The sequence below is a fragment of the Rhinatrema bivittatum genome, chromosome 19 (genome assembly GCF_901001135.1).
Source record: "Rhinatrema bivittatum chromosome 19, aRhiBiv1.1, whole genome shotgun sequence".
Classification (NCBI taxonomy): Eukaryota; Metazoa; Chordata; class Amphibia; order Gymnophiona; family Rhinatrematidae; genus Rhinatrema; species Rhinatrema bivittatum.
The window spans coordinates 43,935,097-43,992,387 of record NC_042633.1 but is presented as its reverse complement, the minus strand read 5'-3'; the positions used below and the strand labels follow the sequence as shown (position 1 = coordinate 43,992,387).

General features: G+C 55.4%; 2 protein-coding genes across 2 annotated transcripts; both read left to right on the top strand.

Moving 5' to 3' along the window:
• The first annotated feature begins 16,197 nt into the window (after positions 1-16,197).
• Positions 16,198-16,701, top strand: NANOS3 (nanos C2HC-type zinc finger 3). The gene has a single exon (XM_029584555.1). It carries the CDS (start codon positions 16,198-16,200, stop codon positions 16,699-16,701), a length of 504 nt encoding a protein of 167 aa, XP_029440415.1.
• A 17,108-nt stretch (positions 16,702-33,809) lies between these two features.
• Positions 33,810-56,936, top strand: CC2D1A (coiled-coil and C2 domain containing 1A). The gene is made up of 29 exons (XM_029584681.1): positions 33,810-34,116; positions 37,063-37,207; positions 37,698-37,807; positions 37,902-37,967; positions 39,146-39,283; positions 39,369-39,639; positions 40,546-40,670; positions 42,938-43,010; positions 43,166-43,252; positions 43,355-43,491; positions 43,749-43,821; positions 44,116-44,243; positions 44,365-44,491; positions 44,686-44,858; positions 44,961-45,083; positions 46,324-46,382; positions 46,472-46,588; positions 46,732-46,805; positions 48,538-48,596; positions 48,725-48,776; positions 50,092-50,191; positions 51,389-51,479; positions 52,522-52,653; positions 52,817-52,872; positions 55,239-55,302; positions 55,767-55,893; positions 55,983-56,059; positions 56,155-56,202; positions 56,282-56,936. Exons 1-29 carry the CDS (start codon positions 34,063-34,065, stop codon positions 56,300-56,302), a joined length of 2,907 nt encoding a protein of 968 aa, XP_029440541.1. The 5' UTR covers positions 33,810-34,062; the 3' UTR covers positions 56,303-56,936.
• Positions 56,937-57,291: the final 355 nt, after the last annotated feature.

The following is a 57,291-nucleotide window of genomic DNA, read 5'->3' as shown; positions in this document are numbered from 1 at the left end:
GACTGGGGGGGGGCGGCCTGTGGTAAATCCGGGACTGGACTAAACCTCCCTCCTTGGACTGGGTTACTCTGCCCCTCGGGTCCCTGGGAAGTGGGATTACGCTACGGGCAGTCTGCAGGGCCGCTGGGTGATTATCTGCCCTCAGGATGCTGGGCCTGCGATTCAACTGCGGACACCACCGCGTAATCAGGGGCAGATTTAACTCCAGCCTTTTCTGGATCCTTGGGGACTTATTAAGGGGCCGAAGTTTCATGCTCTACAGCCGGCATGGAGGGGGAGGAGGGAGGGTGGTTCCCCGGCACCGGCTCTCCCTTCATCACGAGGTCTCCGGCCTCTCTCTCCGGCTCCCAAAACCCCCGGGGGACCTGAGTCTCTCACCAGGGAAGCGAGCCCAGGCTGCCGGAGCACATCTGGAACATCTGCCGGCAGGTGCACGGGGACAGGGGAGCTGCCAGGGCTAGAGCGGCGGGCGACTGCGTGAGCCCCGGGGGTGTGGGGGGTGGAGAGTCTCTCGCCCGTCCCCCCCCCCCCGGTCCTGAAATTCCGCCTCCAGCCTCCTTCCGCCGTGGCCTCTGCAAGCTCGCGGGTTTTTGACCCCAGGACGAGGAGCCGCCGCCTCCAGGATGCTCGGGGAGCAGAAAGAAAAAAAAAACACGCAGCCCACCTCGGACGCTAAAATAATAAGCAACCCCTCTCGCGACGTGAAAATCTGATGCACGCGGGACGCTCCAAAACACCCCCCCCCCCCGAAAGTTTAAGGGGGGAGGCAAGCACAGGGAGACGGCAATCCCCCCCCCCCCCCCCCGGAAAGGAAGCCGCACGGGAATTTTCCACGGACCACGGCCCCGGATTTCCAGCGGCTCGCGGGGGGGGGGGGGGGGGGGGTTATCACAAAACTCAGCAGGACGGCAGCTTCTCGCCTTGAAATTCACCAGGGTAATCCATCCTGCCCTGCCCGAGGGGACGGCCACGCCCAGCGGCCGAGGCAGAGGGGTTTCTGCCCCCAGGAAATTGCAGGTTCACCGAAGGGTAAGGGTTATCCAAGGGCCAAGGTCAAGGTGGACAGGCTGCGCCGCTGCTGCCCTTACTCCTCCGCAGGCATGGAGGGGCAACTCTGATCCTCCTGCCACATGAATGAAAGGACTTCTGTTAAGGGCAATAACTGCTGCTCCGTGCAGGTTACCCCCATGTTTCTGTTAAGGGTAGTAACTGCCTCTCCGTGCAGGTTACCCCCATGTTTCTGTTAAGGGCAGTAACTGCCGCTCCCTGCAGGTTACCCCCATGTTTCTGTTAAGGGCAGTAACTGCCGCTCCGTGCAGGTTACCCCCATGTTTCTGTTAAGGGCATTGACTGCCGCTCCGTGCAGGTTACCCCCATGTTTCTGTTAAGGGCAGTGACTGCCGCTCCGTGCAGGTTACCCCCATGTTTCTGTTAAGGGCAGTGACTGCCGCTCCGTGCAGGTTACCCCCATGTTTCTGTTAAGGGCAGTGACTGCCGCTCCCTGCAGGTTACCCCCCATGTTTCTGTTAAGGGCAGTGACTGCCGCTCCGTGCAGGTTACCCCCATGTTTCTGTTAATGGCAGTGACTGCCGCTCCGTGCACGTCACCCCCATGCTTTCTGTTAAGGGCAGTAACTGCCGCTCCGTGCAGGTTACCCCCATGTTTCTGTTAAGGGCAGTGACTGCCGCTCCGTGCAGGTTACCCCCATGTTTCTGTTAAGGGCAGTGACTGCCGCTCCGTGCAGGTTACCCCCATGTTTCTGTTAAGGGCAGTGACTGCCGCTCCGTGCAGGTTACCCCCATGTTTCTGTTAATGGCAGTGACTGCCGCTCCCTGCAGGTTACCCCCATGTTTCTGTTAAGGGCAGTAACTGCCGCTCCGTGCAGGTCACCCCCATGTTTCTGTTAAGGGCAGTAACTGCTGCTCCATGCAGGTTACCCCCATGTTTCTGTTAAGGGCAGTAACTGCTGCTCCTTGCAGGTTATCCCCTTGTTTCTGTTAAGGGCAGTAACTGCTGCTCCTTGCAGGTTACCCCCATGTTTCTGTTAAGGGCAGTAACTGCTGCTCCATGCAGGTTATCCCCTTGTTTCTGTTAAGGGCAGTGACTGCCGCTCCGTGCAGGTTACCCCCATGTTTCTGTTAAGGGTAGTGACTGCTGCTCTGTGCAGGTTACCCCATGTTTCTGTTAAGGGTAGTAACTGCCGCTCCGTGCAGGTCACCCCCATGTTTCTGTTAAGGGCAGTAACTGCCGCTCCGTGCAGGTCAACCCCATGTTTCTGTTAAGGGCAGTGACTGCCGCTCCGTGCAGGTTACCCCCATGTTTCTGTTAAGGATAGTAACTGCCGCTCTGTGCAGGTTACCCCCATGTTTCTGTTAAGGGTAGTAACTGCCGCTCTGTGCAGGTTACCCCCATGTTTCTGTTAAGGATAGTAACTACCGCTCTGTGCAGGTTACCCCCATGTTTCTGTTAAGGGTAGTAACTGCCGCTCCGTGCAGGTTACCCCCATGTTTCTGTTAAGGGTAGTAACTGCCGCTCCGTGCAGGTTACCCCCATGTTAATGTTAAGGGTAGTGACTGCCGCTCCGTGCAGGTTACCCCCATGTTTCTGTTAAGGGTAGTAACTGCCGCTCCATGCAGGTTACCCCCATGTTTCTGTTAAGGGTAGTAACTGCCGCTCTGTGCAGGTTACCCCCATGTTTCTGTTAAGGGTAGTAACTGCCGCTCCGTGCAGGTTACCCCCATGTTAATGTTAAGGGTAGTGACTGCCGCTCCGTGCAGGTTACCCCCATGTTTCTGTTAAGGGTAGTAACTGCCGCTCCGTGCAGGTTACCCCCATGTTTCTGTTAAGGGTAGTAACTGCCGCTCCGTGCAGGTTACCCCTATGTTAATGTTAAGGGTAGTAACTGCCGCTCCGTGCAGCTTACCCCCATGTTAATGTTAAGGGTAGTGACTGCCGCTCCGTGCAGGTTACCCCCATGTTTCTGTTAAGGGTAGTAACTGCCGCTCCATGCAGGTTACCCCATGTTTCTGTTAAGGGCAGTAACTGCCGCTCCGTGCAGGTTACCCCAATGTTAATGTTAAGGGCAGTAACTGCCGCTCCGTGCAGGTTACCCCCATGTTTCTGTTAAGGGCAGTACCTGCCGCTCCGTGCAGGTTACCCCCATGTTTCTGTTAAGGGCAGTAACTGCTGCTCCATGCAGGTTACCCCCATGTTTCTGTTAAGGGTAGTAACTGCCGCTCCGTGCAGGTTACCCCCATGTTTCTGTTAAGGGTAGTAACTGCCGCTCCGTGCAGGTTACCCCCATGTTTCTGTTAAGGGCAGTAACTGCCACCCCGTGCAGCTTACCCCCATGTTAATGTTAAGGGCAGTGACTGCCGCTCCGTGCAGGTTACCCCCATGTTTCTGTTAAGGGCAGTCAGCAGAGAACGCGCTGAATCAGCAGTATCGGTCCAGAACACATTCAGCCCTAGGGCCGGGCTTTGTTACTGCCCAGACACTACAGACCTGCGGCAGTGTATCCGGGGAGGGAGGGCGTGGGTGGGCGGGATTGAGCCAGGATACCCCTTTCTCAGCAGCAGACAGGCCACCCCTGGTCAGGATTCAGGATGGGCACACGGGCGTGGAAGTGCAGGGACCGCATTCACCTTCACCCGAGACGCAGTCTCTCCTGCACCGATGCAAGGGGCAGGAGCCGTTCGTGCAGGGTAACCCGGGGCTGCCTTCTGTAATTTTAGTGCCTTCTCAGAGTAATCAGTGCTCCCCACTTTCTTAACAACAAAACCCAGCAATGAGCTGCAATTATAAGGCAGAAAACACGGGGCGGCAGAGCCTGCAATTAACTCTTCTCTAACTGTTATTTAGGGCTCGGAGAGGTTTGCGTGCAGGGGACACACCCTGCCAGATCTGCACAACGCAGCCAGGTTCCCCTCCTATCCATGGGGAGGAGGAGGGGGGGAAGGCGAAAGGCCTGGAAAGAGACAGCGTGGAGGTTGGGGAGAGGACTCTGCCAGCCCACACAGATGCACAGGCAAGCCTCTCCCCACCTGCCCCGCGCTGCCTCCCCTCTCACGGGACTCTCACCCAGGACAGCCCCGGCTGCCTCTATAAACCCCGCCGCGTGCATCCAGGGAGGAATCTGCACGCGCCCCGCCATTATTTAATAGCAGATTTCACAGGGTGTGTAACACACTTCTCCCTCCTCCCCACCATGAAACAGAAGCCAGACCCCAGCACGGGTCTCCTGAGTGTGTAACACACTTCCCCCTCCTCCCCACCATGAAACAGAAGCCAGACCCCAGCACGGGTCTCCTGAGTGTGTAACACACCTCTCCCTCCTCCCCACCATGAAACAGAAGCCAGACCCCAGCACGGGTCTCCTGAGTGTGTAACACACCTCTCCCTCCTCCCCACCATGAAACAGAAGCCAGACCCCAGCACGGGTCTCCTGAGTGTGTAACACACCTCTCCCTCCTCCTCCTCCCCACGAAACAGAAGCCAGACCCCAGCACGGGTCTACTGAGTGTGTAACACTCCTCTCCCTCCTCCTCCCCATGAAACAGAAGCCAGACCCCAGCACGGGTCTCCTGAGTGTGTAACACACCTCTCCCTCCTCCTCCTCCATGAAACAGAAGCCAGACCCCAGCACGGGTCTCCTGAGTGTGTAACACACCTCTCCCTGAAACAGAAGTCAGACCCCAGCATGGGTCTCCTGAGTGTGTAACACACCTCCCCCTCCTCCTCTCCATGAAACAGAAGCCAGACTCCAGCACGGGTCTCCTGAGTGTGTAACACACCTCTCCCTCCTCCTCCCCATGAAACAGAAGCCAGACCCCAGCACGGGTCTCCTAGGTGTGTAACACGCCTCCCCCTCCTCCTCCCCATGAAACAGAAGCCAGACCCCAGCATGGGTCTCCTGTGTGAGTAACATACCTCTCCCTCCTCCCCACCATGAAACAGAAGCCAGACCCCAGCACGGGTCTCCTGAGTGTGTAACACACCTCTCCCTGAAACAGAAGTCAGACCCCAGCACGGGTCTCCTGAGTGTGTAACACACCTCCCCCTCCTCCTCTCCATGAAACAGAAGCCAGACTCCAGCACGAGTCTCCTGAGTGTGTAACACACCTCTCCCTCCTCCTCCCCATGAAACAGAAGCCAGACCCCAGCACGGGTCTCCTAGGTGTGTAACACGCCTCCCCCTCCTCCTCCCCATGAAACAGAAGCCAGACCCCAGCATGGGTCTCCTGTGTGAGTAACATACCTCTCCCTCCTCCCCACCATGAAACAGAAGCCAGACCCCAGCACGGGTCTCCTGAGTGTGTAACACACCTCTCCTTCCTCCCCACCATGAAACAGAAGCCAGACCCCAGCACGGGTCTCCTGAGTGTGTAACACAAGTCACATATTTATTTCCAAGTTATTTTCTTCCTGTTCCTTGTAAGACATTTACTTGTCACTGTTGTTATTGTTCAAATTGTAAACCGAATTGATCAGTAATTCTGTTACTGGAAAGTCGGTATAGAAAAGTTCTAAATAAATAAATAAATAAGTCTCCCTCCTCCCCACTATGAAACAGAAGCCAGACCCCAGCACGGGTCTCCTGAGTGTGTAGCACACCTCCCCCTCCCCATGAAACAGAAGCCAGACCCCAGCACGGGTCTCCTGAGTGTGTAACACACCTCTCCCTCCTCCCCACTATGAAACAGAAGCCAGACCCCAGCACGGGTCTCCTGAGTGTGTAATACACCTCGCCCTCCTATTCTCCATGAAACAGAAGCCAGACCCCAGCACAGGTCTCCTGAGTGTGTAACACACCTGTCCCTCCTCCTCCCCATGAAACAGAAGCCAGACCCCAGCACGGGTCTCCTGAGTGTGTAACATACCTCTCCCTCCTCCTCCCCATGAAACAGAAGCCTGACCCCAGCACGGGTCTCCTGAGTGTGTAACACACCTCTTCTTCCTCCCCACCATGAAACAGAAGCCAGACCCCAGCACGGGTCTCCTGAGTATGTAACACAAGTCTCCCTCCTCCCCACTATGAAAAAGAAGCCAGACCCCAGCACGGGTCTCCTGAGTGTGTAACACACCTCCCCCTCCTCCTCCCCATGAAACAGAAGCCAGACCCCAGCATGGGTCTCCTGAGTGTGTAATACACCTCTCCCTCCTATTCTCCATGAAACAGAAGCCAGACCCCAGCACGAGTCTCCTGAGTGTGTAACACATCTCTCCCTCCTCCCCACTATGAAACAGAAGCCAGACCCCAGCACGGGTCTCCTGAGTGTGTAATACACCTCTCCCTCCTATTCTCCATGAAACAGAAGCCAGACCCCAGCACGAGTCTCCTGAGTGTGTAACACACCTCTCCCTCCTCCCCACTATGAAACAGAAGCCAGACCCCAGCACGGGTCTCCTGAGTGTGTAACACACCTGTCCCTCCTCCTCCCCATGAAACAGAAGCCAGACCCCAGCACGGGTCTCCTGAGTGTGTAAAACACCTCTCCCTGAAACAGAAGCCAGACCCCAGCACGGGTCTCCTGAGTGTGTAACACACCTCTCCCTCCTATTCTCCATGAAACAGAAGCCAGACCCCAGCACGAGTCTCCTGAGTGTGTAACACACCTCTCCCTCCTCCCCACTATGAAACAGAAGCCAGACCCCAGCACGGGTCTCCTGTGGTGCAACACAAGTCTTGGGGGCCAATGCAATAAAGTGTGCCCTGAGTAGCGCACAGCTGAACGAGCAGTTGGACACACGTTTTGGACCCGCTGCCAGTCCCAGCACAGGAAACATCCCTCTCTATACACCCAGGTCACTGCCAGTCCCGGCACGGGAAACCTCCCTCTCTATACACCCAGGTCACTGCCAGTCCCGGCACGGGAAACCTCTCTCTCTATACACCCAGGTCACTGCCAGTCCCGGCACGGGAAACCTCCCTCTCTATACACCCAGGTCACTGCCAGTCCCGGCACGGGGAACCTCCCTCTCTATGCACCCAGGTCACTGCCAGTCCCGGCACGGGAAACCTCCCTCTCTATACACCCAGGTCACTGCCAGTCCCGGCACGGGAAACCTCCCTCTCTATACACCCAGGTCACTGCCAGTCCCGGCACGGGGAACCTCCCTCTCTATACACCCAGGTCACTGCCAGTTCCGGCACGGGGAAACCTCCCTCTGTATACACCCAGGTCACTGCCAGTCCCGGCACAGGAAACCTCCCTCTGTATACACCCAGGTCACTGCCAGTCCCGGCACAGGAAACCTCCCTCTCTATACACCCAGGTCACTGCCAGTCCCGGCACGGGAAACCTCCCTCTCTATACACCCAGGTCACTGCCAGCCCCTGGATAAGCAACCTCGCTCCACGCCTAAGCACTTTTTAAAGGGAGCTATTTATTTTCAATTATTTAGATTCAGCTTTTGCCTTTTCGTTGGTATCTCAAGGCACGTGAGTTTCAGCTGCTGCCGGCATTTTCCTGTCTCCGCAGAGGGCTGACAGTGTAAGAAGCCGATAGTGTAAGATGCCCTGAGCTTCGGTGCGAAACTGTGCGTCCTGCTTAGCAGGCTCGCATGGAGATCCCGGGCAAACCCCGGCCTTAGCGATTAGCCCGGGATGTGGAGAGGTTCCCCGGCATAACTCTGCCTTTCTGAGGGCTGGAGACGTTAACTCCTTGTCTGAAGGGGCAGTAAAGTTTCCAGCCCTGGTGTCCGTCTGAGGGCGGAAGCCGAGGCCCCGACCCCGGGACCTGTATTCAGGACGCGTGCGCGGGAAACTCGCCTTTGCACGTTAAAAGAAATGGCTTCTCCGCGTAAAAAGAATGAGTTTTGTGCGCATAAATCACGTCCGGGAGCTTCCGGCGGGGGGTTTAGAAAGTGTGTTCGGCCTGTGCCGAGAGCACCTGTTAGCTCAGATATCTCTGCGCACACTTCCCAGTCTGAGCACCGTTTCAGCTCCCCCCTGCATTATTTAAGCATTAGCTTAGTGCAGCCGGAGTTTATATATAAAAATAAATAAATCTTTATCCCGCGCGCTGCACCGCGGCGCACGACTTTTGTGTAACCCGGGCTGCGCCTGAGGCGAGGGAGGGCGAAGTGACCCGCCCGCGGGATATGAACCCTGGCTCTCTGCCCCCTCCCCTGTAATAATTTCCAGGCTGCGCCCCTCCCTGCCGTTCGCAATCTGTTTGCACGCGCGCTCTCTCTCTCTCTCTCTACATCGCAGGGCGCGATCAGCTGGGGCCAGGGAAACCCCCGGCCCTAGCAAGAGAAACGCCGGGGCCCGAGAGCCGCGGCCCCTAACAAAAGTGGCCACCGTTTGCCCGGCCGGGGCTGCGCTTAGGGGCCCCCCCCCTCTCCGGTTTTACCGCTGCGCGAGGCGCCGTGGCGTCACCGGGAGCCAATCAGGCCTCAGCGAGAGGGGGGGGGGGCTGACTGTAACCTTAGGCTGCAGTTTGGGCAGAGCAAGGAGCCTAAATGAGACTCTAATCTGAGGGGGGGGGGGGGGAGGAATAAACAAGGCCAGGGAGATAAAAGAGATTTTACAGCCATCGGCACCGCACTGTCTGCGGCTCTGGCGCCCCCTGCTGCCAGAGCCCAGAACTGCAGGCACAGATCATTCCCCAGGGCAGCCGCTCCTCTTGCCTCTCACTTCCTCCCTGCCACAGATGCAGGACCCCCGCCCCCCCTCCCCCCCCAGGTGCACTCCTTCCCTCCCCCCCCTCCCCCCACGTTCCCTGCCATTGCCTTCCCAGGCCCCGCGCGCGCAGGCTCAGGTGCAGGCGCGCCCTCGGCGCTTCCCGCAGGCGTTTGTACTTTCCACAGAGGACGGCGCCGCTCACGGGTCAGGGCGAGGGGTGGGACAGGAAGAGACGGCGCAGGGGGTGCAGAGCAGGGTGGAACAGGCGGTGAGCCCAGGGCTACCATAAAAGCAGCCTCTGCTACGGGCTAGAGGAAAGGCAGCGAGCAGCACAGGGGGCGTCTGAGAGGCACAGGGGGCGTCTGAGAGGCACAGGGGGCGTCTGAGAGGCACAGGGGGCGTCTGAGAGGCACAGGGGGCGTCTGAGAGGCACAGGGGGCGTCTGAGAGGCACAGGCGGCGTCTGAGAGGCACAGGGGGCGTCTGAGAGGCACAGGCGGCGTCTGAGAGGCACAGGGGGCGTCTGAGAGGCACAGGGGGCGTCTGAGAGGCAGAGGCGGCATCTGAGAGGCACAGGGGGCGTCTGAGAGGCACAGGCGGCGTCTGAGAGGCACAGGGGGCGTCTGAGAGGCACAGGGGGCGTCTGAGAGGCACAGGGGGCGTCTGAGAGGCACAGGGGGCGTCTGAGAGGCACAGGCGGCGTCTGAGAGGCACAGGGGGCGTCTGAGAGGCACAGGCGGCGTCTGAGAGGCACAGGGGGCGTCTGAGAGGCACAGGGGGCGTCTGAGAGGCACAGGGGGCGTCTGAGAGGCAGAGGCGGCGTCTGAGAGGCAGAGGCAGCGTCTGAGAGGCACAGGCGGCGTCTGAGAGGCACAGGGGGCGTCTGAGAGGCAGAGGCGGCGTCTGAGAGGCACAGGCGGCGTCTGAGAGGCACAGGGGGCGTCTGAGAGGCACAGGGGGCGTCTGAGAGGCACAGGCGGCGTCTGAGAGGCACAGGGGGCGTCTGAGAGGCAGAGGCGGCGTCTGAGAGGCAGAGGCGGCGTCTGAGAGGCACAGGCGGCGTCTGAGAGGCACAGGCGGCGTCTGAGAGGCACAGGCGGCGTTTGTGAGGCACAGGCGGCGTTTGTGAGGCACAGGCGGCGTTTGTGAGGCACAGGGGGCGTCTGAGAGGCACAGGGGGCGTCTGAGAGGCACAGGGGGCGTCTGAGAGGCAGAGGCGGCGTTTGTGAGGCACAGGGGGCGTCTGAGAGGCACAGGCGGCGTCTGAGAGGCACAGGCGGCGTCTGAGAGGCACAGGGGGCGTCTGAGAGGCACAGGCGGCGTCTGAGAGGCACAGGCGGCGTCTGAGAGGCACAGGGGGCGTCTGAGAGGCACAGGGGGCGTCTGAGAGGCACAGGGGGCGTCTGAGAGGCACAGGCGGCGTCTGAGAGGCACAGGCGGCGTTTGTGAGGCACAGGCGGCGTCTGAGAGGCACAGGCGGCGTTTGTGAGGCACAGGCGGCGTCTGAGAGGCACAGGCGGCGTCTGAGAGGCACAGGCGGCGTTTGTGAGGCACAGGGGGCGTCTGAGAGGCACAGGCGGCGTCTGAGAGGCACAGGCGGCGTTTGTGAGGCACAGGCGGCGTCTGAGAGGCACAGGCGGCGTCTGAGAGGCACAGGCGGCGTCTGAGAGGCACAGGCGGCGTTTGTGAGACAGAGGCGGCGTTTGTGAGGCACAGGGGGCGTTTGTGAGGCACAGGGGGCGTTTGTGAGGCAGAGGCGGCGTCTGAGAGGCACAGGCGGCGTCTGAGAGGCACAGGCGGCGTCTGAGAGGCACAGGGGGCGTCTGAGAGGCAGAGGCGGCGTTTGTGAGGCACAGGGGGCGTCTGAGAGGCAGAGGCGGCGTTTGTGAGGCACAGGGGGCGTCTGAGAGGCAGAGGCGGCGTTTGTGAGGCACAGGGGGCGTCTGAGAGGCAGAGGCGGCGTTTGTGAGGCACAGGGGGCGTCTGAGAGGCAGAGGCGGCGTTTGTGAGGCACAGGGGGCGTTTGTGAGGCACAGGCGGCGTTTGTGAGGCAGAGGCGGCGTCTGAGAGGCAGAGGCGGCGTCTGAGAGGCACAGGGGGCGTCTGAGAGGCACAGGCGGCGTCTGAGAGGCACAGGCGGCGTTTGTGAGGCACAGGGGGCGTCTGAGAGGCACAGGGGGCGTCTGAGAGGCACAGGGGGCGTTTGTGAGGCACAGGGGGCGTTTGTGAGGCACAGGGGGCGTCTGAGAGGCACAGGCGGCGTTTGTGAGGCACAGGGGGCGTTTGTGAGGCAGAGGCGGCGTTTGTGAGGCACAGGGGGCGTCTGAGAGGCAGAGGCGGCGTTTGTGAGGCACAGGGGGCGTTTGTGAGGCACAGGGGGCGTTTGTGAGGCACAGGGGGCGTTTGTGAGGCACAGGCGGCGTTTGTGAGGCAGAGGCGGCGTCTGAGAGGCACAGGCGGCGTCTGAGAGGCACAGGGGGCGTCTGAGAGGCACAGGCGGCGTCTGAGAGGCACAGGCGGCGTCTGAGAGGCACAGGGGGCGTCTGAGAGGCACAGGCGGCGTCTGAGAGGCACAGGCGGCGTCTGAGAGGCACAGGGGGCGTCTGAGAGGCACAGGGGGCGTTTGTGAGGCACAGGGGGCGTTTGTGAGGCACAGGGGGCGTTTGTGAGGCACAGGGGGCGTCTGAGAGGCAGAGGCGGCGTTTGTGAGGCACAGGGGGCGTTTGTGAGGCAGAGGCGGCGTTTGTGAGGCACAGGGGGCGTCTGAGAGGCAGAGGCGGCGTTTGTGAAGCACAGGGGGCGTTTGTGAGGCACAGGCGGCGTTTGTGAGGCACAGGGGCCGTTTGTGAGGCACAGGCGGCGTTTGAGAGGCAGAGGCGGTGTTTGTGAGGCACAGGGAGCGTTTGTGAGGCACAGGGAGCGTTTGTGAGGCACAGGCGGCGTTTGAGAGCCACAGGGGGCGTTTGAGAGGCACAGGGGCCGTTTGTGAGGCACAGGCGGCGTTTGAGAGGCACAGGCGGCGTTTGAGAAGCACAGGGGGCATTTGAGAGGCACAGGGGGCGTTTGAGAGCCACAGGGGGCGTTTGTGAGGCACAGGGGGCGTTTGAGAGCCACAGGGGGCATTTGAGAGGCACAGGGGGCGTTTGTGAGGCACAGGGGGCGTTTGAGAGGCACAGGGGGCATTTGAGAGGCACAGGGGGCGTTTGAGAGGCACAGGGGCCGTTTGTGAGGCACAGGCGGCGTTTGTGAGGCACAGGCGGCGTTTGAGAGGCAGAGGCGGCGTTTGTGAGGCACAGGGGGCGTTTGTGAGGCACAGGGGGCGTTTGAGAGGAAGAGGCGGCGTTTGAGAGGCAGAGGCGGCGTTTGTGAGGCACAGGGGGCGTTTGAGAGGCACAGGCGGCGTTTGTGAGGCACAGGGGGCGTTTGAGAGGCACAGGCGGCGTTTGAGAAGCACAGGGGACGTTTGAGAGGCACAGGGGGCGTTTAAGAGCCACAGGGGGCGTTTGAGAGGCACAGGCGGCGTTTGAGAGGCACAGGGGGCGTTTGAGAGGCACAGGCGGCGTTTGAGAGGCACAGGAGGCATTTGAGAGGCACAGGGGGCGTTTGTGAGGCACAGGAGGCATTTGAGAGGCACAGGGGGCGTCTGAGAGGCACAGGAGGCATTTGAGAGGCACAGGGTGCGTTTGTGAGGCACAGGAGGCATTTGAGAGGCACAGGAGGCATTTGAGAGGCACAGGGGGCGTTTGTGAGGCACAGGAGGCATTTGAGAGGCACAGGAGGCATTTGAGAGGCACAGGGGGCGTTTGAGAGGCACAGGAGGCATTTGAGAGGCACAGGCGGCGTTTGAGAGGCACAGGGGGCGTTTGAGAGGCACAGGGGGCGTTTGAGAGGCACAGGCAGTGTTTGTGGCCTGAGAGGGCAAAGCGAGTGAGGGTTTGCCTCCAGATTTTCAGGACAGGTTGATCCAGCCCTGGTTTTACCCCACTGCATGCTGGGAATTATTCTGATTTCTCCTCCCCCCCCCCCCTTGCATTCCCTATGAAAAGCAAGAGTACAAGCGCCTGGCATGCAGGGGGAGTGAGAGCAGGACTGGATCAACCATCAACCTGTCCCGAAAGCCTGGAGCCAGCTGGCAACCCTGGAGCCCCGACATCCTTATGGCACGCACGGTCCTTCGGGAACGCCGGCCCTCCAAGGGCCAAGGAAGGGGACAGAGGGAAGCCGGGGATCCTTGTTTCAATGCTTATCCGCGCTCTCCCTGGTTTCCCCCCCCCCCCCCCCCCCCCCCGGCTCAGCCACCAGACGCCTCAAGGTTTCGGGGAACATTCAACGCTGTCGGTGAGTTTTTGGCAAGCAAGAGTAAAACCATCGACCGTTGACTGTACCCTGCGGCCGGGACAAAGCCTGCGGCCAAGGACCCCCGGAGCACGCGACACCGAAGAGAGGGCGCACCTAACCCCTCTCCAGCAGGAAAAGCGCCACACCCGGGGGCGAGGAGAGCCTGCGGCCAAAGACCCCCGGAGCACGCGTCACCGAAGAGAGGGCGCACCTAACCCCTCTCCAGCAGGAAAAGCCCCACACCCGGGGGCGAGGAGAGCCTGCGGCCAAGGACCCCCGGAGCACGCGTCACCGAAGAGAGGGCGCACCTAACCCCTCTCCAGCAGGAAAAGCCCCACACCCGGGGGCGAGGAGAGCCTGCGGCCAAGGACCCCCCGGAGCACGCGTCACCGAAGAGAGGGCGCACCTAACCCCTCTCCAGCAGGAAAAGTCCCCACACCCGGGGGCGAGGAGAGCCTGCGGCCAAGGACCCCCGGAGCACGCGTCACCGAAGAGAGGGCGCACCTAACCCCTCTCCAGCAGGAAAAGCCCCACACCCGGGGGCGAGGAGAGCCTGCGGCCAAGGACCCCCGGAGCACGCGTCACCGAAGAGAGGGCGCACCTAACCCCTCTCCAGCAGGAAAAGCCCCACACCCGGGGGCGAGGAGAGCCTGCGGCCAAGGACCCCCGGAGCACGCGTCACCGAAGAGAGGGCGCACCTAACCCCTCTCCAGCAGGAAAAGCCCACACCCGGGGGCGAGGAGAGCCTGCGGCCAAGGACCCCCGGAGCACGCGTCACCGAAGAGAGGGCGCACCTAACCCCTCTCCAGCAGGAAAAGCCCCACACCCGGGGGGCGAGGAGAGCCTGCGGCCAAGGACCCCCGGAGCACGCGTCACCGAAGAGAGGGCGCACCTAACCCCTCTCCAGCAGGAAAAGCCCCACACCCGGGGGGCGAGGAGAGCCTGCGGCCAAGGACCCCCGGAGCACGCGTCACCGAAGAGAGGACGCACCTAACCCCTCTCCAGCAGGAAAAGCCCCACACCCGGGGGCGAGGAGAGCCTGCGGCCAAGGACCCCCGGAGCACGCGTCACCGAAGAGAGGACGCACCTAACCCCTCTCCAGCAGGAAAAGCCCCACACCCGGGGGCGAGGAGAGCCTGCGGCCAAGGACCCCCGGAGCACGCGTCACCGAAGAGAGGGCGCACCTAACCCCTCTCCAGCAGGAAAAGCCCCACACCCGGGGGCGAGGAGAGCCTGCGGCCAAGGACCCCCGGAGCACGCGTCACCGAAGAGAGGGCGCACCTAACCCCGCGCCAGCGGGAAAAGCCCACACCCGGGGGCGAGGAGAGCCTGCGGCCAAGGACCCCCGGAGCACGCGTCACCGAAGAGAGGGCGCACCTAACCCCTCTCCAGCAGGAAAAGCCCCACACCCGGGGGCGAGGAGAGCCTGCGGCCAAGGACCCCCGGAGATCGCGTCACCGAAGAGAGGGCGCACCTAACCCCTCTCCAGCAGGAAAAGCCCCACACCCAGGGGCGAGGAGAGCCTGCGGCCAAGGACCCCCGGAGCACGCGTCACCGAAGAGAGGCGCACCTAACCCCTCTCCAGCAGGAAAAGCCCCACACCCGGGGGCGAGGAGAGCCTGCGGCCAAGGACCCCCGGAGCACGCGTCACCGAAGAGAGGACGCACCTAACCCCTCTCCAGCAGGAAAAGTCCCACACCCGGGGGCGAGGAGAGCCTGCGGCCAAGGACCCCCGGAGCACGCGTCACCAAAGAGAGGGCGCACCTAACCCCTCTCCAGCAGGAAAAGCCCCACACCCGGGGGGCGAGGAGAGCCTGCGGCCAAGGACCCCCGGAGATCGCGTCACCGAAGAGAGGGCGCACCTAACCCCTCTCCAGCAGGAAAAGCCCCACACCCGGGGCGAGGAGAGCCTGCGGCCAAGGACCCCCGGAGACAGCGTCACCAAAGAGAGGACGCACCTAACCCCTCTCCAGCAGGAAAAGCCCCACACCCGGGGGCGAGGAGAGCCTGCGGCCAAGGACAGGGGCCACCGGCGCGGCCCTGTGGGGGGAGGGGGGTGTCCTGGGAAAGAGCCTGACAGTGCATGCACGACCCCCCCCCCCCCACCGTGCACAGAGGTAAAAACCCCACGTACAAGGACCCCCCCCCCCTGAAGTCACAATGAACATTCATTGCTGTCGGTGCGTTGTGTGATTGAAAATAAAAACTCACTGAACAATGAGTGCAAACTGTGGCTGGAAGGAGCACAACCTGGCAGCCCTCAGCCTCCTCCGCCTAAGCCCCCAAAGCTTTCCAGATCCCACTGCAGGGGCAGGGGGGGGTTAGGAACCCCTCACCCACAGCCTAAGATGAAAGCTTAAGGTCCCAGGAACAGAGGGAGAGAGAGAGAGGCAGGGGTAGGTGACAGCAGGGGAGGAGGGAGGGTTGCAGAGTAAAAGCACCGTCCTGTCTGATCAGGAAGCAGGAACCCCCTGGGTGCTAATTACCTAAACAAACATTTTCTGATCTTGCTGATAAGGTTCCCCTTTAGGAGAGGAGGCCGGTGACCTCTCCAGGCTCCGGTCTGGGAGGGGAGAGGGGGGTCAGGCTGGGAGTTCCATCAGTTAAAAGTCACACAAAAACGCACATCATTCTCCACTGGCTTCTTCTCCTCGTGCAAGCTGCAGCTCCTGGGTGCTGCACATCATTCTCCACTGCCTTCTTCTCCTCGTGCAAGCTGCAGCTCCCGGGTGCTTGCTTAGGGCACTTGAGATACCCTGCACATCATTCTCCACTGCCTTCTTCTCCTCGTGCAAGCTGCAGCTCCGGGTGCTTGCTTAGGGCACTTGGGATACCCTGCACATCATTCTCCACTGGCTTCTTCTCCTCGTGCAAGCTGCAGCTCCCGGGTGCTTGCTCAGGACACTTGGGATACCCTGCACATCATTCTCCACTGCCTTCTTCTCCTCGTGCAAGCTGCAGCTCCCGGGTGCTTGCTCAGGGCACTTGGGATACCCTGCACATCATTCTCCACTGCCTTCTTCTCCTCGTGCAAGCTGCAGCTCCCAGGTGCTTGCTCAGGGCACTTGAGATACCCTGCACATCATTCTCCACTGCCTTCTTCTCCTCGTGCAAGCTGCAGCTCCCGGGTGCTTGCTCAGGGCACTTGGGATACCCTCTCTCCCTGCGCCGTGCACCTTCCCCTGCCTGCGGTGCCGCCCGCGTCTGCCCGCCAGCCCCCCCCGGGTGGCCATGGCGTTCAAGCCGCCGTTCGACCTCTGGAAGGACTACCTAGGCCTGGCGGCCCTGGTGCACGAAATGCAAGACGGCGAGGGGAAGGGTGCGGCCCCCCCGCCGGCCCCCGGGAAGGGGGACCCCGGGGGGCCGCCGACGCCGGCCGGAGCGGGGGCCAGCGCCGTCTGCAGCTTCTGCAAGCACAACGGGGAGTCCAGGTCCGTCTACGCCGCCCACGCCCTGAAGGACGAGGCGGGCAACGTGGTGTGCCCCATCCTGCGGCAGTACGTCTGCCCGCAGTGCGGCGTGACCGGGGAGAAGGCGCACACCCGGCGCTTCTGCCCCCTGACCCAGAAGGGCTACGCCTCGGTGTACAAGCTGAGGGCCAGGAACGCCACCGGCAAGAGACCCCACCACCACCACCAGCAGCAGCAGCAGCAGCAAGGAACCAGGGCGCGGACCCCCCAGCAGGGAGGCGAGAGAGGGGCCGCAAACCTCGGCCGCGGCGCTTCAGACTCATGAGGAGGATCCCGGGGGGGGGGGCGCCGAGAGCGGCCGAGGAAAACGCTCCCACCCACCGGACTGAGAAAACTCTTTTGACTTGAAAGCTGCAGCTCCACGCGGCGTGGGAGGGGGGTGGGGCCTGCACGAGGACAGGACCGCTCCCCCCACCCCCCACGCTTCCCCCAGGAAAGGGGGACACTGGGCTGAACCCGGACCTCGGGTCCCCGTTTGACGCAGCAGCAGCAGCAGCAGGGGCCCTTGTTCTGTTCTGTTTGCTTTGTACTCGGCCACCTTGTTCTTAAAGCTCCCGTGCACTTTCACTTCTGCATGCGTGTGCCTGCGTGTGCGTTGCGTGTTTCTCTGGAAGGAGCCGGGCTCCCATATCGTTGGTTTGGTTAAATATGTTGTTCTGTTCTTTCACTCAGTAAAAATCTGTTTTGGTTATATATTTTTTTTAAGGATTATGGCGTTTGCTGGCTTTTTGCAAATCCTGCTGCGACCTGCTCTGTACTGAGGTATCTGTCACGCGCATTATTCACGTGGGTGGTCCTGGGGGAATTCCCCCTCCCCCCACCCCCCACTCGCAGAAAATGGCAGAGAAGACCCCGGGGTGCCGCAGTGCGCTCATGCGGAGAAGATGAAGGCCCCGGTGAGAGTGAGTGTAGTAGAGAGGTTTGTGAGAGGGGGGATGGGTGTGAGAGAGGGAGGGACTCTTTATAAGGGTGTGTGTATGTGCACTAGAGAGAGAGGGCCCTATGAGGGGATGTGTGTGTGTTAGAGAGTGAGGGAGCCTGTATGAGGGTGAGTGTATGTGCAGTAGAGAGAGGGACTCTGTCTGAGGGGATGTGTCTGTGTGTGTGTGAGAGAGTGAGGGAGCCTGTATTATGAGAGTGAGTGTATGTGCAGTAGAGAGAGGGACTCTGTATGAGGGGATGTGTGTGTGAGAGAGTGAGGGAGCCTGTATGACAGTGAGTGTATGTGCAGTAGAGAGAGGGACTCTGTATGAGGGGATGTGTGTGTGTGTGAGAGACTGAGGGAGCCTGTATGAGAGTGAGTGTATGTGCACTAGAGAAAGAGACTCTGTATGAGGGGATAAGTGTGTGTGAGAGAGTTAGGGAGCCTGTACGAGGGTGAGTGTATGTGCACTAGAGAAAGAGACTCTGTATGAGGGGATAAGTGTGTGTGAGAGAGTTAGGGAGCCTGTACGAGGGTGAGTGTATGTGCACTAGAGAAAGAGACTCTGTATGAGGGGATGTGTGTGTTTGAGAGAGAGAGTGAGGGAGCCTGTATTATGAGGGTGTGTGTATGTGCACTAGAGAAAGAGAATCTGTATGAGGGGATAAGTGTGTGTGAGAGAGTTAGGGAGCCTGTACGAGGGTGAGTGTATGTGCACTAGAGAAAGGGACTCTGAATGAGGAGATGTGTGTGTGTGTGAGAGAGAGTGAGGGAGCCTGTATGAGGGGATGTGTGTGTGTGAGAGTGAGAAAGCCTGTATGAGGGGATGTGTGTGTGTGAGAGAGTGAGGAAGCCTGTATGAGGGTGAGTGTATGTGCACTAGAGAAAGAGACTCTGTATGAGGGATGTGTGTGTGTGTGAGAGAGAGGAAGGGTCTCTTTATAAGGGTGTGTGTATGTGCACTAGAGAGAGGGCCCTGTATGAGGGGATGTGTGTGTGTGTGTGTGTGGTGTGTGTGTGAGAGAGAGTGAGGAAGCCTGTATGAGGGTGAGTGTATGTGCACTAGAGAAAGAGACTCTGTATGAGGGGATGTGTGTGTGTGTGAGAGAGAGGGAGGGACTCTTTATAAGGGTGTGGTGTATGTGCACTAGAGAGAGGGCCCTGTATGTGTGTGAGAGAGAGTGAGGGCCCTGTATGTGTGTGAGAGAGAGTGAGGGAGCCTGTATTATGAGGGTGTGTGTATGTGCACTAGAGAGAGGGACTCTGTATGAGGGGATGTGTGTGTGAGAGAGAGTGAGGGAGCCTGTATGAGGGTGTGTGTATGTGCACTAGAAAAAGGGACTCTGTATGAGGGGATGTGTGTGTGTGTGAGAGAGTGAGGGAGCCTGTATGAGGGTGAGTGTATGTGCACTAGAGAGAGGGACTGTGTATGAGGGGGTGTGTGTGTGAGAGAGAGTGAGGGAGCCTGTATGAGGGTGTGTGTATGTGGCACTAGAGAAAGGGACTCTGTATGAGGGGATGTGTGTGTGTGTGTGTGTGTGAGAGAGTGAGGGAGCCTGTATGAGGGTGTGTGTATGTGCACTAGAGAGAGGGACTCTGTATGAGGGGATGTGTGTGTGAGAGAGAGTGAGGGAGCCTGTATGAGGGTGTGTGTATGTGCACTAGAGAGAGGGACTCTGTATGAGGGGATGTGTGTGTGTGTGTGTGTGAGAGAGTGAGGGAGCCTGTATGAGGGTGAGTGTATGTGCACTAGAGAAAGGGACCCTGTATGAGGGGATGTGTGTGTGAGAGAGAGTGAGGGAGCCTGTATGAGGGTGTGTGCATGTGCACTAGAGAAAGGGACTCTGTATGAGGGGATGTGTGTGTGTGTGTGTGTGTGAGAGAGTGAGGGAGCCTGTATGAGGGTGTGTGTATGTGCACTAGAGAGAGGGACTCTGTATGAGGGGATGTGTGTGTGAGAGAGAGTGAGGGAGCCTGTATGAGGGTGAGTGTATGTGCACTAGAGAGAGGGACTCTGTATGAGGGGATGTGTGTGTGTGTGAGAGAGGGAGGGAGCCTGTATGAGGGTGAGTGTATGTGCACTAGAGAGAGGGACTCTGTATGAGGGGATGTGTGTGTGTGAGAGAGTGAGGGAGCCTGTATGAGGGTGAATGTATGTGCACTAGAGAGAGGGAGCATGTGTGTGTGAGAGAGGGAGGGACAGAGGGAGCTTGTGTGAGGGGCAGTACTGAGAACGGGGGTCAAACTCTGGGACTGGTGATACAGTGGAAGGGGTTGAGCCTAGAGGTGGAGGGGAGAGAAACTGGCAGGTGGAGGAGTTGGGGCCAGGGGAGTAAGGAGAGCGAGTGGAAGGGACACTCTTACTGTGAATTTTTAGGGGAAATTCTGCTGGAAATATTTAAAATTCTGCATCTTTTTTTCCTGTGTTAATTTAAAGTGCAACGACTTAAAGACTGAGGGGTAAAACCGTCTTATTTTGACCATAACAAAGTTTGCAGGATTTTACGTTTCTGTGCGCAGAGTTTCCCCCCCAGGGGAAACGTGGCAGCCCCCATACGGAGAAGTCCCCCCCACACGGGTTTGCTTTGTGCATCCCTGGACAGACGTGAACCTCGCCGGTAAGCCAGGCTACGGGGTGGGGGGTGAACGTTACTGCCTCGTCCGCAGGCTCTGGGTTTCCCTGGGCAACGTTCCCGTGTATTAAGTGGGATTCTTTTCTGCGGCTTTTTCCCGCGGCCCCCTGCCCCCTCTCTTCCCCGCCTCTTGTCGGCGCCCGCCCTGCTGGCGTTTCCTCTCCCTTCGCGCACCGCCCCTGCCTATCCGGCTCGCTGGCCTCGCTCTCCCCTGCCGCCCGGGCCCAGGAATATCTCAAATCCGCCGAGCGGCGCGGAAAAGGGACACAAAAGCCGCAGCCGCGCGGCGAAACGGAACGACTCTTTTTTTCCCGAAAACTGCGCGTCCCCCGCCCGGCCCTGTGGGGGGGGAGGGGGGTGAACGCGCAGGGCGAACGTGCCGACGCGGATCTGCGTGCAAGGGAGGTCTCTCTCGTGCACGTTCGCCCTGGGTGGAACCCGGGCGCCGGCTGGGACGCGCAGTGTTTTTCGGGAAAAGAAAAGAGCCGTTCTCTCTCTCGTCTCGCGGCTGCGGCTTTAATGTTCCCTTTTCCGCGCGCTCGGTGGGATTTTTCAGCCGTGAAGCTCCGAGGCTTGAATGAACGTCGCCGGCTTTTCCCCGCTCCCCGACGCGTCTGGGGGCCCCTCGAGGGCCTGGGAGGCGCTGCCGGAGCGGATACGAGCAGTGAGTATTTCCCCCAACGCCGTTCCCAGCCCTTTCCCCGACGGCGCAGCACGGGAAGTAACGTAGGCGGGGCAGGAGGCGGAAAACGGGGGAAGCCCTGGGGATGATCAGGGTGGAGCGGCCTAGGGAGGGACTGAAAGGAGGAGGCACCTCAGGCTCTCACTCTCACAGCCCGGCCGACTCCCTCCTCTGCCCCTCCTCTCCGTTCTTCTCTTCCCCCCTCTATGTACAGAACCAGATTTACCCTAAATGCCCCTTACCCCCAAAGACCCCCTCCTTTTACAGCTGTGATCCAAAGAGGTGAAGAAAAGAAGCTTTACAGTCAGAGGTAAGATGGGGGAGGGGAGGGGGGCAAGGCTGGGCGTGACTCAGCACAGGGAGCGAGTCTGTGCTGAGCGTCACTCAGGGCATTTGCAGTGAGATTATAACGAGGTGCGGGTCAGCGACCTTACAGTGAGAGGGAAGGTGGTGGGCGGGGGGCATTCGCAGTGAGATTATAACGGGGTGCGGGTCAGCGACCTTACAGTGAGAGGGAAGGTGGTGGGCTGGGGGCATTCGCAGTGAGATTATAACGGTGTGCGGGTCAGCGACCTTACAGTGAGAGGGAAGGCGGTGGGCGGGGGGCACTCGCAGTGGTCAATGAGCTTACAGTGAGAGGGAAGGTGGTGGGCGGGGGGCATTCGCAGTGAGATTATAACGGGGTGCGGGTCAGCGACCTTACAGTGAGAGGGAAGGTGGGTGGGGGGGGGGCATTCGCAGTGAGATTATAACGGGGTGCGGGTCAGCGACCTTACAGAGAGAGGAAGGTGGTGGCCGGGGGGCATTCGCAGTGTGATTATAACGGGGTGCGGGTCAGCGACCTTACGGTGAGAGGGAAGGTGGTGGGCGGGGGGCATTCGCAGTGAGATTATAACGGGGTGCGGGTCAGCGACTTTACAGTGAGAGGGAAGGTGGTGGGCTGGGGGCATTCGCAGTGAGATTATAACGGGGTGCGGGTCAGCGACCTTACAGTGAGAGGGAAGGCGGTGGGCGGGGGGCATCGCGTGGTCAATGAGCTTACAGTGGAGGGAAGGTGGTGGGCGGGGGGCATCGCAGTGAGATTATAACGGGGTGCGGAGTCAGCGACCTTACAGTGAGAGGGAAGGTGGTGGGCGGGGGGGCATTCGCAGTGAGATTATAACGGGGTGCGGGTCAGCGACCTTACAGTGAGAGGGAAGGTGGTGGGCAGGGGGCATTCGCAGTGAGATTATAACGGGGTGCGGGTCAGTGACCTTACAGTGAGAGGGAAGGTGGTGGCCGGGGGGGCAATTCGCATTGAGATTATAAACGGGGTGCAGGTCAAGTGAACCTTACAGTGAGAGGGAAGGTGGTGGCCGGGGGGCATTCCGCAGTGAGAATTATAAAGAACGGTGTGTGCAGGGTCAGTGACCTTACAAGTGAGAGGGAAAGGTGGTGGACGTGGGGCATTCCGCAGTGAGACTTAATAATGGGGTGCGGGGTCAGGCGACCTTACATTGGAGAGGGAAGGTGGTGGGCCGGTGGGCATTCGCAGTGAGATTATAATGGGGTGCGGGTCAGCGACCTTACAGTGAGAGGGAAGGTGGTGGCAGGGGGCATTCGCAGTGAGATTATAAACGGGGTGCGGGTCAGTGACCTTACAGTGAGAGGGAAGGCGGTGGGCCGAGGGGGCATTCGCAGTGAGATTATAACGGGGTGCGGGTCAGTGACCTTACAGTGAGAGGGAAGGTGGTGGCCGGGGGGCATTCGCAGTGAGATTATAACGGGGTGCGGGTCAGCGACCTTACAGTGAGAGGGAAGGTGGTGGCCGGGGGGCATTCGCAGTGAGATTATAACGGGGTGCAGGTCAGTGACCTTACAGTGAGAGGGAAGGTGGTGGGCAGGGGGCATTCGCAGTGAGAATTATAACGGGGTGCGGGTCAGCGACCTTACAGTGAGAGGGAAGGTGGTGGCCGGGGGGCATTCGCAGTGAGATTATAACGGGGTGCGGGTCAGCGACCTTACAGTGAGAGGGAAGGTGGTGGCCGGGGGGCATTCGCAGTGAGATTATAACGGGGTCTGATTTTCTGGACATTCACAACCAGCATGAAATCCGCACCCGGCCCAGGCCCTGGAAGGAGAGAAAACCCCGGCACGAGGGGGGGGGGAGGGGGCGAGTCAGCCGCCCCCCCCCCCCCGAACACCCATCACATCCTGACCCTCCCTCTGCCTGCGCGAGGAAATGCAGAATCACAGGATCCGAAGGTCTGCCTGTGACGTCTGCTGCCGGGGACGGACGGACGCCACCCGCAGGAGACTGGGAGCATCCAATGCCAACGCCCTCCCCACCCAGCCAGCGCGGAGGTCATCCCTTACAGGGCAGCACGGGACGGCGACACGACCTCTACGTAAACACCGCACGACTCCCTCATCCCCCAGTAATCCCTTCTCTCTCACATACACCCCCTCCCCAGCAATACCAGCTCTATCCCCCGCCTCCCTACTCCTCCATCAATTCCCTCTCTCACACATAACGCAAGCTGGTCCCTCCCATCCCCAGCCATGACCACAGGAGGGAGCGAGATCCCTCCATCCACTGTATCCATCCCCTATCAAATATCCCTCCATCCACTGTATCCATCCCCTATCAAATATCCCTCCATATACTGTATCCCTCCCCTATCAAATACCCCTCCATCCACTGTATCCATCCCCTATCAAATATCCCTCCATACACTGTATCCATCATCCACTGTATCCATCCCCTATCAAATATCCCTCCATACATTGTATCCATCCCCTATCAAATATCACTCCATACATTGTATCCATCCCCTATCAAATATCCCTCCATACACTGTATCCATCATCCACTGTATCCATCCCCTATCAAATATCCCTCCATACATTGTATCCATCCCCTATCAAATATCACTCCATACATTGTATCCATCATCCACTGTATCCATCCCCTATCAAATATCCCTCCATACATTGTATCCATCCCCTATCAAATATCCCTCCATACATTGTATCCATCCCCTATCAAATATCCCTGCATACACTGTATCCATCATCCACTGTATCCATCCCCTATCAAATATCCCTCCATATACTGTATCCATCCCCTATCAAATATCCCTCCATCCCCTATCAAATATCCCTCCATCCACTGTATCCATCCCCTATCAAATATCCCTCCATACACTGTATCCATCCCCTATCAAATACCCCTCCATCCACTGTATCATCCCCTATCAAATACCCCTCCATCCAATGTATCCATCCCCTATCAAATACCCCTCCATCCAATGTATCCATCCCCTATCAAATATCCCTCCATACACTGTATCCATCATCCACTGTATCCATCCCCTATCAAATATCCCTCCATACACTCTATCCATTTATTTATTTATTTAACAGTTTTATATACTGAAGTTCTGGTAACAAAGTTACTAATCATTTCGGTTTACATTACAACAATTGAATTGACAGTATATAGAATAATGTCTTACAATGAACAAGGTAAATTGAACTTGGGAAAATAAATAATAATAATAACTTAACGTGAACAAGGAGAGTATAATTTAAATACAATATATTTTGAGGAAAAGTGAACATAATTGCTGGTACTGACTTTGTCGAGATTGAAGTTGGCGGTCATGAAGTTCAGAGCTTGGTTATTGGGATTAAGAGAATGCTTGGTTGAACAACCAGGTCTTGAGTCTCTTTTTAAAGGTGGGTGCCGATTGTTCAATTCTAAGGTCAGGAGGGAGTGAGTTCCAAAGTTTAGGGCCAGCGGTGGAAAGAGCTCTTCTACTTATTTATTTATTTATTTATTTATTTATTTATTTAACGCTTTTCTATACCGACCTTCATGGCTGGAAGACCATATCAGATCGGTTTACATCGAACAGGGTAATAGTAACAAAAAACAGTAAAAATAGTAAAAAACCGGAAGAATAAAGTTACATTTAACAAGGTTGCTAAACTTGGAGCTAAATACTGTTGGAAGGAAAAGGCATAGGAACGCAGTAAACCAGAAGTGTAAACAATATGATAAAGGGTCTTATTAAGTGCTGGAGGAGGTACAGTGATTCATAGTTCAAGATTCATAGTACAAGATGATGTTCGGTCGTCTAGTGTGTATACTTAGTGATGTTTTGAGCGGATGGGCCCTTAGCATGCCTCTCTGGGCTAATCTCGTCGAACGGGAGGTGATGTGAAGCTGTAAAGGGATGATGAGGTCAATTGGAGTGGAGTTATTGATGACTTTGTGGATTATGATGATGAGCGGCGGTATATAAAACTTTAAATAAATAAATAAATTATTGATGTGGTTTTATAGAGGATTCTATATTTGATAGGGAGCCAGTGAAGGTTCTTTAAGATGGGAGTAATGTGGTCTCTTTTGTTAGATTTAGTTAGAATCCTTGCAGTGGCATTTTGCAACATTTGTAGAGGTTTCAAAGTGTTTCAAAGGTTTCAAAGTGTTTGCGGGTAGACCAAGCAGCAAAGAGTTACAGTATTCTATTTTCGAGAATATGATTGCTTGTAGTACATATCTGAAGTCTTGGAAATATAGGAGGGGTCTTAGTCTCTTTAATACTTGAAGTTTATCCATCCCCTATCAAATATCCCTCCATACATTGTATCCATCATCCACTCTATCCATCCCCTATCAAATATCCCTCCATACATTGTATCCATCATCTACTGTATCCATCCCCTATCAAATATCCCTCCATACACTGTATCCATCATCCACTGTATCCATTCCCTATCAAATATCCCTCCAAACACTGTATCCATCATCTACTGTATCCATTCCCTATCAAATATCCCTCCATACATTGTATCCATCATCCACTGTATCCATCCCCTATCAAATATCCCTCCATCCACTGTACCCATCCCCTATCAAATATCCCTCCATCCACTGTATATATTCCCTATCAAATATCCATCCCCTATCAAATATCCCTCCATCCACTGTATATATTCCCTATCAAATATCCATCCCCTATCAAATATCCCTCCATCCACTGTATATATTCCCTATCAAATATCCATCCCCTATCAAATATCCCTCCATCCACTGTATCCATCATCCACTGTATCCATCTCCTATCAAATATCCCTCCATCCACTGTATCCATCATCCACGGTATCCATCCCCCATCAAATATCCCTCCATAAATTGTATCCATCCCCTATAAAATATCCCTCCATCCACTGTATCCATCATCCACTGTATCCATCCCCTATCAAATATCCCTCCATCCACTGTATCCATCATCCACTGTATCTATCCCCTATCAAATATCCCTCCATCCACTGTATCCATCCCCTATCAAATATCCCTCCATACATTGTATCCATCATCCACTGTATCCATCCCCTATCAAATATCCCTCCATACACTGTATCCCTCCCCTATCAAATATCCCTCCATACATTGTATCCATCATCCACTGTATCCATCCCCTATCAAATATCCCTCCATACACTGTATCCATGATCCACTGTATCCATCCCCTATCAAATATCCCTCCATACATTGTATCCATCATCCACTGTATCCATCCCCTATCAAATTTCCCTCCATACACTGTATCCCTCCCCTATCAAATATCCCTCCATACATTGTATCCATCATCCACTGTATCCATCCCCTATCAAATATCCCTCCATACACTGTATCCATGATCCACTGTATCCATCCCCTATCAAATATCCCTCCATACACTGTATCCATCCCCTATCAAATATCCCTCCAGCACTGTATCCATCTTCCACTGTATCCATCCATCAAATATCCCTCCATCCACTGTATCCATCATCCACTGTATCCATCCCCTATCAAATATCCCTCAATCCACTGTATCCGTCATCCACTGTATCCATCCCCTATCAAATATCCCTCCATCCACTGTATCCATCATCCACTGTATCCATCCCCTATCAAATATCCCTCCAACCACTGTATCCATCCCCTATCAAATATCCCTCCATCCACTGTATCCATCCACCCATCCTAGCCCTCCATTCAGTAAACCCATAAAACCACAAGAAATTCCATGCTGGTTCAGACCAAGATCCATTGAGCTCAGCAACCTGTTTCCGACAGGGGCCTGTCCGGGTCACGAGTACCTGGCAGATCCCATTTGTTTTCTCTCTCCATCCATATAACCATTATAGCTGTCGTCCCTAAGCACCGACCATACCCAAGAATGTTTGTCGGCTGTATCTATCCATCTCTTTGGGCAAAAGAGCTTGAGCCAGTCTCTCTTAGCAGCTTCTGGGCTGAGAGGTGGGAACATCACCTCTGAGCTGTATAGAAGGGAAGCTGAGCAAGCAGAAAAATACTCGCTTGTTCTACCAAATCCAGACATGCAACTCAGTCCCCGAGGATGAAGATTGGTCCTCAAGGGCTTAAAAGGGATTGCTGGATATACTGTAGAGCTCTCAACAATTCTAGGGCTGACAATTTAGGGACCAGAATGACGCACAAGTCTTGTGTTATTATAGAAAGGGTACAGTATCGTCAACGGACTGGGGCCGCGGCAATGCCTGATCTTCAGCACAACTATTAACTTAATTTTAATTGCAGCTAATTTAGACAAAGTTAACGATAAACCTTTACTGTTCATTCGTTCAAAATTTATAGACTGCCTAATTATTTTATTTAAAAATACTTAACTTTCGCAGCCTTCGGAGTTCAGACCGGCGCGGATTACAGTAAAACATTCATAAAATATTGCAATGAAAACTAAAACAATACACTGCACATCAATAAAACAGTAAAGAAAAAAAACAGTAAAACCATTTTTTCCTTTTCTCCCTCCACCTCCCCCCCGATATGAAAAATCCCTAACAATTAATAAGTTGCCAAGCAAAACTCGTGGAACCCCCCCTGTACTCTTTGGGCTCTGTTAGATAAGAAGGACCGAAGCCAGTGCAAAACTGTACCCACCGCCCCCCCCCCCCTCCGTAAGAAAGCACAGTCCTTATCAGCTGGAGGGTATGGAAGGCTGAGGGCAGATCAAGCTTGAAGCCATCAACTTTCCTAGGCAGTTTACGGGTTACCACTCATAAAATGCATAAAACTGTGCAAGCATAATCAAGTAAAACAACAGTAAAACAAACAAGCCATAAAATGCATAAAACAGTGCAAGCATAATCAATTAAATCAACAGTAAAACAAACAAGCCATAAAATGCATAAAACTGTGCAAGCATAATCAAGTAAATCAACAGTAAAACAAACAAGCCATAAAATGCATAAAACTGTGCAAGCATAATCAATTAAAAAACAGTAAAACAAACAAGCCATAAAATGCATAAAACAGTGCAAGCATAATCAATTAAATCAATAGTAAAACAAACAAGCCATAAAATGCATAAAACTGTGCAAGCATAATCAATTAAAACAGCAGTAAAACAAACAAGCCATAAAATGCATAAAACTGTGCAAGCATAATCAATTAAATCAACAGTAAAACAAACAAGCCATAAAATGCATAAAACAGTGCAAGCATAATCAATTAAAAAACAGTAAAACAAACAAGCCATAAAATGCATAAAACAGTGCAAGCATAATCAATTAAATCAACAGTAAAACAAAGAAGCCATAAAATGCATAAAACAGTGCAAGCATAATCAATTAAATCAACAGTAAAACAAAGAAGCCATAAAATGCATAAAACTGTGCAAGCATAATCAATTAAAACAGCAGTAAAACAAACAAGCCATAAAATGCATTACATATATAAACAGCATAATCGGTGTGAAACTAATAGAACAAAACTAAGCACATTTTGTAAAAAAAAAAAAACAAAAAACAAAACTTAAAAATCAATAAATTAAAAAGTAAAAAAGTAAATTAAAGAAGGGAATGAAAACCTGCTGTTAACCTATGGCGTAAGTAAAATAATCATAAGAGCCCACAGGCTGAAGGCTGGCTGGAATAAAAAGGCTTCTAAACGCTTCCTGAATCCCAGGGGAAGACTTTCTCCATACATTGTATCCATCATCCACTGTATCCATTCCCTATCAAATATCCCTCCATACACTGTATCCATCCCCTATCAAATATCCCTCCATCCACTGTATCCATCATCCACTGTATCCATCCCCTATCAAATATCCCTCCATACATTGTATCCATCATCCACTGTATCCATCCCCTATCAAATATCCCTCCATCCACTGTATCCATCATCCACTGTATCCATCCCTTATCAAATATCCCTCCATCCACTGTATCCCTCCATCCACTGTATCCATCCCCTATCAAATATCCCTCCATACACTGTATCTCTCCATCCACTGTATCCATCCCTTATCAAATATCCCTCCATATACTGTATCCATCCCCTATCAAATACCCCTCCATCCACTGTATCCATCCCCTATCAAATATCCCTCCATACATTGTATCCATCCCCTATCAAATATCCCTCCATCCACTGTATCCATCATCCACTGTATCCATCCGCTATCAAATATCCCTCCATCCACTGTATCCATCATCCACTGTATCCATCCCCTTTCAAATATCCCTCCATACACTGTATCCATCATCCACTGTATCCATCCCCTATCAAATATCCCTCCATCCCCTATCAAATATCCCTCCATCCACTGTATCCATCCCCTATCAAATATCCCTCAATCCCTCAATCCCCTATCAAATATCCCTCCATCCACTGTATCCATCCCCTATCAAATATCCCTCCATCCACTGTATCCATCATACACTGTATCCATCCCTTATCAAATATCCCTCCATCCACTGTATCCATCCCCTATCAAATATCCCTCTATCCCCTATCAAATATCCCTCCATCCACTGTATCCATCCCCTATCAAATATCCCTCCATCCACTGTATCCCTCCATCCACTGTATCCATCCCCTATCAAATATCCCTCCATACACTGTATCCATTACCTATCAAATATCCCTCCATACATTGTATCCATCATCCACTGTATCCATCCCCTATCAAATATCCCTCCATATACTGTATCCATCATCCACTGTATCCATTCCCTATCAAATATCCCTCCATACATTGTATCCATCATCCACTGTATCCATCCCCTATCAAATATCCCTCCATCCACGCGGATTACAGTAAAACATTCATAAAATATTGCAATGAAAACTAAAACAATACACTGCACATCAATAAAACAGTAAAGAAAAAAAACAGTAAAACCATTTTTTTCCTTTTCTCCCTCCACCTCCCCCCGATATGAAAAAACCCTACTAATTAATAAGTTGCCAAGCAGAACGCCTGGAACCCCCCCTGTACTCTTTGTGCTCTGTTAGATAAGAAGGACCGAAGCCAGTGCAAAACTGTACCCACTGGCCCCCGCCCCCCCCCCCCCATAAGAAAGCACAGTCCTTATCAGGTGGAAGGTATGGAAGGCTGAGGGCAGATCAAGCTTGAAGCCATCAACTTTTCTAGGCGGTTTCCGGGTTACCACTCATAAAATGCATAAAACTGTGCAAGCATAATCAATTAAAACAACAGTAAAACAAACAAGCCATAAAATGCATAAAACTGTGCAAGCATAATCAATTAAATCAACAGTAAAACAAACAAGCCATAAAATGCATAAAACAGTGCAAGCATAATCAATTAAATCAACAGTAAAACAAACAAGCAATAAAATTCATAAAACTGTGCAAGCATAATCAATTAAAAAACAGTAAAACAAACAAGCCATAAAATGCATAAAACAGTGCAAGCATAATCAATTAAATCAATAGTAAAACAAACAAGCCATAAAATGCATAAAACTGTGCAAGCATAATCAATTAAAACAGAAGTAAAACAAACAAGCCATAAAATGCATAAAACTGTGCAAGCATAATCAATTAAATCAACAGTAAAACAAACAAGCCATAAAATGCATTACATATACAAAACAGTATAATCGGTGTGAAACTAATAGAACAAAACTAAGCACATTTTGTAACGTGACGATGAGCTGGGATCCCAGCGACCACTCCGGACGCTTTGCAGGGAACGCAGTGCCACAGTGGCCTAGGGGAAGACGTGACAAAGAGAACGAAACCACCTTCTCAGCTCGACGCTATTTGGAAAAGGGGCAAGGCCGCCTAAGCATTTTCACTTTAAGACACGCATTTCGCGCCAGGCGGCCAACGTGCGGTTTCGGCGAAAGCCTGGCGTCCATTAACACGCCAAGACTTCCAACCACTTTAGAAACGGCCGCATCACTTAACACGGGAACCGAGCTCAGCAGAAGAGGAGGAGGGGGGGGGGGGGGGCCTGCGTCTCTCGCCCACGTAACCACCGCCGGGCTGGGTCAGAGAGAGAGAGACTCGCTGAGCCCTGCCTCCAACAGCGGCCAATTCACATCGTAAGTACCCGGCGGATCCCAAAATAAAAAAAGCAGATCTATTTATTGTTACCCGCCAACGGGGGGGGGGGGCTAGCGACGCATTTCCCCGCTACCTGGACGAATGGGCCGGAAAGGCAGGAACGAGACTAAAGGCGACGCCATCAAACAGAAGGGACGGCAGAGGTTTCACCGGTGCACGGCGAGAAAGACGCAGTGCCACTTACTTTTTTTTCTGCTTTTCGGACCCGGGGGACCTCTTCCTCCGTCTCTGGACTGGGCCTGCAGCCCTGGCACGCCCCTTCGCCCCCTTTCGCCCGGGGTGCGGATGTTTCCTCAGTCCCTTCTTTTGGGTTTCACCCAAGGTTTCTCTAAGGTAATAAATATAAAATAAAATGCATAGCGTTAAGCACTAATTGCATCCTCATAATGAAACACAGGGAGCTCTTCCTGCTACTTCACTCACTGAAACACCCCTGAGGTTCCACAACCTCTCTTCTAATTCAGAGATGAATGACAGCAATTGCAAACTGAAATGCTATAAAGCTTCACCCCTCCACGGATTCTCAAACCCTTTCACGGTCAGAGAGCGATGTGAAGGCTCCTGCTCTCATACACCAGGGCTGAAGGGGGAATATTAAGCCTTGCTGCGTGTACACAACGCTCATGTACGTGAGGATCTTGCTTGTAAAGGTCTTCGAGGTCCTTTGCGAGACCTGGGATCGGGTGCCTGGTCCTACGCCCTGGAATCCTCCCCCTCAACAACTGCACATCTTTAAAAGGGTCTTAAATCAGGGCTTTCTAAGTGACTGCTGATATCTTTGTGCTGAGGTTACGCTGAACCCTAAAGGATTTTATACGAATAAATACAGAGAAGGGGGGGTTCCCTTGGTTAAAAATTAAAAGCTGCTGTGAGTGAAGGTTTAATGCAGGAAGAGTCCCACAGACCCCATTACCGATAGTGGCACCGATTAAAGAAAAGCACAACAGGCTCACTGTAATAAAATGAAGGGGTTTATTGTCACTGATGCTAAGCACCAGCACTGGACAGCTCCTGAGGGGCTGCACAAGGGACACATGAGAGAGGGGAGGGAGCAGTCACAACAAGGGACGGAGGGAGGGAGAAGGGGCCTTGCTGACCTGAGGGGGGGGGGGCTGCACAAGGGACACATGAGAGAGGGGAGGGAGCAGTCACAACAAGTGACGGAGGGAGGGAGAAGGGGCTCTGCTGACCTGGGGGGGGGGGGGGGGGGGCTGCACAAGGGACACATGAGAGAGGGGAGGGAGCAGTCACAGCAGGTGACCGAGAGGGACAGAGAAGGGGCCCTGCTGACCTGAGGGGGGTGGGGATGCACAAGGGACACATGAGAGAGGGGAGGGAGCAGTCACAGCAGGTGACCGAGAGGGACAGAGAAGGGGCCCTGCTGACCTGAGGGGGTGGGGATGCACAAGGGACACATGAGAGAGGGGAGGGAGCAGTCACAGCAGGTGACTGAGAGAGGGACGGAGAAGGGGTCCTGCTGACCTGAGGGGGGGGGGGGGGCTGCACACATGAGAGAGGGGAGGGAGCAGTCACAGCAGGTGACCGAGAGAGGGATGGAGAAGGGGCCCCATGGACCTGAGGGGGGGGGGGGCTGCACAAGGGACACATGAGAGAGGGAAAGGAGAAGTCACAGCAGGTGACCGAGAGAGGGACAGATAAGGGGCCTGCTGACCTGAGGGGGGGGGGGGGGCTGCACAAGGGCACATGAGAGAGGGGAGGGAGCAGTCACAACAAAGGATGGAGGGAGAAGGGGCACTGCTGACCTGAGGGGGGAGGCTGCACAAGGGACACATGAGAGAGGGAAAGGAGAAGTCACAGCAGGTGACCGAGAGAGGGACGGATAAGGGGCCCTGCTGACCTGAAGGGGGGCCTGCACAAGGGCACATAAGAGAGGGGAGGGAGCAGTCACAACAAGGGACGGAGGGAGAAGGGGCACTGCTGACCTGATGGGGGGGGGGGGGGGGGGCTGCACAAGAGACACATGAGAGAGGGGAGGGAGCAGTCACAGCAGGTGACTGAGAGAGGGACGGAGAAGGGGCCCTGCTGACCAGGAGAAGTCACAGCAGGTGACCGAGAGACAGAGAAGGGGCCCTGCTGACCTGAGGGGAGGGGGGGGGGGCTGTACAAGGGACACATGAGAGAGGAAAAGGAGAAGTCACAGCAGGTGACCGAGAGAGGGATAGAGAAGGGGCCTCGCTGACCTGAGGGGGGGGGGGGGCTGCACAAGGGACACATGAGAGAGGGGAAGAAGCACTCACAGCAAGCGGTGCGGGGCTCCGCCAGAGGATGGAGTGGCCCCGCGGCTGCACTGGCACAAACTTTAGGTCTCTGCAGAATTTACCATAAAACAATGCATTGTAGGTGCCCGCGCTGTTGAGGAAATATCATAGCATTAACAGCGCTGCATGCCCTCTCCTGGGGTGGAGGAAAGGGGACTGGGGGCGACTGAAATCCGAGGAACTGCAGAAGTCGCACCGAAGCCTCGCGCCCTCGCCCTTTTTTCCCGCCCGAGTTCTAGCGCAGGTGCAAGCGCTCGCGCAGCCGCGTGCGGCGGGTGAGGAGGAAGAGGTGGCGGCGAGGCGTGGCTGTGGGTGTGGTGAGTAGGAGGAGGGGTGGGGGCGCAAGGGATGACGGGATTTGTAGTCTCGCTTCGCCTGTTAAGGACCGCGCGCTGCCGCCGGCGGCGCCACGTCGCAATAGGCAATCCCCGGCCTGAGCGAGGACGCAGGGCTTGACGGGACTTGTAGTCCTGCCTCGCCCAGTCCAGGACGGCGTGCTGGCTTAGGACAGGGTTTGTAAGAGCCGTAAAGCGCCGCCGCCCCACCTTCTGCTTGTTTTCTCTTCGCGATAGCGCTGGCAGGTGCCGTAAAGCAGAGACCTGTTTACTAGCGACGGGAGGCAGAACCCGGAAGCGGCGGCGATCGGGAAAGTGGGGCAAGCGGCGTCCCTGTCCCTGAGAGCTCTCCGCGCGTGATGTGACGGGAGGAGCCATGAACAGGAACAAGAGGCAGCCGCGGCCCAAAGGGCAGGGGGCCGCCCGGCAGGTGAGGGGTGCAGGAGGATGGGAAGGTATTTTGGAGGGGGTGCGGGGGGTATGGGAATGTATTTTGGGGGGGTGCGGGGGGGATGGGAATGTATTTTGGAGGGGGTGCGGGAGGATGGGAAGGTATTTTGGAGGGGGTGCGGGAGGATGGGAAGGTATTTTGGGGGGATGGGAATGTATTTTGGAGGGGGTGCGGGAGGATGGGAATGTATTTTGGGGGGGTGCGGGGGGATGGGAAGGTATTTTGGGGGGATGGGAATGTATTTTGGGGGGATGGGAATGTATTTTGGGGGGGGTGCGGGGGGATGGGAAGGTATTTTGGGGGGATGGGAATGTATTTTGGAGGGGGTGCGGGAGGATGGGAATGTATTTTGGAGGGGGTGCGGGAGGATGGGAAGGTATTTTGGGGGGATGGGAATGTATTTTGGAGGGGGTGCGGGGGGTATGGGAATGTATTTTGGAGGGGGTGCGGGGGGATGGGAAGGTATTTTGGGGGGATGGGAATGTATTTTGGAGGGGGTGCGGGAGGATGGGAAGGTATTTTGGAGGGGGTGCGGGGGGATGGGAAGGTATTTTGGGGGGATGGGAATGTATTTTGGAGGGGGTGCGGGAGGATGGGAAGGTATTTTGGAGGGGGTGCGGGAGGATGGGAAGGTATTTTGGGGGGGATGGGAAGGTATTTTGGAGGGGGTGCGGGAGGATGGGAAGGGTATTTTGGGGGGATGGGAATGTATTTTGGAGGGGGTGCGGGAGGATGGGAAGGTATTTTGGAGGGGGGTGCGGGGGGGATGGGAAGGGTATTTTGGGGGGATGGGAAGGTATTTTGGAGGGGGTGCGGGGGGATGGGAAGGTATTTTGGGGGGATGGGAAGGTATTTTGGAGGGGGTGCGGGAGGATGGGAAGGTATTTTGGGGGGATGGGAAGGTATTTTGGAAGGGGTGCGGGAGGATGGGAAGGTATTTTGTGGGGATGGGAATGTATTTTAGAGGGGGTGCAGGGGGATGGGAAGATATTTTGGGGGGATGGGAATGTATTTTGGAGGGGGTGCGGGAGGATGGGAAGGTATTTTGGAGGGGGTGCGGGGGGATGGGAAGGTATTTTGGGGGGATGGGAAGGTATTTTGGAGGGGGTGCGGGAGGATGGGAAGGTATTTTGGGGGGATGGGAAGGTATTTTGGAGGGGTGCGGGAGGATGGGAAGGTATTTTGGGGGGATGGGAATGTATTTTGGAGGGGGTGTGGGAGGATGGGAAGGTATTTTGGGGATATGGGAATGTATTTTGGAGGGGGTGCGGGGGGGATGGGAAGGTATTTTGGGGATATGGGAATGTATTTTGGAGGGGGTGCGGGGGGATGGGAAGGTATTTTGGAGGGGGTGCGGGAGGATGGGAAGGTATTTTGGGGATATGGGAATGTATTTTGGGGGGGGGGGCGGGGGGGATGGGAAGGTATTTTGGGGATATGGGAAGGTATTTTGGAGGGGGTGCGGGGGGTATGGGAAGGTATTTTGGGGGTATGGGAAGGTATTTTGGAGGGGGTGCGAGGGGATGGGAATGTATTTTGGAGGGGGTGCGGGAGGATGTGAAGGTATTTTGGGGGGATGGGAATGTATTTTGGAGGGGGTGCGGGAGGATGGGAAGGTATTTTGGGGGGGTGCGGGGGGATGGGAAGGTATTTTGGGGGGATGGGAAGGTATTTTGGAGGGGGTGCGGGGGGATGGGAAGGTATTTTGGGGGGATGGGAAGGTATTTTGGAGGGGGTGCGGGGGATGGGAAGGTATTTTGGGGGGGATGGGAAGGTATTTTGGAGGGGTGCGGGAGGATGGGAAGGTATTTTGGGGGGATGGGAATGTATTTGGGGGGGGGTGCGGGAGGATGGGAAGGTATTTTGGGGGGATGGGAATGTATTTTGGAGGGGGTGCGGGGGGATGGGAAGGTATTTTGGGGGGGGGTGCGGGGGGATGGGAAGGTATTTTGGGGATATGGGAATGTATTTTGGAGGGGGTGCGGGGGGGATGGGAAGGTATTTTGGGGATATGGGAATGTATTTTGGAGGGGGTGCGGGGGGGATGGGAAGGTATTTTGGAGGGGTGCGGGAGGATGGGAAGGTATTTTGGGGATATGGGAATGTATTTTGGAGGGGGTGCGGGGGGGATGGGAAGGTATTTTGGAGGGGTGCGGGAGGATGGGAAGGTATTTTGGGGGGATGGGAATGTATTTTGGAGGGGGTGCGGGGGGATGGGGAAGGTATTTTGGAGGGGTGCGGGAGGATGGGAAGGTATTTTGGGGGGATGGGAATGTATTTTGGAGGGGTGCGGGAGGATGGGAAGGTATTTTGGGGATATGGGAAGGTATTTTGGAGGGGGTGCGGAGGGGAGGATGGGAATGCATTTTGGAAGGGGGATCCTGGATGTGAAGGGTGGGGGGGGGGGGTATCTGGATGTGGGGGGATGATGGGAATTTATTTTGAGGGGGGTGAATGCTGGTGTTGACAGTTCCTTTTCCCCTCTCCCGCTCCTCGCCAGTAAACTGTAAGTAGGGTGAGGAACCGAGCTTAGCAAAGGAGGCACTGCAGCCCCACAGGTTCACAGCAGCACTCTGCTGATATAATTTATCGCTCTGCTGTTCCCTTTCTCCAGGGACAGGGTGGTGGGTTGTTGGGTTTCACCGAGGCTTTTCCTGTCTCTCGCCCTTGGGAGTGTCCCTAGAAACAGCAAGAGGCAGGGAGGAGCAGGAAAAGCAGGCGTGCAAGTCCCAGGAGACTTCAGGAGGAAGCTTCAGCCGAGCTTCCTGTGTGCCAGCGAGCATGGAGAACGTGACCTGTGCGCAGGGGAGAGCTGCGGCCCTGCCAGGTCTAAAGCTAAGTGAGCATGTGAGGGGGGGGGGCTGGTTTCCCGGTGCCGTGGCGCGGGTGGACACGGGCTCTGATAGTTCTGCCGCTCCCCTGCAGATGGGTCTGCTCCTGGACTTCTCCCCAGAAGGAATGATGATGGGAGGCGGCGACGACGATGGGGGTAGCGATGAGGATCTGGAGGCAGAACTCTTGGCCCTGACTGGAGGGAAATCAGCTGGGGCAGAGAAGCCCAAAGGGAAAAGTAAGTACCGCCAGGAGTGATCCTTCGTGTGAGTTGCTGGGGATCATTTTTTCCCTGTTTATATCCCCTCCCAATCACCGCGGCGCTGGGCGCCCTAAATCCAGCCTCACAGCCCCTGAGGGGAGGGAATCCTAGCCCAGGTCCCTGTGCATGGCAGGAACCTGAAAAAACTTTTTTTTACCCCCCACACCTTCAGAAAGCAACATTCAGCTCAGCAGAGCACGGCCTGAGTTACAGGGGATATCCAGTGGCACGGCTGCTCTCGCTTATCTGGTTAAACGGATCTGCCCACCGCCCGCCCACAAAGTTATAAGTGACTTGTCCGGCTATCCAGCAGCCATGAATGTCACCGGGTGTTCAGCGGGCACTGCACCTGCTTTGAACACGGTCCCTAGATTACTTTCACTGCTCAGGCTCGGCGCTGATTTGCCGTGATTGGGGAGATCCATATTGGCCCCCGTGACTCGAGCGCCTCCCTTTCTGCTTGCAGCCCCTTTGCCCATGGAGCACATCGAGAGGATGGCGGCCCTGTGCATGAAGGACCTGGATGAGGAGCCTTTGGAAGAGGATGAGGATGTGGAGGACGACGAGGACCTGCTGGTGAGTGCGGGGGGAGGATTAGAAATGAGCTTGCTCTCTTTGGCCGACTTCTCCTGCTGGCTGTCTGCTCACTCTCTCTCTGCTTGGTTTGTAGGCAGAGCTGGGTGAAGTCCTGGGAGAGGAGGATACTCCAGCACCTTCGCACCCCTCAGCGGCTCAGGTATGCTTTGTCCCTGCAGGCAGAGTATGGGCTGGGTGTGCGTCACAGGAGGGGCCGGGTACCTTGGGAGTAGGGGGGGGAGGCTGTGTGGCCCTCGCGCCCTGTCCTGAATAAGGAGGGAGAGCTGGCAGGTGGGCAAGCTCTGCGGCTGGGATATTTCCTTTGCAGCACGCGACCCTGTCAGCTTGTGGCATCCTCATCACCTCCTTTAAAAGAGCTGGGGCTCGCAGGCCTGGTTCGGTTCCTTTCTGCACAGTCGCTCTCGGGCTGGTTCCCTGGCATCAGCGCCGTCCTGCCTCACTCTCTCTCTCTCTCTCTGTCCTGTGGAGCGCCGCAGGGATCAATCCCGTCACCAGCACTGTTCAGTTATATACAGGGCCACCCCCAGGCAAGATTTATCGGGTCACTTAACTGCTGATACGCTCATGACGTTCAGCTATGGGTCCCGCGTGGCTCGGGCCCCGACAGAACGATAGCAAAACCTGAGCAGATGCCTGAGAGAGTCACCTGACCGGCTGTGCCAAAATAATCTGAGGTCAAATCCACTCAAGAGGAAAAGTACTTGTGGATAGGGAACACGGGCCTGGGAAATTTGTTCCTCGAAGGGACTGCAAGACCTTTCACAAGAAGAAACCCAGCCATCCTGCCTCAGACAGCGGCCAATCCAAGTCACAGGCAGCAGGGAGGTTTCCAAAGAATGGTTACCCCATGACGCGGGGGGGGGGGGGGGGGGGTAAGCGGGGGCTGATAACACTTAATGGACTCTTCCTCCAGGAACCTGCCTAGACCCAGCCACACTTCCCCCACGCTCTCTCTGCCAGCAAATTGCGCACTTCAGATGTGCGGGGAGTGAAAAAACGGGTCATTGCTGCAGGGCGACCCCTAGTGCTCGGTTCAGTAACTACGCCTGCTGCATGGCCTCCAGCCCAGCACAGGAAAGTGAGAGGGGGTCGGGGAGGGAGATGAAATACGAGGACAAAAATCCGTGGGTCCTGGTGCCAGATCCCAGTCCTGGTTCCGCTCGAGCTGGAGGCCCGGAGGAGCAGGAGGAAACGTGACAGGTAAAACATAGGAGGGTATTAGCTGCCTGTGTGTCGAGGGAGGGGTCCCCGTGATGGCCTCCTGTACTGCGTATCCGGGGGGGGGGGGGCGATTGCTAATGGCTCTTTGCCTTCCAGCTGACTGCCGCCCCCTCGGGCTCTGATAGACTGGAGTCCACCGTGGCAGAAAGGCTGGAGACGTACCGTACCGCCATCGCCAACGCAAAGCAAGCCGGGGAGAGCTCCAAGCTGCGGCGCTACGAGCGAGGCCTGAAGGTGGGTCTCGCGCCGCCCGGGGGGGGGATAACGGCGGGGGGGGGTGAGGCTGTGACGTGACCTGTCGGCTGCCTTTTCTCCCCAGACGCTGCAGGACATGCTCTCCTCACTCAGGAGCGGCGAGACTGTCAACGAGGAGGAGCTTCCGCCCCCCGTCGCCCTGGGCAAGAGCAGCGCCCCCGCGCCATCGCCAGCGGAGGAAGCGGCCCCGAGTCACCGGGCCGCCGACACGCAGCGACCTGACCCCGCGCCCTCCAGGATGCCGCCACCCGTGCTGCCGAAGCCCAGGCTGCCCCCCTCGCCTGTCCAGTCCCCCCAGGCCTCTGCTGTCCGTGGGCCTTCCTTCCCCAAAGCAGGTGAGACCTGAAGTCATTCCAGGCTGCAGCAGCAGCAGCGCAGGGAGAATGGACGGAGGAGAGGAGAGCAGTATTGCTATTGCCCAGTTTTGTGCTCCTCCCTCCCTCCCTCCTCCTCCAGCGGCGGCATGCTTCCTCTCCTCCCTCTCTCACCCCTCCTCCTCCAGCGGCGGCATGCTTCCTCTCCTCCCTCCCTCCCTCCTCCAGCAGCAGCATGCTTTCTCTCCTCCCTCCCTCCCTCCTCCTCCAGCGGCGGCATGCTTCCTCTCCTCCCTCTCTCACCCCTCTTCCTCCAGCAGCAGCATGCTTTCTCTCCTCCCTCCCTCCTCCTCCAGCGGCGGCATGCTTCCTCTCCTCCCTCTCTCACCCCTCCTCCTCCAGCGGCGGCATGCTTCCTCTCCTCCCTCTCTCACCCCTCCTCCTCCAGCGGCAGCATGCTTCCTCTCCTCCCTCCCTCCTCCTCCAGCGGCGGCATGCTTCCTCTCCTCCCTCTCTCACCCCTCCTCCTTCAGCGGCAGCATGCTTTCTCTCCTCCCTCCCTCCTCCTCCTCCAGCGGCGGCATGCTTCCTCTCCTCCCTCTCTCACCCCTCCACCTCCAGCGGCAGCATGCTTTCTCTCCTCCCTCCCTCCTCCTCCAGCGGCGGCATGCTTCCTCTCCTCCCTCCCTCCTCCTCCAGCGGCGGCATGCTTCCTCTCCTCCCTCTCTCACCCCTCCTCCTTCAGCGGCAGCATGCTTTCTCTCCTCCCTCCCTCCTCCTCCAGCGGCGGCATGCTTCCTCTCCTCCCTCTCTCACCCCTCCTCTTTACGGACTGCTGGTTCTCCTTTGCCCAGGCTGCAGAAGCTACGTGAGGGTTGGAATTAACAAACTGAGAAGGACGGGTCTGAAATGTTTCTTCCTGCTCAGGTTCTGACGACTCGGAGGTGAAAGTAACCCTGCTGGGCAGGCAGCGAGAATACAAGCTGGCAGCGCTGCGAGCGAAGCAGCAGGGGGACTGTGAGCGGGCCACTGCCTACTACCGCATAGCTAAGGTACTCTGTTCCCGTCTCTGTCCCTTTTGTTTCTCTTAACTTTTAATGTTTTATTCACACTTTTTCACTTGGACACACGGGAGGGTGAAACACAAGTGATTTTAAATGACATTTATTTCCAAGCACATGATAAAAACAACACTGTGACATAGCAGAAGGTCCTGTGAGAGTAACCTGCGCCTCGCTGCCTGCTCTGAGACACAGGTACAGTCATTCTCTGGAGCGCACAAACACCGTGACATAGCAGAAGGTCCTGTTAGAGTAACCTGCGCTTCGCTGCCTGCTCTGAGACACAGGTACAGTCATTCTCTGGAGCGCACAAACACCGTGACATAGCAGAAGGTCCTGTTACAGTAACCTGCGCTTCGCTGCCTGCTCTGAGACACAGGTACAGTCATTCTCTGGAGCGCACAAACACCGTGACATAGCAGAAGGTCCTGTTACAGTAACCTGCGCTTCGCTGCCTGCTCTGAGACACAGGTACAGTCATTCTCTGGAGCGCACAAACACCGTGACATAGCAGAAGGTCCTGTTACAGTAACCTGCGCCTCGCTGCCTGCTCTGAGACACAGGTACAGTCATTCTCTGGAGCGCACAAACACCGTGACATAGCAGAAGGTCCTGTGAGAGTAACCTGCGCCTCGCTGCCTGCTCTGAGACACAGGTACAGTCATTCTCTGGAGCGCACAAACACCGTGACATAGCAGAAGGTCCTGTTACAGTAACCTGCGCTTCGCTGCCTGCTCTGAGACACAGGTACAGTCATTCTCTGGAGCGCACAAACACCGTGACATAGCAGAAGGTCCTGTTACAGTAACCTGCGCTTCGCTGCCTGCTCTGAGACACAGGTACAGTCATTCTCTGGAGCGCACAAACACCGTGACATAGCAGAAGGTCCTGTTACAGTAACCTGCGCTTCGCTGCCTGCTCTGAGACACAGGTACAGTCATTCTCTGGAGCGCACAAACACCGTGACATAGCAGAAGGTGCTGTTACAGTAACCTGCGCTTCGCTGCCTGCTCTGAGACACAGGTACAGTCATTCTCTGGAGCGCACAAACACCGTGACATAGCAGAAGGTCCTGTTACAGTAACCTGCGCTTCGCTGCCTGCTCTGAGACACAGGTACAGTCATTCTCTGGAGCGCACAAACACCGTGACATAGCAGAAGGTCCTGTGAGAGTAACCTGCGCCTCGCTGCCTGCTCTGAGACACAGGTACAGTCATTCTCTGGAGCGCACAAACACCGTGACATAGCAGAAGGTCCTGTTACAGTAACCTGCGCTTCGCTGCCTGCTCTGAGACACAGGTACAGTCATTCTCTGGAGCGCACAAACACCGTGACATAGCAGAAGGTCCTGTTACAGTAACCTGCACCTCGCTGCCTGCTCTGAGACACAGGTACAGTCATTCTCTGGAGCACACAAACACCGTGACATAGCAGAAGGTCCTGTGAGAGTGACCTGCGCCTCGCTGCATGCTCTGAGACACAGGTACAGTCATTCTCTGGAGCGCACAAACACCGTGACATAGCAGAAGGTCCTGTTACAGTAACCTGCACCTCGCTGCATGCTCTGAGACACAGGTACAGTCATTCTCTGGAGCGCACAAACACCGTGACATAGCAGAAGGTCCTGTTACAGTAACCTGCACCTCGCTGCATGCTCTGAGACACAGGTACAGTCATTCTCTGGAGCGCACAAACACCGTGACATAGCAGAAGGTCCTGTTACAGTAACCTGCGCTTCGCTGCCTGCTCTGAGACACAGGTACAGTCATTCTCTGGAGCGCACAAACACCGTGACATAGCAGAAGGTCCTGTTACAGTAACCTGCACCTCGCTGCCTGCTCTGAGACACAGGTACAGTCATTCTCTGGAGCGCACAAACACCGTGACATAGCAGAAGGTCCTGTTACAGTAACCTGCACCTCGCTGCATGCTCTGAGACACAGGTACAGTCATTCTCTGGACCATGAAATCCTGTTACACAGCATTGCGAGCGCCGATGTGTGCACAGAAGCCATTCTGCGCGTCTTCTTTACGTTCTGGGGTTGGATTTGGGGCGGGGAGAGCTTCCACGCACGCAGCTTTTTAAAAAAAATATTCAGAAGCAGGCGCTGCACGGATGTGCGTGTCCCTCACACCGTTTACACGCACGCGCAAATCCCGAAACTGAGAAATCGGGCTGCTGAAAGTGACCCTCGCTGTGTCCGTCTGTCCCCCTGTGCCTTGCAAGGGATCCTTTACTCTCTCTGCCCCCTCTGCAGGTTCTGGACCCTGTCTTGGCAGCTCTGGAGAAAGGGGAGCCTGTGGACGTGAGCAGCCTTCCCCCTCCGCCTGGTAAGAGAGAGTACGGGGGTGGGGGGAGGAGGAAATGGCCGTTACTTCTCTTGGCTTTCTTTTTTCTCTGGTGCACGAGTGCCTCCTGCACCTCTCCCTGCCCGTCGGCTGCCTCTCTCTTCCTCTGACCGGTGGTGCACTCTCTTTTTTTGCAGACCAGCTTCCGGAGCAGGCGATAGCGGTGGCTTCTCCGAGCTCGGCTCCTCCTCAGGCAGTCCCCGCTGGGTCCCCTGTTGCCCCAGGTTAGGAACTCAAAAGACAGAGCGACTGGGGGGGGGGGGGGGTCCGCAGTAGAAAGGTTCGTGTCTGTGGGATACCGACGCTTCCCGTTCCTGTATCCGTAGCCCCCGAGATCCCCCCTCCTCCCAAGGATGTGCTGGAGGCCCTGCAGCAGAGGATGGAGAGGTACAAAACAGCAGCCACCCAGGCGAGGGGCAAAGGAGACGAGCGGAAGGGCAGGATGCACGAGCGCATTGTGAAGGTGAGCGCCGCACCGTGCACCGTGCTCTTCTGCACCGACGCCGGGGCGTGGCAGAGCTGCAGTAAGCGGTGCCGTCGGGCGCCGCCCGCGCTGAGCCCGGGGCCGTCGCGGTGCCGCAGAAGACGCCGCTGCCTCCCCCCGCCGCAGCACCGCAGTAAATGCTCGCGCGCCCAGTGGCGTTGGAGCACCGCGCACGCCCAGCGGCGTTGGAGCACTGCGCGCGCAGTCCCGTCTCACTGCCCCGGCTTGCATTTCAGCAATACCAAGAAGCCATCCGAACTCACAAGGCGGGCAAGGCCGTGGACTTCTCCGAACTTCCGGTGCCCCCAGGTAACTGTCGAGGGACCTTGCTGCAGATCATTAAAGCAGAGGATGTAAAATGCACCTGCTGTCTGGTGCCAGACCCTGCAAGGTTGGTATAATTTGATAGATTTCTGAGCAGAGACTTGTAATCGGGCACTGGTGGTGAGTGGACGCTTTTGGTATTCAGGTGCCACAGCCTGGGATTAGTGGCAGGGAGCATTGGTGGTCAGTAGCTACAGGTTGCAGCCTGGGACTGTGGCCAGGTGCGGTGTCTCTCTCCTCTCTCGCTTAAGGTCCTCTAATGTTGATGCTCCCTGACAGGTTTCCCTCCGCTTGAAGGCGTGGAGCAGTCGGCTGACCAGAAGAGCATCGTGGGGGTGCTGGAGAGTGCCATGAAGCTGGCCGCGCAGGATGCCGACGAGGGTGATGAGGACGAGGAGGCGAGAGAGGTCAGAGCTTGCTGATGTTGTGTGCTTGTGCAAGGCCAGTCCTGTCCCGCAGCCCATGCCTCTCTCGCTCTCTCTCTTTTTTTTTTCACTGTACAGCACCTCTCCTTCTGTTTTGTTGTAGTCAGGCGTCCGTCCTGCTTCTGGGAGACTGGCACCGAAGTCCTCCAACCCTCAGACCCCTCGAGCCTCCTCTGCAGCCGCGACGTCTCAGGGCACGGGCAAAACCCCGCCAAAGATCTCCACGAAAGGTACCGGTGATTCTCCCTCCTCCTCCTCCTTGCCCCGGGATAGCACAGCTATTCTCTATTCCCTCGGGGGGGTGGGGGGGTGTCAGATTGCTTGGACAGTGCTACGCGCTGCTAAGAGACTTTTCCGAGCTGACCAAATCCACTCTCTTCTTCCTGCCCACCCCCTATTTCTTCTCTGTTCTCCGTCGCTGCAGCCCAGCAGCAACTGAATTTCCTGGAGGGCCGGAAGAAGCAGCTGATGCAGGCCGCACTCCGAGCCAAGCAAAAGAACGACATGGAGGGAGCCAAGATCTTCCTGCGCCAGGCGAAGGGCTTGGATCCCATGATCGAGGCCTCGCAGAACGGACTTCCCGTGGACATCACGAAAGTAAGGGAGGCCCCTAAATGCTTCATTTCTGGCCTGGGGGCCTGGCGGCACAGCCCGGTCGGTATTGCAACTAGAGGTGGTGTCTGTTCTCTGCGGTTTTAGGTACCACAGGCCCCCGTCAATCAGGACGACTTCACCCTCGCGCAGCGCCGAGGCCAAAGCATTCACCCCAAGACGGCGGCTCAATACGCAGAGCTGATGGAAGTACTGCGACAGCAGCATGAGGTACGCGGCCCATTCTCTCCCACCACTACAGTCCTCGGGTGAGGGGGAGGTGGTGCCAGACAAGATTAGGTGTGCAGAGTAGAACCTGAAGGACAATGTATGTATGGAGGGAGAGAGCTGAGGTTCTGCAGCCGTCAGTGGATACGGTTGTACGGAGGGAGGGAGTGAGATTCTGCAGCCGTCACTGGATACAGTGTGTACGGAGGGGAGGGAGGGAGATTCTGCAGCCGTCAGTGGATACTGTGTGTACGGAGGGAGGGAGATTCTGCAGCCGTTAATGGATACGGTGTGTATGGAGGGAGGGAGATTCTGCAGCCGTCACTGGATACTGTGTGTACGGAGGGAGGGAGTGAGATTCTGCAGCCGTCAGTGGATACGGTTGTACGGAGGGAGGGAGTGAGATTCTGCAGCCGTCACTGGATACTGTGTGTACGGAGGGAGGGAGTGAGATTCTGCAGCCGTCAGTGGATACGGTTGTACGGAGGGAGGGAGTGAGATTCTGCAGCAGTCAGTGGATACGGTTGTACGGAGGGAGGGAGTGAGATTCTGCAGCCGTCACTGGATACAGTGTGTACGGAGGGGAGGGAGGGAGATTCTGCAGCCGTCAGTGGATACTGTGTGTACGGAGGGAGGGAGATTCTGCAGCCGTTAATGGATACAGTGTGTATGGAGGGAGGGAGATTCTGCAGCCGTCACTGGATACTGTGTGTACGGAGGGAGGGAGTGAGATTCTGCAGCCGTCAGTGGATACGGTTGTACGGAGGGAGGGAGTGAGATTCTGCAGCCGTCACTGGATACTGTGTGTACGGAGGGAGGGAGTGAGATTCTGCAGCCGTCAGTGGATACGGTTGTACGGAGGGAGGGAGTGAGATTCTGCAGCAGTCAGTGGATACGGTTGTACGGAGGGAGGGAGTGAGATTCTGCAGCCGTTAATGGATACGGTTGTACGGAGGGAGGGAGTGAGATTCTGCAGCAGTCAGTGGATACGGTTGTACGGAGGGAGGGAGTGAGATTCTGCAGCAGTCAGTGGATACGGTGTGTATGGAAGGGTCTGCAGCCGTCAGTGGATAATTGTGTGTTCAGAGGGAGGGAGGGAGATTCTGCAGCCGTTAATGGATACGGTGCCTATGGAGGGATGGGGTGAGAGTCTGAGGGCATCAGCTGATGCATGAGGGATGGGAGCAGGGAGCGATGCACAGGCCCCCTCTTAAGGAAATCTCTCTCTCATGTCCTCACACAGATGTGCATGTCTTACTCCAAACAGTTCACTCACCTGGGCAACATCACAGAGACCACAAAGTAAGTGTTTATCCTGCATCGCCAGACCAGTGAAGTGGCTGCGGGGTGCCGGGACGTAGCTAACGCGCTGCTCCTGTTTTCTAACTCAGGTTTGAGAAGATGGCTGAGGAGTGCAAGAAGAACATGGAAATGGTAAAGCAAGCCCACGCCAAGGGCTTCTCACTGCCCAAGTACCACTATGAGGAGCGGACCATCAGCACTGTCAAGTGCGTCTTCTCAGCCTTACCTAGCGCCAGGCTCCCCCCTTCTCTCCCCCTGCCTCGCCCCTCTGTTTCCTTCAGGACCTCCCATTGCCTGTGCTCTGCCTTTCCAGCTGCAATATCACATTCTTTCCTCTCCTTCTTTCAAGGATTTTTCCTGACCTCAATAACAACGAAATGATCTTGTTTGTGGTGAAGGGGATCAACCTCCCAGCACCCCCAGGTAATCCTTACCTTCTGAAAAAGGATGTTGTGTGTGTCCATCCGTCCGTCCATCCCAGCACCCCCAGGTAATCCTTACCTTCTGAAAAAGGATGGTGTGTGTGTCCATCCGTCCATCCATCCCAGCACCCCCAGGTAATCCTTACCTTCTGAAAAAGGATGGTGTGTGTGTCCATCCGTCCATCCATCCCAGCACCCCCAGGTAATCCTTACCTTCTGAAAAAGGATGGTGTGTGTGTCCATCCGTCCATCCATCCCAGCACCCCCAGGTAATCCTTACCTTCTGAAAAAGGATGGTGTGTGTGTCCATCCGTCCGTCCATCCCAGCACCCCCAGGTAATCCTTACCTTCTGAAAAAGGATGTTGTGTGTGTCCATCCGTCCGTCCATCCCAGCACCCCCGGGTAATCCTTACATTTTGAAAAAGGATGTTGTGTGTGTCCATCCGTCCATCCATCCCAGCACCCCCGGGTAATCCTTACCTTCTGAAAAAGGATGGTGTGTGTGTCCATCCGTCCATCCATCCCAGCACCCCCAGGTAATCCTTACCTTCTGAAAAAGGATGGTGTGTGTGTCCATCCGTCCGTCCATCCCAGCACCCCCGGGTAATCCTTACATTTTGAAAAAGGATGTTGTGTGTGTCCATCCGTCCATCCATCCCAGCACCCCCAGGTAATCCTTACCTTCTGAAAAAGGATGGTGTGTGTGTCCATCCGTCCGTCCATCCCAGCACCCCCAGGTAATCCTTACCTTCTGAAAAAGGATGGTGTGTGTGTCCATCCGTCCGTCCATCCCAGCACCCCCAGGTAATCCTTACCTTCTGAAAAAGGATGGTGTGTGTGTCCATCCGTCCGTCCATCCCAGCACCCCCGGGTAATCCTTACATTTTGAAAAAGGATGTTGTGTGTGTCCATCCATCCCAGCACCCCCAGGTAATCCTTACCTTCTGAAAAAGGATGGTGTGTGTGTCCATCTGTCTGTCCATCCCAGCACCCCCAGGTAATCCTTACCTTCTGAAAAAGGATGGTGTGTGTGTCCATCCGTCTGTCCATCCCAGCACCCCCAGGTAATCCTTACCTTCTGAAAAAGGATGGTGTGTGTGTCCATCCGTCTGTCCATCCCAGCACCCCCAGGTAATCCTTACCCTCTGAAAATGGATGGTGTGTGTGTCCATCCGTCCGTCCAGCCCAGCACCCCCGGGTAATCCTTACCATCTGAAAAAGGATGGTGTGTGTGTCCATCCGTCTGTCCATCCCAGCACCCCCGGGTAATCCTTACCTTCTGAAAAAGGATGGTGTGTGTGTCCATCCGTCCGTCCATCCCAGCACCCCCAGGTAATCCTTACCTTCTGAAAAAGGATGGTGTGTGTGTCCATCCGTCTGTCCATCCCAGCACCCCCAGGTAATCCTTACCTTCTGAAAAAGGATGTTGTGTGTGGCCATCCGTCCGTCCATCCCAGCACCCCCAGGTAATCCTTACCTTCTGAAAAAGGATGGTGTGTGTGTCCATCCGTCCGTCCATCCCAGCACCCCCGGGTAATCCTTACCTTCTGAAAAAGGATGGTGTGTGTGTCCATCTGTCTGTCCATCCCAGCACCCCCAGGTAATCCTTACCTTCTGAAAAAGGATGGTGTGTATGTCCGTCCGTCTGTCCGTCCCAGCACCCCCAGGTAATCCTTACCTTCTGAAAAAGGGAAGGGGAATTTGTGTTGAAGCCACATTTGTTGATTTACAGGTATGACCCCTGATGACCTTGATGCGTTTGTGCGTTTTGAGTTCCCGTACCCGAACATGGTGAGTTGGGGCTGCCCCTCATGCAAGGAGTTTCCCGTTGCTCTGAGTGTGAGAATAGGGTCACTGGGTAGGGTTTAGGCTTCTGGCATGGGGAGGTGCAGTTATGTCTTTGATATTTGTTTTTCCAGGAGGAAGCACAAAGAGACAAAACAAATGTGATCAAGAATACAAACTGCCCCGGTAAGAAGAGGAATAACAGAGGGTGGCAAAGGGTGCTGCAGGGCAGGAGCGAGGTGCATTGGCAGAGCTGTGTGTGGGGTCTCAGTACTGGAATAGCAGGGGGTGCTGCAGGGCAGGAGTGAGGTGCATTGGCAGAGCTGTGTGTGAGGGTCTCAGTACTGGAATAGCAGGAGGTGCTGCAGGGCAGGAGCGAGGTGCATTGGCAGAGCTGTGTGTGGGGTCTCAGTACTGGAATAGCAGGGGGTGCTGCAGGGCAGGAGTGAGGTGCATTGGCAGAGCTGTGTGTGAGGGTCTCAGTACTGGAATAGCAGGGGGTGCTGCAGGGCAGGAGTGAGGTGCATTGGCAGAGCTGTGTGTGAGGGTCTCAGTACTGGAATAGCAGGAGGTGCTGCAGGGCAGGAGTGAGGTGCATTGGCAGAGCTGTGTGTGAGGGTCTCAGTACTGGAATAGCAGGAGGTGCTGCAGGGCAGGAGTGAGGTGCATTGGCAGAGCTGTGTGTGAGGGTCTCAGTACTGGAATAGCAGGAGGTGCTGCAGGGCAGGAGGGAGGTGCATTGGCAGAGCCGTGTGTGTGTGAGGGTCTCAGTACTGGAATAGCAGGAGGTGCTGCAGGGCAGGAGTGAGGTGCATTGGCAGAGCTGTGTGTGAGGGTCTCAGTACTGGAATAGCAGGAGGTGCTGCAGGGCAGGAGTGAGGTGCATTGGCAGAGCTGTGTGTGTCAGGGTCTCAGTACTGGAATAGCAGGAGGTGCTGCAGGGCAGGAGTGAGGTGCATTGGCAGAGCTATGTGTGTGAGGGTCTCAGTACTGGAATAGCAGGGGGTGCATTGGCAGAGCTGTGTGTGGGTTGGGAGGTGAGGGGGTCTCACCGGGGCGAGAACGTTTTAGTCTTCTCTTGCAGTGGGTGCCAGGTGTGCATTGCCCTCACTATAGAAGGGATACCCCCCCAGGCTGGCAGGTTTTATTTGAGGTTTATACAATGGAAAAAGAGGGGGAGCCACGCAGTTTGCAGAACATCTGGGATCCTTTTCTAGGGACCTATGGATCTTCTTCTGGACACTTCTCTGTCTTCTGCTTTCCTCCTTGGCACAGTCTTTTATTTTCTGCCTATCTTTTGTGAAACTGGCGTTTATTGCCTTTAAAAAAAAATACTAAAGAGAGACTGGAAATGCTTTTCAATTCCTGCTTGTCCTGGGATAAACGTTTTCTGTGACTCTCTCTATTTTTTTTCCCTGATGGGTTTTGTATTTCCTCAGGTTATACTGAGGTAATCTCTTCGTTCTGGTGACTCGGGGCTTTTACCTTTCTCTCCTGACAGTGTTTAAAGAGCAGTTCAAGCTCTCCATTAACCGAGGACACCGCGGGCTGAAGAGGGCCATCCAGGCCAAAGGCATCAAGCTTGAAGTCCTCCACAAGGGGTGAGCAGGAGCTCGGGGGAAAGCTTAATCCCTTCCACAGCGTGCGGACGGACGGACGGACGTTCAGCCACCATTCCCGGTGGGAGGGGAAGGGGAGGCTCAGGCCGTTTGAGTAAACGGGCGTGCGAACGTTTTATTTTAACTTTTAAATCTACGCGCTGCATTCTGCACCTCAGAAATAGCACCCGGAAAGGACGTCAGCACGTTCAGCTACTCATTTATTAATGAAATCTGGCTGCAGTGTACACGGGATAAAAGGATGCGTGAACGCTGTAAGCAGCACAGGCCCTTCTAATATTCAGCACCTTGGGGTGAGGGTACAGGGCACAGAGCCTGGGGAGAGGGACACAGGCCCAAGGGTACAATGTACAGGGGACAAAAGGATGCGTGAACGCTGTAAGCAGCACAGGCCCTTCTAATATTCAGCACCTTGGGGTGAGGGTACAGGGCACAGAGCCTGGGGAGAGGGACACAGGCCCGAGGGTACAATGTACACAGGATAAAAGGATGCGTGAACGCTGTAAGCAATGCAGGCCCTTCTAATATTCAGCACCTTGGGGTGAGGGTACAGGGCACAGAGCCTGGGGAGAGGGAGTATCTGGTGCATGGTTTTGCAGCCTGGGGAGAGGGAGTATCTGGTGCATGGTTTTGCAGCCTGGGGAGAGGGAGTATCTGGTGCATGGTTTTGCAGCCTGGGGAGAGGGAGTATCTGGTGCATGGTTTTGCAGCCTGGGGAGAGGGAGTATCTGGTGCATGGTTTTGCAGCCTGGGGAGAGGGAGTATCTGGTGCATGGTTTTGCAGCCTGGGGAGAGGGAGTATCTGGTGCATGGTTTTGCAGCCTGGGGAGAGGGAGTATCTGGTGCATGGTTTTGCAGCCTGGGGAGAGGGAGTATCTGGTGCATGGTTTTGCAGCCTGCAGAGAGGGAGTATCTGGTGCATGGTTTTGCAGCCTGGGGAGAGGCTGCTGCTGGCTGGGATGCTAGGAAGGGGGACTTGGGACAGGATGTAGGGGGCATGGACTGGAACGTTGGGGAAGGGGTATGAGGGACACCGGCTCTTCCTCCAATGCTGAAATAGGATACAGGAAAGACTTCTGAGACCGAACGTTTGCAGTTTTTCTCATGGGTAAGAAACCGGAGGGAATTCTGGAAAGTGTCTGCCCATGCGGAACTGGTTTTTGTTCTTTCTGTCCTCAGAGGGCTCTTTAAGCAGGACCGGGTGGTAGGGACTGCGCACCTGAAGCTGGAGGCCCTGGAAACCAACTGTGAAATCCGTGAAATCCTTGAGGTGAGGAGCTTCCCGCGGAATTGTGGGGAGACCTTGCAGAAAGTGTAAATGGCATTTCTGATATTCCAGAGAAGGTTAAGACCTGCCTTTCTCGGGGTGGAACTGGGGGGGATATCCATGACCCCACCCAGATGTCGGACGTGCTTCTCCAGAACCACGAGTGCTGCTGTACGAGAAACGCAATGCAGCTTTCTTACGTGCTCTCCTCGTGCAATAAACGTCAGCAGATGGGAGGCTGCCCGGGGCTGTAAAACGTTTAGATTGGGTGGCGCCATTCCCAGATCCACTCACCGGACTTTGGGGACGGAAGGCGCTGGGGTTTTTTTTTTAGCAAAAAAAACGGTTATTCTTAAGAGCAGGTCGCTTCCATGGTAGCCGAGTGTGACCAGCGAGGAGAAATGCTTAGCATCAGATGTGACTTGTGATAGAAACGATTGAGATTGTAGATGTGATGCTAAAGGAGCTCGTCTCTTTGGAAACTGGGGATTTGTGGTTGCAAAGTTTGCCACATAAGAGTTTTCCATAGAGTGTCTCTTGCATATTAGGCATTGAGGATTGGTAGGGAAGTTGCCTGTGCAGAGTAGTGGGGCGAGGTGGGGAGGGCGGGAATAGTTTTATGGACAGATACGATGGTTTATTGGTGTACATTATGTGGTGGGGTAAAGAAAATGCGCGCTGCCATGGTGTCACTCCTTTGTGTGTTATGGGTATATAAGGGTGAAAATAAATTAAAAAAATAAATAATATGGAATACGTTTTATCTGGTCCTCCAAGATGATAGTTTTAAACAACATCCACATCTCATGTAAATTTTTAACATTGGCAACTACTCCTTTTAAGGTTTTTTTTCCCCAATTTCTTCATTGGTCTCTTCTCCTCTCCTGATATGATCCCACCATTGTCCTCTGCAGTCCTGCGCTGAGATCCCCAGGCTCTGAGGTCCACATGCAGCCACTGCTGGGCTGGTGATACCCTGAGCTAGAGTACGGGTGGCTCAGGAGCCTTTTTTGCTTTGAATTTTCTGCTTTTCCCCCCATATTAGATGCTGGACGGGCGTCGACCAACTGGGGGAAAGCTAGAAGTGATGGTCCGTATCCGAGAGCCCCTCAGCTCCCAGCAGCTGGACAGCACCACTGAAAAATGGCTGGTTATTGATCCCTCCAGCATGCCAGCGGTAAGAGAGAGACCTTCCCTCGCTCCACCATCACACGTCTCGCCCTGCTTTTTCTCCTTTTCTCTCTTACCCCTTTCTGTTCCTTCTCTCTCCTCTCGTAGACATTCCCTCCCTATAAATGTGTCATGAACTGCATGACTTATTTATTTTTTCTCCTTCACAGGTTGCTCTTCCAAAACCTCAACAGCGACCCGCCCCGGTGAAAGAGGACAGAAACAGGTAGGAACCCGAGACGGAGCTCTGTGGTGCTGGCAGAAGGCTGTGATCTCTTCTGTTTTTAGTCTTTTTTTTTTTTTTTTTTGGCACAGATAGTTCCTCCTTTCCCTGGAGCTCGGTCAGAATTAGTGTCCGGATCCTGGCGCCATGAGCCTTTGTTTGCAAGCACCCAAGGAATTTCCCCTCTGCTTGTAACAGATCTTAGTCCGGTCGCTCGTGAGCCTGGGGCCAGGCAGCAGGGCTCCGTCTGGAATCCTGTACATCCGGCCGGCAGATGTCACCTTAGCAAGGATCGTGACGGCCTCCGCAGCATTCCCACCTTCAGCTGATAGGGGGATGCGGATCCAGGAAGCAGGGTATGAGCTCCGTAGTGTTGATGCACTGTGTTCCTCTGGCTTCAGGGTTGAGGGTAAGATGCTACTTGCACTCTTTCACTTGTCCCTCTCTGTAAGCAGGGATGCAGGCATTCAGCCGTTTTTCCACCTCGGAAGCATCCCTTTCACATTTACTGTCAGCACATGAGGCTTGTGGTCTCTCCGTGGGATCAGGGTGGCTCGTTGGTGCAGAAGGCCTGTGGTCTGCCTGGGCACTTTGCTGATGGCACAGATGGCTTGTGGTCTGTCGGTGTGGCTTGTTGAGGCACAAAACTTATGGTTCACTAATGGGGTGGCTTTTTGTTGGGGTGAGAGGCTTGTGGTGGGTTTGCAGGTAATTTGCTATTAGTGCAGGAGGCTCGTCCGTGTGGGTGACTCACTGTTGGGGGTGGGAGGCTGTGGTCTGACTGGGAGTAGCTTGCTGTTGGGGTGGGAAGCTTGTGATCAGGCTATGGATGGCTCACTATTGGGGGCTGGAGGCTCATGGTTTGTAGGTGGCTCATTGTTGGGGGCGGGAGGCTCATAGTCTATGCGGATGGCTCACTATTGGGGGCTGGAGGCTCATGGTTTGTAAGTGACTCATTGTTGAGGCGGAAGGCTCATAGTCCGTGTGGGTGGCTCACTGTTGGGGGGGGGGGAGGCTATGGTCTGACTGGGAGTAGCTTGCTGTTGGGTGGGAAGCTTGTGATCGGGCTATGGGTGGCTCACTATTGGGGGCTGGAGGCTCATGGTTTGTAAGTGACTCATTGTTGAGGCGGAAGGCTCATAGTCCATGTGGATGGCTCACTGTTGGCATATGAGGCTCATGGTCTGTGTGGGTGGCTCACTGTTGGGGGCAGGAGTTTTGTGGTTTGTGTGAATGACTTACTGTTGGCATGGAAGGCTTGTGATCTGTGGGGGTTGCTCGCTGTTGGCACAGGAAACGTATGGTCTGTTTGTGTGGATGACTTGTCACGGGAGGCTTATGGTCTGTGTGGGTGGCTCACTGTTGACACGGGAGGCATGTGGCCTGTGTGGATGACATACTGTTGGCACAGGAGGCTCATGCTGTTCATGTGGATAGCTTCTCTTGGTACTGGTGGCTTTTGGTGTATTTCTATGGATGTCTTAGACCGTGAGACATCGAGCCAAGAATATGTCATCTGCACAATCAGACCATGAGTTTTCTGTGCCAATAGTGAGCTACCAACACAGACCACAACCCTCCCATACCGAGAGTAAATCATCCACTCAGAACACGAGCGTCCTTTTCCAACAGTGTGTGGATGACTTACTCTCGGCACAGGAGGCTCATGGTCTCGGCGGATGACTTACTCTCGGCACAGGAGGCTTGTGATCTGTCTATGGGTTGGTGCATTCTTCCTGCCTTGTGTTCTGTTTTAAAATTTCCTTTTGGATCCTCATTCTGCTCAGTGATGTAACTAAACTACACCCGACTGGTCGTACACCTCCTCTTCCCAAGCTCTCACTTGCAATTGATTGACTCTTTCCTGAAAGGAAAGGGGATGCTATTTCCTGTCTGTGACTGCCGGTACTTGTGCACCTGCTTACGTGTGTGCGTCTGTCTGTCTGTCTGTAGCAGTACTTGTGCACAGATTGGGCTTCATGCCCATGAATCAGTGTCGGGAGGGGTAATTAGCAGTAAGGTCAGTCACATGGGGTATGTTTGCTGCTGGATGTAACAAGCAATCAGAGTCGTGTATTGGAAGCAGTTTATAGTGCTTGATGATGAAAGGTTTAGGCTGCAGGCTTCCCTGTTCAGCACAGCTCCCGTCGGTAGGAGTTAGTGCAGTGGTGCGGCCCGCACTGTGGTTGTAACCCTGACAGCTCTGAGCAGGAATCCTGCGGTTGCTCCAGGCCCTGCTGGAGATGCCGGTTGGCAGGGAAGTTTGGGGGGGGGTTTCCCTCTTGCGGATGCCCTGGGGAACTGCAGCCCTCCTTCCTCTGGTGCTCCCCTCTGATTTACAATTCATCGCGTGCTTTTCTCTCTGGCAGACCTGTCTTTACACTACAGAGCCTGAATGTCCTGGCATTTGAGAAGGAGAGGCTGGAGAGGAAGGTGAGATGGTGGAGGGGGGTCTAGGACAGTTGAGAGGAGAGTGGGACCAGTCAATTTGAAATTGTATTGAGCCAATATAAACTGAGGCCGATATAAAGCAAACCCTCCCCCCCCTAACACCATCTATGGCATGGGACTTCCTTTAACCTCATAGCATCCCCTGGCTTTCACTTTCACATGGCTGCCGGTGCCATTTAAACTGTAGAGTTTGTGTTGAGTAAAAAATATATTCCCCTATTTGTCTTACTAGATAATATGTTTAACATCATTTTGTATCCCCTCCTCTTCATACTTTTTGAAAGCGTAAACCACCAATTTTGCGTTTACCCATTCAACCCCACTCCTTAATTGTATAGATCTCTATCCTATCTCCCCTTAGCGTCTCTTCTCCAAACTGAAGAATTATTAGGAAAGGAATGGAGCATGTCTGTCTGTCTGTGACTATGTTGCATCTTATTGCTCAGATCCAGAGCTACAGGCAGGCCCAGAGACAGCCCCCCAACGAGCTGATGGACCAGTACCGAGACGCCATGCAACGGGGCCAGTGGCAGCGAGTGCAGCTGGAGAGAGGCGGCCAGCCCATGAGAAGAGGTATCCGGTGATGCTCAGACAAGCTCCACACTGCAGCGTGAAATATCCAGAACTGTTGCTACATCTCTCTCTCTCTCTGTCCTCTGCAGAATACGCGGCTCAGCTGGAGAGGTACCTGCAGTTATACACGGAGGCTGCCCGACGCCTGGCGCAGGAAGGCAATCGGGTAAGACCATCCTCCTGTTCTCTGCTTCTGCTGTACTTTAGGGATTGCTGGCTTAGCCCATTAACTGCTGCTGGCTGTGTCTCATTGCTTGGCAGGAGGCAGCAAAGGAAGCACTTTACAAACGAAATCTGGTGGACAGTGAGGTAAGGACCGACGCTTACACCAAGCACCAGCTCCTCCTCCTTCCGCCGCTGTCTGACCCTCCCTTCTCATCTCTTCCAGCTTCAGAAGATGCGCAGGTGAAGGTTGCACCGTTTTGGTGTTGGCTGGGCGCTCCAGGCCTGCAGTCTGCGTGAGAGAGACCCTTGACTGCCCTGAAGCCAGGCCTGGGCCCTATCTCTGCTCCTCCTCTCTCATTCATGAGTGCGGCGGGGGGAGCCAGGAGCCCCTGCCCCTCCGGTCTAGCAGGCCACCTCGCTCCTGAGCCACGAGCTCCAGAAATACACTACTTGTACATAAACTGCGTGCACACAATCCTGGGAGGAGCTCGCAGCCCATGCAGGTTCACTGTCATGCACGCCCGGCGCAGGAATTGCCCTGTATGCACAGCCTGCCTCTGCCTGGAGCACACCTATCACTCCCAATACCTGTTATAGATGACATGAGCACCTATTAGCATAAAGAAGAGAGGAGGCCCAGCCAGGAAGCAGCTGCAGGATAAGAGAGGAGAGGCGGCCACTCGAGCGGTGCTGGAAGTCCTCAGTTCCTGTCCCTGCGCTGCACGGTGTTGGGCGGTCTCTCGAATGGTTTAGGGTGTGCACTGCCTCCTTTAAATGCCTTTTGCCTTCTATTCCTGAGTGGTGGTGCCTGTTTATTTCTGGATGCAGATAGAATAATTTCTTTAATCTTCCTATAAAACTGTATTTAACAATTGCAAGCTGCGTCTTGTGCTGTGATTCATAGAAGTCCTTCTGCTGCAGCAGGAAGGATTGCACAAGAGTGCGATTGGCCTGGCAAGGTCCTGCTGGAATCGTATTTAGCAGGAAGTTTCTGGAACTTCCCAGGCTGCTATGGCTTCAGGAATGTCTCTGTCTCCTCAGATTAACTCGGGGAGACCTCACCTTATATTCCTCCTTCATTTAGTTTAATTAGCATTCTCATCCGCCTTTCAATAAATCAAAATGTAGCACAGCAATGAGAAGGCAGATAAAAATCCCAAAGAACAAAGAAATAAGGATGCACTGGAAGCAGCAACTGTAAAGGGTGAAGGTACTGGCCAATCCTGCATTCGC

Coding starts and splice junctions, on each gene's coding strand:
- NANOS3 (XM_029584555.1), top strand. CDS start 16,198: ATGGCGTTCAAGCCGCCGTTCGACCTCTGGAAGGACTACCTAGGCCTG.
- CC2D1A (XM_029584681.1), top strand. CDS start 34,063: ATGAACAGGAACAAGAGGCAGCCGCGGCCCAAAGGGCAGGGGGCCGCC. Junction 34,117..37,062: donor GGCAGGGGGCCGCCCGGCAG/GTGAGGGGTGCA, acceptor GCTCCCCTGCAG/ATGGGTCTGCTCCTGGACTT. Junction 46,383..46,471: donor AACATCACAGAGACCACAAA/GTAAGTGTTTAT, acceptor TTTCTAACTCAG/GTTTGAGAAGATGGCTGAGG.